At 43.8% G+C, this 72089-nt stretch overlaps 2 protein-coding genes across 2 annotated transcripts; one reads left to right on the top strand and one right to left on the bottom strand.

The window, feature by feature from the left end:
- Positions 1–45034: 45034 nt before the first annotated feature.
- LOC123106062 (transcription factor bHLH167) lies at positions 45035–50592 on the bottom strand. Its single transcript, XM_044528264.1, has 5 exons — positions 50428–50592; positions 50183–50356; positions 47060–47452; positions 46235–46294; positions 45035–45431 (listed from the first exon to the last, which is right to left on the bottom strand). The coding sequence occupies exons 1-5, from the start codon at positions 50449–50451 to the stop codon at positions 45207–45209; spliced, it is 876 nt and encodes a 291-aa protein (XP_044384199.1). The 5' UTR covers positions 50452–50592; the 3' UTR covers positions 45035–45206.
- Positions 50593–57466: 6874 nt separating this feature from the next.
- Positions 57467–65103, top strand: LOC123106061 (transcription factor BHLH6). The gene is made up of 5 exons (XM_044528263.1): positions 57467–57642; positions 57762–57954; positions 58046–58306; positions 62680–62850; positions 64616–65103. The coding sequence occupies exons 1-5, from the start codon at positions 57566–57568 to the stop codon at positions 64682–64684; spliced, it is 771 nt and encodes a 256-aa protein (XP_044384198.1). The 5' UTR covers positions 57467–57565; the 3' UTR covers positions 64685–65103.
- Positions 65104–72089: the final 6986 nt, after the last annotated feature.

Genomic DNA, 72089 nt, shown 5'->3' with positions numbered 1-72089 from the left:
ATGGGAATGGAGCTGAGCATGTGAAAGCTTTAAATCTTGCGCTCATTTCTGTAAATTTCTGCTCTTTTTCCTCTATGTTCGTGTACTCCTATATTGTAATTCAACAATTACCATAGAACTAATAAACTTAGAGCATCAAAGTATATATTTCCCTTTCTGAATGTAATTTCTGTTATGTCTTATAAAGAATTGTCTTGTCCCTTTATAGAGTTATATAGTTCACACTAGAAAGGCTTCTGCACTTTTAAGGCCCTTTTTGTCACAACTCACAAGCATATATCGGCTTAATGTTTTAATGCTCTTTATCTAGTTAATTTCGTACACCCAGTTTACATTGTTTGTCTGACTATTCATAACTTAATATTTAGAAGATATTGTCTCTAACTCATGGTTCATATTCTTTATATGAACTGTCCGATGTCTTCAAGAAAGTGTTGTGTTATGTAAATTTGCAGTAAACATTTTGATAAACAATTTGCTTGACAACTAGCTAACAAGATTAGAATAGTCATTTCGTAAATGTATACAAAAATAAGTGTGGTCTTCGCAATGTCCAACACTGAATATCTTTGCACATTTCTAAACCTTTATTTTACATAAAAACAGTCAAATTTATCTTCTCTCTTATGTCCTTGATTTCACTATGACTTGACTCTCCCTCTGATTTCTTGTTCCTATTATTGTCTTTTATACATGTATACTAGTTCCTTTCATTATTTTTCCTATTATAAATAACAATACTATGCTGGTCAAGTGGGTAGATGAGAGCATTTGGGTGTTGCAAGGTGATCAGTTCATAATAACACTTGTTGTTGGTGTTCATGTTTTATGATGTAGCCTGTACCTTATAACCATGATGTAATTTGTAAGCCATGTAATAAATTATATTTGTAGTTCTTGTCACCTTCTATACAAATATATTGGTTTGTTTCATTTCATTATTTTTCCTGTTATAAGTAATAATACTCCCAATACTGGCCAAGAGAACATGTAATACATTTTTTTACTTGTTGTAATACTCTTGTCTCTACTATCTATTAATCTGCAAATATCTAATGTTCTTTAAAATATGCTAGGTATGAATGGGTAGTGGGCTACATAGTGCTACCCAACATAATTCGCGCCATGACGTGATGTGATACTTGCCATCAGGAGAGTCGGCGAAGAACCTGAACAACAGCCTCGAAAGTTTATTTGTTTTGTTGATGTAAACGGGATTGTAGTGCTTCTTAACCTTGTTGTGTGATATTTTAGTGAATCTATGTTGTAAATTATCATTACATGAAGGATTTGTAAACTACTATGTTGTATATACACACAGATTTTTTTTTAGAACAATATATACATACAGTTTGCTGCATATTGTGTGAACTGTTCCAAATTACTTCCCCTTTAGGCCAAAATTGGCTAAAAATATACTGTGTCAAAATTGGGCCGAAAGAAGTTGGCTGGACCATATTTAAATTCTGCCTACATTCATGACGATTTCTGTGACGAAAAGTAGTATCCACGTAGGCGGCCACATCAATCCAATTGGCGAATAGAAAATCCAACGTGGCGTCAGGCTATGACGGCTTGTTCCGTCACAATGGTTTGGGCCTGGGCGGGCTTGGGATAGATCCATGACGGTCAAGAACCGTCAAGGAAGGCACAATGTTAAATTATGACGCGATATACATGACGGACTTCAAGTCCGTCGTGCACTAATGACAGATTTTCACTCATTTGTGACGGATCAGTACCGTCATGTATTACCATATTTCTTGTAGTGATACATAAAACAATCTCACATTTTATTTGAATTTGTGATAATGTGTGGCATTTGCAGCTTACAACTAAATATCGAACAATCTAAACAATACTATATATGGAACATTCTCACATTTTATTTGAATTTGTGGTAATGTGTGGTGTTTGCAACTCACATCTAAATACTTGTAGGCGTAGGGGGCGGGTCACCATACATAATGTGATAAACACATTATACATATGAGACATGGTTTAGATTATGAAGATCTAGCTAGAGATAGAAATGTAATGTGATTTGAAATCAAAATAAAGTGTATTCAAAAAAATCTAGTTTGAGTTCATATATAGTACACATAGTTCATATGTAACTCGAGACTAATCATGTGGTGTGCTGTGAAGATAATACACGAACGATGGTTTAACTTGAAAATAATGATGATTGTAGATCTTATTAAAACAGATAAACGAATTCAAATGCTTTGACTTCACAACGATCATTACTGTAGATCTTATTCAAATAGAGAAACGAATTCAAATTTAGTTCATATTGAAGCAGTAGTATATACGTTTGGAATGCACTAAAACATTTATCTGAGTAGTAGGTTGCATGCATTATACACGTAGCGAAATATTTTAATTGAACATAACATGAATTCAAAGTTTTGAATGACATTTGTAGTGCGCATTGATTTGGTACAGTACACGTTAGGCTTGTCCGAAAATTTCAACCCGCGCCTTGTTAGCCCGAAATATTTAAGATATATCTTTGTCTCATTGTGCTCCGAAAACTCCCTCCATCTCAACCCGTGCCTTGCTATTTCGAAATTACAACGCGCGCGAAAACTCCCATCTCCTGTGAAATCCCAACACGCGAAATGCCCGTGGTACCCCTCAACCGAAAGAACCGCCTCAAATCGGTGGGGGTACTTTCGTAACTTACCCCACATTTCGGACAAGCGCGTCTCTAAGCCATGGTTCCCCACTGCCATCCCATCCGCCCACCCATTCATACACTAAGGCCGCGAAAACCCGCGACGAAACCCCACACCCTGCTCCGTCCACCACCCAGCCGGAGCCTCTTCCCCGACGACTTTGTCCACAGCAACACCTCGACGTCCCTCATCCATCGTACCGGTTGAGGATCCGTCGTCGATATCATCGTCCTGCCAGTTCAGCCACCCCGTCCTCCACCTCCAAGGAGCTGCCCCGACGTTCCCCTCGTCTTTCGCGCCACCTCCATTCCCACACCGGTGTCTTCACCTGCACCACCAGAAGAGCATCATCATCACCATTTCCTCGGATGAAGCTGCGGCCTAATCGGTGCCACCAAAGAGCTTGTACACTAATCGCCGCATTTTCTTCTTGATACGATCTCATGGTGCTGCCGGCGCTCGGTCCCGAGCCGACACGGCGCGGCTCCATCCACGGAGGCGTCGCCGGCCACTTCCTCCATGGCGTCGCTCCCTCGGCGGCGACGTCCACATCAGTAGGAGCTGCTGCTGCTGCTTTAGCTCTCGCTCGCGCTGCTGCTCTGCTCTTGCTCTCGGTCCCCTGCCTGGTCTGCTCTTGCTATTGCTCTTGCTTGCGCTGCTGCTCTCGCTCTTGCTCTTGCTTGCGATGCTGCTCCGATTTAGCTACACTTTAGTCGACTGAATCGACTTTTGGGTCAGTCGATTTTTAGGGGGTGGGGTGGGGGCTAGCCGAGGTGAAGGAAGAACCAGCCGCAACGGGGAGGGGGTTCGCCGGAGAGGTACCCCACTATCTATCTTAGGGTTCAGGATGGGGGCGGTGGTCACCGGCGGTGGCGGGGCATTGGCGCGGCAGTGGCGTGGGGATCGCCAGAGAAAAAGCACGGCAGGGGGGGTGGGGGGGCTAGAGGGTTGGCCGGGGCGGCGGCGGACCGACGGCGGGGAGTGTTTTCGGGGTGGGCGGGGCGGCGCACCGCTGGCCGCGGGCTGCGGGGGGCTGCTGTTTGGCCGGTGGTGGCTGGCGGCTCAGGGGGTGGAGGTTGAAGATGAACCACAGGCCCTTGATTTCGCATCCAATGGCTGCAAAATCGACTAACCAGAGATGAAAAAGTCAGTCGACCGACGTGTAGCCTCACCTTGCTAGTGCGTTCAGTTTCGACAGCAAAATTCAGTTTCGACAGTTAAGTTCAGTTTCGACAGTTAAGTTCAGTTTCGACAGTTAAGTTCAGAGATGAGCGGCTGATGTATTTTACATCTAGCACTTTGTGGTTATGTATTTTACGTCATGTATTGGAGATGCTATTAGAATTCCACTTAGGTTAACGTTGTTTGTTATCTCTCTTGTCCTGCTTCAGCCTCGGCATTGTACAACTCACCGGAGCTGCTCCAACGACGAAACCCTCCATCACAGCGGAGCAATACCTAGGGCTCCATCTCCAGATGCCTAAGATCTTCTTCCCCTCCTCCGACAGCAAAGTCAGCCGGAGCATCCTCACCGGCCAACCCAATCACGCTTAGATCGACATGGCTTCGCCAAAGAAGTTGTACACTTGTTGCATCTCTTTTTTACTCTACAAGTTATATATATTGTCCACTGAGCACACGGATTTGTTCCTTTAGTGTCTCCTTGAAAGAAAAAACATAGGAATTTTAATTTTCACTTGTCCTCCTTTTCAAATTCCTATTCATGAAGCACAAGACTAAGAGATAGTAGCATAATAGCATTATAACCGTACATTTTCTTGTGGTTTGACGTAATCTCACCATGCTTCTTTGCATCCTGTGATCTTCCAATTGGCAGAAATCCTATGTTTTTAAATTCTCTGTTTTGCACGTGCATTCCTATCATATTCCTGTCTATTTCCTATCCCTGCATTGTTGGAATCCTCCAATTCAAACGAGCTCTTACAGAATTACTTCTCTTACAGATAGTTGTCACAGAAAACCTTGCGTGGTTTGTCCCGCTCCTGCTCCGCCGTCGTCCACCCCAGCCCAGCTGCTCCAACGACAGAAGGGTCCAGCACAACAGGGATCCGACCTCCAGACTGTCTTTCGCCGCCTCAGATCTTCTTCCCTGCCGCTGGCAGCCATGAAAACTGCATTACCATCATGAACCGAGCAGATGACCTCGAGGACTACACGGGTCCGCAAGAGAGGCCACACTCTTTCGTGTCTGCTTACGTTATGAATCGCTTAATATTACATGCTACTTTATCGTCCTGTTCACCGATTAGACTCTGAGTCAGCTCCAAACTAATGGTCAAAGTTGAGTTTTTAAATGGTTGTGGGGTACATATCGGGGGCGCTATCAATAGCATCTATCTACTATCTGGTTAATCTCCGGTGTCTACTATGAGTTTCATGTTGGGTGGGAAACACGCAGTAAAGAAGCCATTATCTGTATTTTTTAACTGAAGCCATTATCTGCCTAATATTATTGGTTTTTGGTCTATCCACAGGTTGCTACCATCACTCTGGATTTCTGCATGCACTCCTTACATAATCTCACTATGTTTTAATCATATCCATGACAGTTATTGTAAACAATGGAACTGAACATGTAGAGCAAAAGAGACGAGCCTTGCATGGCAAAAAAAATTCATGCAGACGTCGCTCCATGGTAGGCGCAAAGGCAGCCCCCCTCCACGCATTTCGGATTGTAATTGAGAGGAAGATATCTGTTCTGAGGGGGATTCAGAAGGAGAAGACAACTCCTATTTACCCCCTAAGGTCTTCGCTCTAACTTGGCATGCCCATGTTGGTTATGTCATGCATATGGTGTCTTGCATTGCTTACTTTATACATAAAATATGTCATCTGCTTAGTTTAGACATCCTTTGTGCGAATGCCATATGTTTAGTTTATTCCTCGTTTATGTGAATTATGCAATGCCATCTTGTTTAGCCAGGCATCATATATGTGAATTTTGCAATGCCATCCTGCTTAGCCAGTCATCTTATATGTAAATTATATCAGGCCATCCTTTTTTTCATTACATATCACATTTGTCAACAATGTTATTACATTCAACTGATCTTCATGTGCATCAGCCATTTGACATGGTGATGGCAAATTCTGGAGTGAAAACAAGGTGTTCAGAGCAGACTATGCTATCTGACAAAGCGCATATCTCGCTGGTTACTGATAGCTCCTCAGAGGAGGATTCAGAGACAGATGACCAGTCCTATCCCCCCCCGAGGTGTATGCTCTAACTTGGCAGGGTTATGTTGCTCATATTGTGCGTATGGTGTCTTGCATTGCTATGTCATTTGACTAGTTTAGACATGCTTTGTGTGAATGCCACCCTTTCAGTGTCTAATTACCATATAAGTGAATTATGCATTGCCATCTTGTTGCAAGACATTATATATGTGAATTATACAATGCTATCTTGTTGCAAAGGCATTATATATGTGAATTATGCAATGCCATGCTGTTTGGCCAATCATCATGTATGTGAATTATATCATGCTATCATTTTTTGTATTACGTGTTCCATTTGTTGATAACGTTTGTATATTCAACTACTCTTCCTATGCATCAGCCATTTGAAGCGGTGATGGAAGTATCTGGAGTGAAAACAAGGTATTCAGAGCAGACAATGCTACCTGCTGAAGCAGACATCTTGCTGGTTACAGAGAGCTCCTCAGAGGAGGATTCAGAGACTGATGACCAGTCCTATTTCCCCCGTAAGGTCTATGCTCAAACTTGGCAGGGTTATATTACCCATGTCATGCATGTTGTCTTGCATTGCTTAGTTTTTACATCATATATGGATTACCATCTGCTTACTATATAAATCATATATTTAAATTATATCATGCCATCATGTTTACATAGTACACACACATCATTTATCTGAATTATGGCATGGCAACCCATTTAATAAAGACATCATATAGTTATATCATCTCATCCTGTTTAGTGTTTACGGTCATCATATTTTGAATTATGGTATTCTATCCGTGAATGTATGTGAATTATGGCATGCCAACCTATTTAATAAACACATTATATAGTTATGTCATGTCATCCTGTTTACATAGTCTCATATTTTGAACTATGTCTTTCCATCTTTTTTAGTTAGCCATCATAATGTGAACTTGTGTCATGCTATCCTATTTAGTTAGCCATCATATATGTGAAATTTTGTCATGCTATCCTGTTTGGTTAGACAACATAAATATGAATTATTTCATGCCCTCTTTTATTCCCCACTATCCATTGCACCTGTCTATGATACAATGTCTATACTTTCAATTACTTTTCTTGTTTATCAGCCATTTGAATTGGAGAGCATGATGGCAGTATCTAAGAGAGTAACAACACGGTCTTTAAAAAACATAGTGCTACCAGTTGATACAGATAGAACCACGGTTGTACTTGCCCAAGGACCAGATCCACCAAACATAACCCAGACTCTCACAGATTGTACCCCTACCCAGTTGGACAGAGAACCAGCTATACCCCTTCTAACCCCAACCCCGGCAGATAGTAACACAGTTCCAGTTGACACAGCACCGTCTCCACCACACAACACCCAAACACGAGCAGTTAGTAAGGGAACTGCCGTGCCCAAAGCACGAGGACCACCACTCCGAATCCCAACTCAACGCTTAAAGGAGAAGAAGATTTGTTCTCAGGTCAGGTTCTGTAGCTATGGTTCATACTCCTTTGCTCTTGCATTCACTACACCACAACACTACATCCCCAACAGACAGGTTGGTTGGGAATACAAGTTTTGCCAACATACAGTTGGACGGGAAAGACTATTGCCGACCGACAACGTCTGTTGGGGAAAGTCCAGACGGGAAAGCCCTTTCCCAACCAACATATCTTTCCCGACCAACTGTTTGATGGCTATGGAGTAGCTTTCCGGACCAACAGTCTGTTGGGCCTATCATGGGCCTTTCCCGACCGACAGTCCGTTGGGGAAACCATGGGCCTTTCCCGACCAACTATTGGACGGGGTATTCTTTCCCAACCAACATTTTGTTGGGCCCGCATTATCCTTTCCCAACCGACTGTCAGACGAGTTTGTTTTGCCGACCAACAATTAGACAGGGTTTTTCTTTGCTGACCAATAGTTCATCAACATTTTTCTTAGCCATAATTAACATATGGTACTGATTGTCACCTACATATAGTTCATGTGTTGTAAGTATAATCACCCAGACACCATACATCAGGTGCACCAAACATTTTTTTATTCCATCAATTAGTTGTCACATACATACACTTCAGTTTGTTCTAAACATAACCACCGAGACACCATACATCAGGTTCACAAATGACAGGTAAAAGATGCAAGTATGAGACATCAGTTGTACAAAATGAAATCTAAAACATCTAGGAGTAGTTGACGTGGATCGTTGGCTTCATGGTTCCGTGTGAGTGTAGTCCTTTTGTTTGCTCCCTACAAAAGTTAAACAATTCTCAATTATAATACACTATTGGAAACTAGACTACAATACCAAAATTCCAACATAAAGGATAATCACATTCTCAAAAATATAAATAATAATACAGAGAATTTAATAGCCATGTGTTAACACTAACGTTGATCCTCGGCTGAGATCACCCTAGCCAGCCCACCATCTCCATAAGGAGTTGATAGGTCAACAAAGGCATTTGTTTCTTCTCATTAAAAAAAGATAAATTACTCTATTGGCATAGGCAAAAAACTGGAGTACGCATGATCTTCAGCTGGCATAAGTGTTTGAAGCATCTATTTGTGTTCATACAATTATTAATTATGTATTATATAAATCATTCATTCTTCTGCATTTGTAGTATTTCCAGCATCACATTGAGGTCATTTACACTTTTTGGCATCTGAAAACTAATGAGCAATGCTTATCTAGCTACTTAATTTGATTTTCAAGGACTACACTTGTGCAGACTTATTATACAAATTTGTAGATCTTACTAATAAGACTACTTTCCATAGCAGATGTGTGCTAAGCATAGATTTATTTGTACTATTCTTCCTGAAAGGAGATTGACTAGCTGGTGAATACATCCCTTATTTTGACTTAATTTCACAAAATAAACAGGACGGGTCAAGTTACCTTCACATGCCAGCCCAGGAAAGATATATTTCCGTCTAGCTATGCTCAAGATAAATGCGCCTGGTCAAATGTGGTAGCCATATATTGCAGTCATGAGATTCCTTGTCCCAACTCCCAACATTGATTGACGCCCTCAACCATATATAATAAATATTGCTCCACTACTTGTAAAGGATAAAAGGTTTCTTTAGATCCTCACAGACCAAGATATATATTCGTCAAGATCTGGAATTCTTTCAGTTTCTCCTCGAGATAAATTATATTAATATCTGCTTACCAATAGAACGATTAAAGGCTCAAAAAATAGTGAAAGCAACACAACCAAGTTTGAATATTGATATACTCAGCCAAATACAGTTTAGTGCTGAAAATTCACAAATAGTTGCAATAGCATTTATGTTAACCATGCATTATGTTCCAATATAGTATACACAATAGCTCCCAATTTCTTCCTCTTTAATTTGAGAGTATTATGGTTCAGTTAATTTTAACAACTTTAAGTTATTTGGAACACCATAACAACTCAAAATTTTCAATAGCATTCATGTCAACCATGCATTATGTTCCAGTATACACACTAGCAGTAGCACACTTCTAATTTGCCTTAGTGGGATCTAAAGAAGCTTGATGAAAAAGAGATTTGTCTGTTTAATCTTTGTAACCAGTAACTCTTCTTATAAACATAAAATTCTACAAAGTAAGTGCTCAGAATTATTTCATCAATTCTGATGTCTTGCAAGAATGTGTCAGTTGGAGAACAGGATATTAACAGCAGGCAAACCATCATGGAAGAATGACAACATAAAAGTCGAATGTCAACATATCCCTATTTTTGTTCTATAGAATAACATGGCCATATGAAAAATATGAACTCTCTTTTTCACCATATGGAAAAAGAACAATATAAAGGTCCAGTATCAACTAAGCATGTAGTTTCCTGTTCTCTAATTTAAGAGTAGTATGTTTCAGTTCATCAACAAAACCCAGCCCCCATGTGAATAGATTATCTTTTCCAATAAAAGGATCCCCAATGGACCCCCAATTTCATTAAGAGATCAGAGCCCCTTTTGTTCAGATAAGTGACCGAAATTACCTTACTGACGGGATGACAAAGATGCCGCATTTGTTCAGACGCCCACTAGAAGAATTCAAGTGGTCTTTTAATGTTGAAACCAAGTATTACTTCTTGGACCTAAATAGAATATAATGTTACAGCATGATATTTTTCAAAGGAAGCATTTAGAAAAGTGATACATGTATTCCGTTTGTACCAAATAATTAATACTCCCTCTGTTCCTAAATACTTGTCTTTCTAGGCATTTCAACAAGTGACTACATACAGAGCAAAATGAGTGAATCTATACTCTAAAATATGTCTACATACATTAGTATGTAGTAGTCATTTGAAATGACCAAAAAGACAAATATTTAGGAACAGAGGGAGTAGAAAACTGGAGCTGTGTTTACTGGACAAGCACATAGTCATATATGACTGTCAGAAGTAATCAGTGAGGGCATCCAACATTGCTTGCTATCTCACATAAATACTTACAGAGGTTCTTCAAAGAGTGTGCTGTAGTGGCATCAAGTCGATGGGATGCATGCGTATGACTACGGACATCTTCCAGTGGCTTTTTTGCCCAAACTTACTAAAAGATTCATTTCCCCTGCAAAAAAATAATTTTCAATCTCAATCTGCTAACAACCTTAGAATGCAAACAATAATAGTGATAGAATGTTAGGGTTTGAACTTTACTAGTTCAAGGACTTCTGCTTCCATGAACCAAAGCAGCACAATTTCTTTTTGGAAGAGATTAAACTTACAACCAAGTAAAAAAATCAGGTCCACCAGTCGGAGTTGGAATCTGAGCACACACACACACATACACAGAGAACTTATGATGTTGTTTCTGCCATGGATGGCTAGGTCCTATTCCCCTAAAGTGGGGAGAGATGGGGGCACCTACCACCAAGCCCCTAATCACCGGAAGTAGAGGAAGCAGAGGTTCGGTGCCTTGGACCTGACCACTGAGAGCGAAGGGACGTTGTCCCACATAGATCTAGCTGGTCTGGGTTGGGGCAGTGGAGCCATGAGAGAGAGCTGAGAGGTGGCATCACCGGCTGCTTGAGTATGAACAAAAAGCGCCGCTGTTGGCACATGTGTGATGGTGGCGCCGGCACAAGCCCACATCAGCGTGGGAAAACGGCAGCCATGTGGTGATGACGAGTACACGGAAGCAGGAATCCTTGTGCACAAGTGCCCTGAACATATAAAGAAAAAGAAAAGGCTAACTGTGATTTTGGAGCTATTTATTCATACCAGGGTTAAATAAGCTAAAGTTCTTGTTCTCAGAGCACAAGGATTAAATATACTCTTATATTTGTGAGAATTTTACAATGATCAACTGAAATTCTGAACAATTAGTATGATCACTTGGACTTTTTGTGCAACTTGAAGGTATTTCTCAATTCTAAGGGTTTTAATTTTTTTCCTGAAACCTAAATTTTTTGTACTAAAGTGCAACTAATACTCTAAATAACAATGTTCATGCATATGTAGCAGTTGCAAGGTTTTAGAATTAGACCATTTTAGCTACAAAATTACACATTACAAATGGATCTTTAGTTAAGATTTGTAAGCAAGACATATATACCAAGTAATTCACCACATAAAGTATGCGCCATCAGGAATGGATGCTCAAACATACTACTTGAGGTGTTTATTTTGTGACAACGATGGAAAAGATATTGAAAGGCTTTCCTGAACATATGTAATGCGTTTGCTGATTTTTAGTTGTCATGATCAAGGGCTCCAAACCAAATATTTATTAGCATGGTAAAAATGTATAATTACAAATACAGTACAACTATTGCTGTAACTGAGAAATTAAACTCATAATTGTATGTTCTTTGATGTCAATAGTTTAGTTCAGTTTATTTCTAACCAGGCATTTTATTCAGAGTTATTGTGCAATAAGGTACTCACTCACAAAGCAAGCATCATATCTATTTTGTTCTATCAGAAATTGGTCCCTGAGTGTATTTTCAGTTTAGGGATGTGCATGTATAGAGGTTGGCCTTAGCACATCACTCAAGTAAAAGTTAGTTTCAGTAAATTAAAAGAACTTCTATTTTATCTCGTTATTAGACTTCAGAACAAATGTTTCATTCATCTATTGCTTAAATCTGAATGTTTAACTATGTCATTCTCTTTCTTGCTGAAAACATAGAGATGCAATTGTAATTAACTAACAGTCCCATACCCCTTCCTCCCATATAATAATAAACTACATAAGAGTGGGTCGGATATGTAGAGGGGGTGGGATGAACAACTGAAGGAATATAACCAATTCATGAAAATACTTTTTAGAAAAGTATAAATCTGCACACTAGAGTTTCAAATCTGCACACTATTGCCTGGAGGGGGGGGGGGAGTGGAGGGAGACAACACAAGTTGGAAAGAGACCTTACCAATTGTGTTGCCGCCATAGATGGCTACCTCCTGGTCACAGAAGGCTGGTCGGAGAGATGGAGGCGCCTGTCACCAGAAGAGGAAGGAGCGGAGGCCGCCTACCTCACTCTGGACCACCGGGAGCGAAGAGACCTTGCCCCCTTCAGATCTGGTACCATGGAAGGGAGTAGAGAGGGAGGGAGGGGAGAGGGAGGCGGCTATGGGTTGGGAGCAGTGGCACCATTGGAGGGAAGGGTGAGGTCGCATCTCTGGACCGGCGGCGTGTGTGGGGAATGAAAGGAGCTAGGGTTTGGTGTGTGGGGAACAAAAGGAGCATGGGGCAGTGGCGTGCCTGTGATTTGGAGCAAAAAACTTCGCGGGTTGGGCCAGCTATTGGCGCTAAAATTTAGCTATTCACGCATGAGGCCCATGTAGCGTCTGACTATTGGTCGGGGATATTTACCGACCGATGGTCCATTGGTCATAACAGATTTCCCGACCGACTATTGGACGATATAAGCTATAGCATTCCCGACCAACAGCGGGTCGCTATACATAGGTTTCCAGACTCACAGTCTGTTAGAAATTTTAATAGTAGATTGTGGGTCGGCAATAGTGACTTTTCCCAACACACGTCGGTAGGGAATTCTGGTGCATGGTGTAGTGATTACTGTATTTACTCATACCAACTATTTTCAAATTTGAAGGATGCAATTGAAACTCCAATGGTGCAATGGGTATTTTTTAAACCTGTTTCTTTAACCAGTTTGCTGTTTTAACATGCTCTATTTGATTTTAGTTTCAATTGAATAAACAGTTATGTTCTCATGTCATGCACATTACAAGTGTTGTTATTGCTCTATAGTTACCCACACTTACAGTCTATTCTGCTTTGTCTTAAACAAATATTATTTGAACTATGTCTCTATCTTGATTTGGCAACAAAAACTAGAATTATATAGACCATAAAGTGACCATGGTACATAGATATATGTTTGTTTCATGTTGTTATCCTGTCCACTTTACTACTGAACTCATTTACCAAAATGAGTTCCATATACAACATGGTAAGCATGTGATGTGTCTGCTTGTTTCTCTTTTAGAATGCGGACAAAATATTGGAGAACAGTACCGCGTTATCCAATGGTAAAGGAAGTAATGCAGATAAGGTCCAAGATAGTGAGACATCCCTGTTGGTCTCTAAGAAAGCTGATAAAAACTATCTTGACGACAGTGAGGGAACCCAAAAGTCATGTCTTGATGTAGTGTTTGAGTTACTGGCCACTACTGCTGGCACAAGCTCTTCGAACTCGCTGCCTGAATTAGTTCATCTTCTTGAGTCTCAACTTCAAGTTCAAAGACATCGAATAGATGTGCTGCGACAGGAAGCTGAAGGACTGAGGAAGTCCCTGCAGAATTCAGATGCATATTTTCTGGTGCAACAACAAGCGTTGGAGGATTTAAGGGCCAAACAAGAGAAAGTTAATAAGCTTGCTAAGCATCTTGCCAGCATTATGGGTACCCGGGATACTGTTTCTTGAGATCTTCTGAAGTGGTTTCAGTTCTGGATTTGTTTTGCTGCGTCATTTATTTGCGCTGGTCGCCAACTTTGACAACCAGTGTATATGATATGCTGCTTTGTTCCCTATATTTGCACTGGTGGCGAACTTTGATGCCCAGTGGATGTAATATGTGTAATAGCCATGATAGCCTAGCGTTAGTTGCTTGCTTATTTATTTCCTTGTTGTCTTGTTTATTTGTTTGCTTGTAGTCATTGCAGTTCTTTTTCCGCGGTTAGCTAGTGGCTGCAATAACCTATTTTTTAAAACTAGGCCCCAATAACCATGGGCTAATATTTACTGTAGTGACACTAGGCCTCCTACTGGCCGTAGAAACAGTGGGCCTTCTATGAGCCGTAGAAACAATGGGCCTTCTACGGGCCGTATCATCAATGGGCCTTATACGGGCCGTATGATCGATTGGCCAAACATGGGCCAAAAAGACCGCATTATGGCCATAAACGGGCTAGAGTTGGAATCGTTCGTTCATGGGCCGACCTTAACAGGCCATCGTTAATAGGCCGTATTTGACGACGCTATGAAAACGACCCAACGTATTAACGGATCACAAACGGGCCGACTGTAACCACGTGCTGAATTTGGCCCACAAGCAGAAAATGACAGTAACGGGCCGTAAGTAAACGAATGCGGGAAATGAGCCCAAGAATAAATGGGCTCTGAGAAGGCCGAAAGATAACATGGGCTGGAAACGGCCCAACGGAATAACGGGCCGTTAGGGGGTATAAAGTGATACACTGTTCATTACGGGCCAGTTTCACCACGGGCCGTTAATGGGTGTAAAGTGATACACTATTCATTACGGGCCAGTTTCACCACGGACCGTTAATAGGCCAAGAGTTACATAGGGCCTCATAAGGGCCGAAAGAGGTCATGGGCGATACATGCGCCAGAAGTGAAAATGGGCTGGAATCATATTGGATGGCCCAGATGACGCAACTGGGCCTAATTCGGATAGGGCGTTACGGGCCTTGGGTTAGCGGGCTGTAAATGGGCTATATTCGAACATGCTGTTAACAGGCTTTCCATGGGCCGGCCCGCCACCTTTTGACCAAGTCAAACGGGCCGACCTTTTCACAGGAATGGGCCTCTATTGGGTCGTGCCACGTGTCGACGTATCATAAGCGGCTTCCGTCCAATGAGTGGATGACATCTGTCCCAACGATGAACCAACACGTGTTTCCTCCAGCCAATGATGATTTTACACGTGGAAAATCCCCATTGGTCGGGGCTGTTAACGGGTTATCGGATCCAAAACCCGACCCGATATCTTAACGGCATTCCGTTACGGTGGATGCCACATGTCGGTCACCCTTGACGAAAGCACTTCTGTGACGTGCGATTTATCGTCATGGAAGTGGACACTTCCGTGATGATAGTTTTGGTAATGTCATGCAACACTTCTACGACACCACAGGTATGACTATCTTGATTCTGTCATAAAATCGTCATGGATGTACATGCATGACAAAAAACGCGACCTACTGTGACAAACACGTATCATCACGGAAGTGTTTTTTTGTAGTGGCTGGCAGCTCAACAACAATCTTCGGTTTACCTGTCGGCATCTGTGGAGGCAGGAGTAACCTCTAGAACCCTTGGTGTGCCATGTTTAGTGCCGGCGCTACATAACGAGCGTTTGCCTAAGGATTTCTAGGGCACCCGCAAGGTGCAAAACTACACCGTGGATCAGCCCCCAGAAGCCTGGATTGAGAGCTATGAAATGGCCATGGAGATATTGATTGTTAGTGATGCTGCGTGTGCTAAATATCTCACCATGATGTTAGATGGGCCGGTTCGTACTTGGTTGAAAGGGCTGCCCGCTAACTCCACTAGGGCATGGACAGAGTTGAAAACATGTTTTATCCAAAAATTTAAAGACACATGCAAGCAACTTATGTCGATTCTGGATTTAGACTCTTGCATCCAAGGTGAGGGCGAGTCAACAACAAATTGGGTGCGCCGGATCTTAGTCGTTATACACTCATTGGACAATATCAACGCTGGTTCAGTAGTCCTGATGTTGGAGAAGAATTGCTGTTTCCTTCCCCTTCCACTTCAATGACATGGGGGAGCTCATGGCGTCTCTTGTCAAATATGTCGACTCTCATCATACTAAAGACCCTGAGTCTGATGAGGAGAAGGATGGTAAGGGGAAGAAGAGTGGCAAGAGACAGCAGCATAATACAGCGATTCAAGGTGGCAATGGTAAGCACAAAGTCGACGGAAGTTTAGAGTTTGTGGCTAATAATACTAGTATGCAGAATAATAATCAGCGTCGTCAGGGAAAGCCACCCTAGCTTGGAGGGACAAAGTTCAACCTTGAGGTGATGATGAGCCAGCCTTTCCCAAAGCACGGTACGGGGGAGAAGCCAGCCAATCATCTACGGAAGGATTGCTTCATCACGAGGGAGTATAGAAATTCCAATTTTTTCTAGAATAATCATGGCCCGAATGGTAGTGCAGGATCCGACTCTCACAGACCTGGTTTGGAGGTGGCGGTTCAAACTCCATTTTACAGGGCCAAGGCAATCAAGGTGGTTTTAATCAGCAATTTGGTCAAGGGAATCAGCAGCAACAATCTGGTTATCAAAGTAATCCAAAGCAGCTGAATAGTGGTCAATATCATGTGTTTACCACAAGTTTATGTAAACGGGATCAGAAGGATCATAAGCGGGCGGTGAATGTGGTTGAGCTGGTAGTCCCTCGATACTTGCGATGGTTCGAACATGCTATTGTATGGAGCCGTGAAGATCACCCGCCCCGGATTAACAATCCGGGTCAATTGGCTTTGGTGGTTGCGCCTCAGGTTGGAGGGTACAAGTTCACTAAAGAGCTCATGGATGGAGGAAGGAGCATCAATATCCTTTATTATGATACTTTTTGCCATATGAATTTAACTGATAATGATCTTAAGCCGTCCTCTACTATTTTTCATGGAGTGGTGCCCGGTAAGTCGGCGTACCCAGTGTGTAAGATAGCTTTGGAAGTGGCTTTTGGAGATGATCATGATTTCAGAGCTGAGACACTGACTTTTGAAGTCTTCAAGATCGAGAGTCGGTGTCGGTGTCGGTGTCAAAACCGGCGGATCTCGGGTAGGGGGTCCCGAACTGTGCGTCGAGGTCGGATGGTAACAGGAGGCAGGGGGCATGATGTTTTACCCAGGTTCGGGCCCACTTGATGGAGGTAAAACCCTACGTCCTGCTTGATTAATATTGATGATATGGGTATTACAAGAGTAGATCTACCACGAGATCAGAGAGGCTAAACCCTAAAAGCTAGCCTATGGTATGATTGTTTTTCTTCCTACGGACTAAACCTCTCCGGTTTATATAGACATCGGAGAGGGCTAGGGTTACACAGAGTCGGTTACAATGGTAGGATATCTACATATCTGTATCGCCAAGCTTGCCTTCCACGCCAAGGAAAGTCCCTTCCGGACGCAGGACGAAGTCTTCAATCTTGTATCTTCATAGTCCAGGAGTCCGGCCGAAGGTATAGTCCGGCCATCCGGACACCCCCTAATCTAGGACTCCCTCAGTAGCCCCTGAACCAGGCTTCAATGACAACGAGTCCGGCGCGCAGATTGTCTTCGGCATTGCAAGGCGGGTTCCTCCTCCAAGTACTTCATAGAAGATTTTGAACACAAAGGTAGTGTCCGGCTCTGCAAAATAAGTGTCCACATATTGCCATGCAGAGAATAATATTTACACAAATCTAATCTGCTGACGTATTCCGTAGCGTGACATCACACCACGGCCAAGTCTTTATTCGAATCGTTTTACTGTCCCACCTCAGCACGTTTAGCGAGGCGGTTTCCTTGGCACGTCTTGTTAAAGCAGAGATCATGTCCCCTTATTTCGGGATTCTCATCAATACGGGTGTGGGTAACCCAACCGCGCCATTGACTACGGCGCTTGGGAGATAAGCGAGTTTTACCAGGCTGGTGGGGGCGCATAGTGCGTCCTCCCATATAAGGGGATAAGGATCCACCTTTTCATCCATGCCTTCTTCCTCCTTTGCCTATCCATTTCCGCGCACTCGAGCTCCAGCACCCAAGTCTGCACACCCCACCTCAGCCTTCTCCAGCCATGTCCGGAGCCGGAGGCAAGTGGATGGTTTCCTCCGTCACGGAGGGACACATCAAAAAATTGAGGAAGGTCGGATACTTGTCTAACGACATTGCGCACCGGCTTCCCGAAGAGGGGAAGCTCATCCCCACCCCTAGGCCCCATGAGAGTGTGGTGTTCCTCCCCCATTTCCTCCGCGGACTGGGCTTCCCTCTCCAACCATTTGTTCGGGGGCTCATGTTCTACTATGGCCTAGATTTCCACGATCTGGCCCTGAACTTTGTCCTTAATATCTCGGCGTTTATCATCGTGTGCGAGGCTTTCTTCTGCATCCGCCCCCATTTCGGCCTATGGCTCAAGACTTCCAATGTCAAGCCGAAGGTGGTGCGCGGCACTCAAGCGGAGTGTGGAGGCGCCATGGTGGGCAAGATGCCCAACGTCCTATGGCCCGAGGGATCCTTCGTGGAGGCCCTAAAGGGGTGGCAATCGGGGTGGTTTTACATCACCGAGCCGCGCAACCCTGAATGGGTCGCAGCCCCCGAGTTCTGATCCGGACCCCCTACGCGGCTCACCTCCTGGAAAGAGACGGGCGTGTCGTGGGGTAAAGAAGGAGAGCTGACTGGACTCCAAACATGCGTCCAAACCCTGGTGGACAAGAAGCTCAAACTTGTTAACGTAGTCCAGGTTATGCTCATCCGCCGGATCCTCCCATGTCAACAACGGGCTTTCAACCCGTGGGAGTTCGACCCGGCACAGCACCGAACCCTAAGCAGGCTCTTCGACACAACATACAAAGATTCCTGGAAGGTGCTTTTCAAGGGCGCCGAGGCCCCTGAATCCGCTACTGAGGATCGCGGATTCAGCACGCAGCGTCGCGCTCGTGCGGTAAGATGTCTTTACATTTTACAGGGTAGTAGTTTTTCATAGTTTCACTCCATGCGGGATCTTAAGCTCCCTTACCTTTGACAGGATTGGCAGGAGACGTCCGGACAGATCAACTGTCCGACTCCTTTGCCCGAAGGCCCAGCGGGCGCTCGCTTGGCGAAGCTGCTGGTTCCGGCACCCTATGTGGTGTCGGAGAAGAAGGCCAAGAAGAAGGCCACGGGGACTCGGAAGAGTGCCCGACGCCTGGGGGTGTCGGATTCATCATCCGATGACTCAAAGACGCACTCCTCCCGTGAAGGCGAGGAGGAGGAAGAAGAGACCTCTCCCCCTCCAGCGGGGGGAGTGAAGAAAAGGAAGGCCGCCCCAACTGGGGAGGCCGAAGGGTCCAAGAAGGGGAAAACCCTTCCTCCGGACGGCTCCACCAACGCCGACGACGGCGAAGAGGAGTGGCCGCACAGGGCCAAGCCCCTGGCGAGATCGTAAGTGTCCAGATACCAGAATGATTCATAGTATTCTTCCATTGCACAACTTTTCCTTATGTCGGACATGTTTATGCAGTCCACCCAAAGATCGGCTCGATGTGTCGTCGAGCGATTCCCTAGATTCGTCAGATGTGAATTCGCTTCCGACAGCTACCTCCCCCCATCCTACGGACGACGCCGAGGTGCTGTCCCAACAGGTTCCAAGCCAGGAGGAGGTGGTCCTGGAGGCGCCGCAAGGCGACCTCCCGGACTCCAGGCGCAAAGGGGATAAAACCCCCAAGGGCTCCAAGTCCGGCCTTGAGCCAGACACCACGCCGGAACCTTGAATGGTTCTGGACTCCAGTAGGCGGCCTCCTTCCAAGAGGAGCGAGCCTACCGAGCCGGTGACCTCCGTCCAACCGGAGGCACCGGACAATTTGCTGGAGACGCTTAACGGTGCCTCCATCGACGAGGAGCACCGCACTATTATGAGTGCGGTGATCCAGAAGGTTCAGTCCGCCAAGAGCGGACTGACTGAAGCCTGTGCCAGCCTTCTAACAAGCTTTGAGGTAGGTAAAGAATATGCAAAAAATTTACCGCATAGACAATAGCCCCTGATGCTCTGTTCGGCGTTTGGAAAGAAAAGCGGAATAGAGGATCTAGTAACATTCGCAGGAGTCTAACATAATCAAGTAAATATGCATATGCAGGCTTCGCTGCTGGCCTCCGCCGCACTGACTGCGGAGGTGGCTACACTGAAGCAAAACCTCGCGCGGTCCGAGAACGAGCTCAGCCATGCCAAGAGGCAACTCGAGGAGAAGGAAGGTAAGTAATACCTTGCGCAATTATATAGAGAAGATGTGGTTGCAAAAAATGACAGGATCAACGTGCTATTATAGGGGCCACGACCGAGGTGGCAACCCTTAAGCAAGCGTTGTCCGAGGCCGAAAACAGGGCGGCCGCGGAGCGCACGGAGAGAGAGAAGCAGGAGGCGCGGGTGGAGGAGGTGCAGAAAGAGATCCGGGCTCTCGTGAAAAAATAGGAGAGTTTGGAGCTTGACTGAAAGACGCAAGCGTCCGAGCTTGCGGCAGCCCTCAAAAGTGCGAAGTCTGCAAAGGCCGAAGCCCAGAAAGCGCTCAAATAAATTGACGCGATGAAGAAGATAGCGGTGGGTAAGGCATTCATTATGCAAAGCAAGCACATGAAAGTGAATTACTTATTACTTACCCGAGTCCGGAGCTCTCCAGGAGCGTTCGCAGATTCGCCCCGTAGTGCGTCGGATGCCGCCACCTACTACCGAGCCGAAGAGGGGAGCTTGATGGAGAAGGTGTTCTGGTCTAGGTATGCTGAGGCCGGACACCTGGTGCCTTTGAGCGACCAGCTGAAGCAAATGGTCGACCTCCACAAGGTTGCTGAACAGGCCATAAAGGGCCTCATAGTTCGGTTGTGGCCTGGAGAGGCTTTGCCTGGGAGCTACTTCGGGCTGGTGAGGCGTCTAGTGGATGCCTGTCCACGGCTTGAATTAATCAAGCGCTCTGTCTGCATCGAAGGTGCCCGTAGGGCGCTTGCCCGTGCTAAAGTGCACCGGGGCAAGATGGATGCGGAGAAGCAGGTGAAGGACGGGCCGCCACCGAGCAAGGAGCATCACGTCCCGGAAGTGTATTATGAGGGCGTCCTGCAGGGTGCCCGCCTTACAGCGGATGAATGCCCCAAAGATGTAATTTTTGAGTAAACTCGCATTTGTGATCCTGTACGCTAAAAACTTGTTCATATGCGCTAAGCAACGCTTTTGAATTTAAAATATTACCTTCTGTGCGGCCGTTTATCAAATTTGAGAGATGGCGAGTCGTCGGCTTCTTCCCCCATGGCACGAGTGCTGGGGTGTTCAGGATAAACATGAGCGCTCTTTTTCCCATTCTTGGGTCCTTCAAGGGAGGCGCTCAACACAACGAACAAGGCAATCGGACTATAATGCTTGAACACTCTCACTTAGCCATAGAATTCTATAATTTTAAATTTCGGCGAAGCCCCTAGTGTTCGGAAGACCGAGTTCGGGGCGCTATCCACGCCTAGGCCGGACAAAGCCGACTCCTCGCTCTAAGCGGCATAAGTCTTTAGGGACTCGAAAACCTCTCGAACAGCGACCAGCTCTCGCCTCATCATGATGGTCAGTTTTAGCTTTCTCTACTGAGGTGCTTAGCCCAGCTCAACTGGGGCACAATCGCAGTAGTTCTCCTAGTGCTACCTTAGCCGATATAACGGAACGTAAGGTGCCAAAACATAGGAGCCGGGCAAACCCAACATTTGACCCAAGACATGATTCGGAGCCGATGCATATAATGCTATAATTTCAGGGTGCCGCACTTGTGAAAATGTTCGGACTTCTCACGCCGTATTGTGGGGTACTTAAGCCCCTGGCATATTGGCCGTACCAAAGTGTACGGGTGCAACATGTCATTAATGAACATATATTCGTAAAAAAGAGGTAATGCAATAATAGACGGAAGCTATGCATTGTTTATTTAAAAAAGCTGCGATCAAAGCAGAACGATACAAATAGCGCGATAAGCAAAAGATGGGACTATCAAATATGTCCATTCCAGGGGCGAGTTGCGGAATGTTATGCGAAACAGGTATACTGCTTGTTATAGAGACCACCTTAGAGTTCCGTAGTGCGGCATAGCTTTCTGCTTCCCTGGTTGTATCGTTTGTGCTTCAATTGTACTGCCGGAAAAGCCTTCCGAAGAATGGAGTCCTGAAAATAAGAGAAAATTAAGAAATCGGCAGCCCCTAGTGCGGTTTAAGCCACGTTTTGGGCGTGCCGTGATGGTGCCCCTCCCCCTATGCCCATGGTATTTCTAGAGCGTTGTTATGTACGCGCAACATTGGTTTCGCAAGTTCGTGAGGGCTGGGGTTGGGGCCGCATTGCTACGCTTGCTCGGAACGTTCCAGGCGGTCTTGTTGTAGGTTACTCCGGGCGCGCTTGACGGTGTCCGGACGTTTAATGGCCGGACTGGAGAATTGCCTTGAGAGGCTACTTTGTACTTCCATTGCGATAGCCGCCGTATGCTCCTCTGTTCGGAGAGAGCGTTCGGTGTTTCCATTGACCGTGATGACGCCTCGAGGGCCTGGGATCTTGAGCTTGAGGTATGCGTAGTGCAGCACCGCATTGTACTTGGCAAATGTGGTTCGCCCGAGCAGTGCGTGATAGCCACTGCGGAACGGGACTATCTCGAAGATTAACTCCTCGCTTCGGAAATTATCCGGAGATCTGAAGACCAGTTCAAGTGTAACTGAGCATGTACAATTGGCTTCTACACCTGGTATGACGCCTTTAAAGGTTGTTCTGGTGGGTTTAATCCTCGAGGGATCGATGCCCATTTTCCGCACTGTATCCTGATAAAGCAGGTTCAGGCTGCAGCCGCCGTCCATAAGGACTCTAGTGAGGTGAAATCCGTCAATAATTGGGTCTAGAACCAATGCGGCAAATCCGCCATGACGGATGCTAGTGGGGTGGTCCCTTCGATCAAAAGTGATTGGGCAGCAACACCATGGGTTGAACTTTGGGGCGACTGGCTCCATCGCGTATATGTCCCTTAGCGCACGCTTCTGCTCCCTCTTGGGGACGTGGGTTGCGTATATCATGTTCACCGTCCGCACTTGTGGGGGAAAACCTTTCTGTCCACTATTGTTTGGCGGGCGGGGCTCCTCCTCATCATCGCTATGCAGCCCCTTGTCTCTGCTTTCGGCATTTAACTTGCCTGCTTGCTTGAACACCTAACAATCCCTGTTGGTGTGATTGGCTGGTTTTTTCGGGGGTGCCATGTATCTGGTATGAGCGGTCGAGTATTCGGCCCAAACTGGACAGGCCCGGAGTGTTTCTTTTGAATGGCTTTTTCCGCTAACCGGGTTTAGAGCCTTTGAATCCGGCATTAACTGTTGTATCCTCAGTATTGTCGCCGTTAATGCGGCGCTTTTGCTTGTTGCGACGCAACCTGCCACCACTGTCCTTGGTATCCAAATTACCAGGGCTCTTGGTCATGTTATTGCTGCGAGCTAGCCAGTTGTCTTCTCCCGCGCAAAAGCGGGTCATAAGTGTCATGAGGGCTGCCATAAATTTCAGCTTTTCATATCCTAGGTGCCGTGCAAGCCACTCATCGCGGATGTTATGCTTGAAGGCTGCTAGGGTCTCTGCGTCCGGATAGTCGATGATTTGATTTTTCTTGGTTAGGAACCGTGTCCAGAATTGTCTGGCCGATTCCTCTGGTTGTTGAATTATGTGGCTTAGGTCATCGGCGTCTGGTGGTCGCACATAAGTGCCCTGGAAATTGTCGAGGAATGCGGCTTCCAGGTCCTCCCAACAACCAATTGATTCTGCTGGCAAGCTGTTAAGACAATGGCGAGCTGGTCCTTTAAGCTTGAGTGGGAGGTATTTGATGGCGTGTAGGTCATCACCGCAGGCCATGTGCATATGAAGGAGATAGTCCTCGATCCATACCGCAGGATCTGTTGTGCCATCATATGATTCGATGTTCACGAGTTTGAAACCCTCGGAGATTTGATGATCCATTACTTCATCTGTGAAGCATAGTGGGTGTGTGGCGCCTCTGTACTGGGCTATATCACGACGCAGCTCAAACGAGCTTTGTCTACTGTGTTCGGCCCGGCCGGATTTACTATATCCGGTGTGATGAGTACCGTCTCGTGCCGTGGGGCGCCCACGTGATCCGTAGATCGATCTTGTTTGCCTTGCCTTGTCCTCCAATATGTCTCGCAGGTCTAGCACATTTTCCCATGCCTTGGTATTTTTTGAGCGGCACCAGGGTGCGGCTTGAGTGGAGGGCCGAGAGGCCTCTCTGTCGGGGATGGGGTGGCCGGTCGGCCGCATCATGCGTTGGTGATTTAGGTGCTTCCTCCTCTAATTGGGGTAGCAACCTACGCTTTGGGTAGCTCTTGGAGGGGCGTTCGAGTTCATACTCTTCGGCCGCAAGGACTTCAGTCCATCTGTCGGCTAGCAAATCTTGATCAGCTCTAAGCTGTTGCTGTTTTTTCTTGAGGCTTCTCGCTGTGACCATAAGCCTGCGTTTGAAATGCTCTTGTTCGACGGGATCCTCCGGCACGATAAATTCATCGTCGTCGAGGCTTGCCTCGTCTTCGGAGGGAGGCATATAATTATCGTCCTCGACCTCTCTGTTTGCCGCTCCATCATGAGGGCTGGCTTCTCTGTCCTCCTGTGCTGAATTTTGCTGGAGGTGGTTGTCTTCGGCACTGTCCGGGGTGTTATTATCCCCTGGGCTGGAATCACCGTTTTTGTTTTGGCGGGATTTAGAGTGGCGCCGCTAACGCCGGCGCTTAGGCTGCTTCTTGGAGGGGTCATCCTCCGCTGTTCCATCGCCATTGCCTTCTTTTGGGGTGTCCACCATGTATATATCATACGACGAGGTGGCTTTCCAGTGCCCTATAGGCGCTGGTTCTTGACCGTCACCTGCATCGGCGTCCATACCGTCGATGTCTTCGGAGTCGTAGTCGATCATGTCAGTTAAATCATCGACAGTGGCTACGAAGTGGGTGGTTGGTGGGCTTTGAATTTCTTCATCATCCGCATCCCAACCTTGCCAACCATAGTTCGGCCAGGGCTCTCCTGACAGAGAGAGAGACTTTAGTGAATTCAGAATATCGCCGAAGGGCGAGTGCCGAAAGATGTCCGCGGTGGTGAACTCCATGATCGGCGCCCAATCGGGTTCGATTGGTCGGGGCGCAGAGGGCTCGGAGCCCGGAGAGGAGTCTGGCTCCTTGGAGTAACGGGCTTCGCAGAGAATAGGGCTGGTGTTCAGCTTGATCGCCGTAGAGATTGTAGCCCCCGAGGCGGTTTCTAACCACCCATCCTCGGTTGGTGTGATCGGCTGCGAGCTAGGGGTCGGAGCGGACACGGGTGCGGCCTCCAGGGCACTGTTCAGCGGCAGAGCTAAATCATGCCCATCGTGACAGTGCGGCGCGCTCGTCTGTGGCTCGAATCCATCGAAGATCAAGTCTCCGCGGATGTCGGCCATGTAGTTTAAACTTCCAAATCTGACTTGATGGCCAGGGGCGTAGCTTTCGATCTGCTCTAGATGACCAAGCGAATTGGCCCGCAGTGCAAAGCCGTCGAATACGAAGATCTGCCCGGGGAGAAAAGTCTCACCCTGGATCGCATCGCTGTTGATGATCGGAGAAGCCATCGGGCCTAAAAGTGACGACACAGAGCAACTCTCAATGAAAGCACCAATGTCGGTGTCAAAACCGGCGGATCTCGGGTAGGGGGTCCCAAACTATGCGTCTAGGTCGGATGGTAATAGGAGGCAGGGGACACGATGTTTTACCCAGGTTCAGGCCCTCTTGATGGAGGTAAAACCCTACGTCCTGCTTGATCAATATTGATGATATGGGTAGTACAAGAGTAGATCTACCACGAGATCAGAGAGGCTAAACCCTAAAATCTAGCCTATGGTATGATTGTTGTTCGTCCTAGGGACTAAACCTCTCTGGTTTATATAGACACCGGAGAGGGCTAGGCTTACACAGAGTCGGTTACAATGGTAGGAGATCTACATATCCGTATCGCCAAGCTTGCCTTCCATGCCAAGGAAAGTCCCTTCTGGACACGGGACGAAGTCTTCAATCTTGTATCTTCATAGTCCAGGAGTCCGGCCGAAGGTATAGTCCGGCCATCCGCACACCCCCTAATCCAGGACTCCCTCAGCCAGCTTATGCCAAATTCATGGCACGGCCTTGTTATGTTTATCTGCAACTTAAGATGTCGGATCATAAGTGTACCATCACTATACATGGAAACATGAAGATAGCTCTGGAGTGTGAAGAGGGCGATCCCGCTTATGATGAGACTACCTGTGCAATAGAGGAATTGATGTTCTACAAAGATAATGTTGACCCGACAGATATGCCTCCTTTGAAAAAGCCAACCACAGAGCACAACCCGTTGTTGAAGTTTAAGTCGACAGATGACACTAAGCTGGTTGGCTTTGTTCCCGGCGATTCATCCAAGTAGTTCAGTATCAGTGCTAATATGGATCTGAAATAGGAAAGCACAGTCATCGAGTTCATCCGTGAGAACCTTGACATCTTTGCATGGAAGCCTTTAGACATGCCAGGTGTACCGAGGGAACTCGCTGAGCACACTCTCAATGTTGATCCAAAGTTTAAACCGGTCAAGCAATTCCTTCGTTGTTTTAATGAAGAGAGGCGTAAGGCCCCTAGTGAAGAAGTGGTACGGCTCTTGGCGGTTGGGTTCATCATTGAAATTTTTCGTCCTGAATGGCTGGCTAATTGGGTTCTGGTACTTAAGAAAAATGGCACTTGGCGCATGTGTGTGGATTACACATACTTTAATAAGGCCTGTCCGGCTGATCCTTTTGCTCTCCCTCGTCTTGATCAGATCATTGATGCTACGGCGGGTTGTGAGCGCTTGAGCTTTCTGGATGCTTAATCAGGGTATCATCAAATCAAGATGGCAGTTAAGGGTCAGGAGAAGACAGCTTTCATCACTCCCTTTGGATCCTTCTATTATGTATCTATGCCTTTTGGGCTCAAGAGTGCCCAGGCGACTTATCAGAGGTGTGTTCAAAATTGCTTGCATGATCAGATTGGACGAAATGTTCATGCTTATGTGGATGATATCGTTGTGAAGTCCAGGAAGAAGGAGACCTTTATAGATGATTTGAAAGAGACCTTTGACAATCTCCGGGTCTACAAAATGATGCTTAACCTGGCCAAGTGTGTCTTTGGTGTGCCAGCAGACAAGCTCTTGGGGTTTTTGGTTTCTGAAAGAGGCATTGAAGCTAACCCAGAGAAAATCAAGGCTATTACTTCTTTGTCTAAGCCAATGTGTATTAATGATGTCCAGCGTCTGGCAGGACGTATCATGGCCTTAAGCTGGTTTATAAGCCGGTTGAGCGAAAAGGCTATCCCTCTATATCAGATGATGAAGAAAACAGACCACTTTGTTTGGAGTGATGCTGCTGATCAGGCGTTTGAGGCATTGAAAAAGTAGTTGGATGAGCCACCGATCCTTGCAGCTCCTATGGATAAAGGGCCCTTACTGTTATATGTGGCTACTAATAGGCGAGCTGCCAGTGTGGCGATTGTTGTGGAATGGAAGGAAGTAGGCAAGGAATATCTGGTTTAGTGTCCGGTTTATTATATCAGTGAAGTACTCATTCAATCCAAGCAAAGGTATCCACATTGGCAGAAACTGGTGTATGGAGTGTTCATGGCTAGTCATAAGCTGAAGCAGTACTTCTTTGGTCATCCCATCACCGTGGTCAGTTCTACTCCTTTAGGAGATATTATTCAAAACAGGGAAGCCACAGGTCGGGTTGCCAAGTGGGCTATTGAGCTTGGAACCCATGGTTTGAAGTACATGCCTCGGACAGCCATCAAGTCTCAAGCATTTGTGGATTTCATCAATGACTGGACAGAGTTGTAGATGCCTGAGGAGAAGCCAGAAATCACATATTGGACTATTCACTTTGATGGATCTAGACAATTGGAAGGATCGGGGGCTGGAGTTATTTGACTTCCCCACGAGGTGATAAGTTTTTTTATGTCTTAATGTTGATGTTCCGTTGCACTAACAATGCAGCTGAGTATGAAGCCTTGTGATGTCGCTTGAAGCTACATCGGTATTTCCCCAAAGAGGAAGGGATGATGCAACACAGCGGCGGTAGGTATTTCCCTTAGATATGAAACCAAGGTTATCGAACCAGTAGGAGAACCAAGCAACACAACATAAACAACCCCTTCACACAGATAACAAATCCTCGCAACCCGACGTGTTAAAGGGGTTCTCAATCCCTTTCGGGTAACGGTGCCAGAAATTGGTCTATGATGATGCAATAAGAATCATTTTATCCTAAGTAGCAGCGATAGATACGTGTCGTTTCCCTTTCTGTCACTGGGATCAAGCACCGTAAGATTGAACCCACTACAAAGCACCTCTTCCCATTGTAAGATAAATAGATCAAGTTGGCCAAACAAAACCCAAATATCAGAGAAGAAATACGAGGCTATAAGCAATCATGCATAAAATAGATCAAAGAAACTCAAATACTTTCATGGATATAAAAAGATATAACTGATCATAAACTCGAAGTTCATCAGATCCCAACAAACACATCGCAAAAGAGTTACATCATATGGATCTCCAAGAGACCATTGTATTGAGAATCAAGAGAGAGATGAAGCCATCTAGCTACTAACTACGGACCCGAAGGTCTACAAAGAACTACTCACACATCATCTAAGAGGCACCAATGGAGGTGGTGAACCCCATCCGAGATGGTGTCTAGGTTGGATCTGGTGGTTCTAGACTCTACGGCGGCTGCTGGATGAATATTTTGTCGATGCCTCTAGGGTTCTGGGATTTTTGGGGTATTTATAGAGCAAAGAGGCAGTCCGGGGGGCATCCGAGGTGGGCACAACCCACCAGGGCGCGCCTGGGCCTCCTGGTGCCCTAGTGGGTTGTGCCCCCTCGGGGCAACCCCCAGGCGCAGCCAGGGCCCGTTGTGTTCCTTCTGGCCCATAAAAAATGCATCTAGGTTTTGACCAAAAAACCGAACCGGTCAAAGAAACAAAAACCGGCGGCGACGGCGGCGAGGTGGCGGGGCGGCGGCGCGGCTCCGGTGAGTCGTCGGCGGGTGCGGTGGCGGCGGCGCGTGGTGCGGGCGGCGGCGGCGGGACTGGATTGGCTATGATTCTCTACTAACTCCTTGGGTAACTCTCCGGTCATGAGTGTATTGACATGACTCTTGCAGGTCAACGCATCGGCTACTACGTTAGCCTTTCCGGGATGGTAGTGCAACTTCATGTCATAATCCTTAATATCTTGCTTCTATTGCCATGCCTCCTACTGACCCATTAGAACAATATTTGCTAGACCATGAAAATGATATGTTCATGAATGAAAGATGGGAAATACATGAAGTATTCTTTAAACAGGGACCTACTCTGAAACACAATTTGCCTGTTGGAATCCTAGGGGATCCTCCTCCACCCAAGGGTGATCCTGTGTCTAAGCTTAAACCATTACCTGATACTCTTTAATATGCTTATCTTGATGAAAAGAAAATATATCCTATTATTATTAGTGCTAACCTTTTAGAGAATGAATTAGAAAAATTATTGAAAACTCTGAAGAAGCATCGTGATGCTATTGGATATACTCTTGATGATCTTAAGGGTATTAGTCCACTCTATGCCAACACAAAATAAACTTGGAGGAAGACGCTAAAGCAGTTATTGATCACCAATGACGGCTGAATCCTAAGATGAAAGAAGTAGTAAGAAAGGAAATACTAAAGCTCCTTGAGGCAGGTATAATTTATCCTGTTGCTGATAGTCAGTGGGTAAGTCCTGTCCATTGTGTCCCTAAGAAGGGAGGTATCACTGTTGTTCATAATGATAAAGATGAATTGATTCCGCAAATAATTATTACAGGTTATAGGATGGTAATTGATTTCCGCAAATTAAATAAGGCTACTAAAAAGATCTTTACCCTGATAACCCACAAGTATAGGGGATCGCAACAGTTTTCAAGGGTAGAGTATTCAACCCAAATTTATTGATTCGACACAAGGGGAGCCAAAGAATATTCTCAAGTATTAGCAGCTGAGTTGTCAGTTCAACCACACTTGGAAACTTAGTATCTGCAGCAAAGTGTTTAGTAGCAAAGTAATATGATAGTAGTGGTAACAGTATCATAAGGTAACGATAACACAAGTAATATTTTTGTTGTTTTGTAGTGATGACAACAATAGCAACAGAAAAGTAAATAAGCGAAGAACAATATATGGAAAGCTCGTAGGCAATGGATCAGTGATAGAGAATTATGTCGGATGCGGTTCATCATGTAACAGTCATAACCTAGGGTGACACAGAACTAGCTCCAATTCATCAATGTAATATAGGCATGTATTCCGAATATAGTCATATGTGCTTATGGAAAAGAACTTAAATGATATGTTTTGTCCTACCCTCGTGGCAGCGGGGTCCTAGCGGAAACTAAGGGATATTAAGGCCTCCTTTTAATAGAGTACCGGACCAAAGCATTAACACATAGTGAATACATGAACTCCTCAAACTACGGTCATCACCGGGACTGGTCCCGATTATTGTCACTTTGGGGTTGCCGGATCATAACACATAGTAAGTGACTATAGACTTGCAAGATAGGATCAAGAACTCACATATATTCCTGAAAACATAATAGGTTCAGATCTGAAATCATGGCACTCGAGCCCTAGTGACAAGCATTAAGCATAGCAAAGTCGTAGCAACATCAATCTCAGAACATAGTGGATACTAGGGATCAAACCCTAACAAAACTAACTCGATTACGTGATAAATCTCATCCAACCCATCACCGTCCAGCAAGCCTACGATGGAATTACTCATGCACAACGGTGAGCATCATGAAATTGGTGATGGAGGATGCTTGATGATGACGATGGCGACGGATTCCCCTCTCCGGAGCCCCTGACGGACTCCAGATCAGCCCTCCCAAGAGAGTTTAGGGCTTGGCGGCAACTCCGTATCGTAAAACGCGATGAATCCTTCTTCTTTATTGTTTTCTCCCCGAACACGAATATATGGAGTCAAGGTTGAGGTTGGTGGAGCTCCAGGGGGCCCACGAGGTAGGGGGCACGCCCAGGGGGGCAGGTGCGCCCCCCACACTCATGGCTAGGGTGTGGTCCCCTGGCCTTGATCTTTTGCCAGTATTTTTTTATTATTACCAAAAATAATTTCCGTGAAATTTCAGGTCATTCTGACAACTTTTGTTTCTGCACATAAATAACACCATGGCAATTCTGCTGAAAACAGCGTCAGTCCGGGTTAGTTCCATTCAAATCATGCAAGTTAGAGTCCAAAACAAGGGCAAAAGTGTTTGGAAAAGTAGATACGACGGAGACGTATCATACCACTTACCTTTTATTGATCAAATGCTAGAAAGATTATCCAAACATACACATTTTTGCTTTCTAGATGGTTACTCTGGCTTCTCTCAAATACTTCTGTCAGTTGATGATCAATCAAAGACCACTTTTACTTGCCCTTTTGGTTTACGTAATGCATCTGCTACCTTTCAAAGATGCATGATGGCTATATTTTCTAACTTTTGTGAAAAGATATGTGAGGTATTCATGGATGATTTCTCCGTTTATGGATCCTATTTTGATGATTGCTTGAGCAACCTTGATCGAGTTTTGCAGAGATGTGAAGAAACTAATCTTGTTCTGAATTGGGAGAACTGCCACTTTATGGTTAAGGAAGGTATTGTCTTGGGACATAAAATTTCTGAAAGAGGCATTGAAGTTGATAAAGCTAAAGTTGATGCTATTGAAAAGATGTCGTATCCCAAGGACATCAAAGGTATAAGAAGTTTCCTTGGTCATGTCGGTTTTTATAAGAGGTTCATTAAGGACTTCTCAAAAATTTCTCAGCCTCTGACTAATCTATTACAAAAAGATATTCCTTTTGTCTTTGATGATGATTGTGTAGATACTTAAGAAAGCATTGATTTCTGCACCTATTGTTCAGCCACCTGATTGGAATTTACCCTTTGAAATTATGTGTGATGCTAGTGATTATGCTGTAGATGCTATTCTAGGGCAAATAGTTGATAAGAAATTAAATGTTATTCAATATGCTAGTAAAACTCTAGACAATGCCGAGAGGAATTATGCTACAACTGAAAAGGAATTCTTAGCAGTTGTTTTTGCTTGTGATAAGTTCAGACCTTATATTGTTGATTCTAAAGTAACTATTGACACCGATCATGCTGCTATTAAATACCTTATGGAAAAGAAAGATGCTAAACCTAGACTTATTAGATGGGTTCTCTTGCTACAAGAATTTGATTTGCATATTATTGATAGAAAGGGAGCTGAGAACCCCGTTGCAGACAACTTGTCTAGGTTAGAAAATGTTCTTGATGACCCGCTACCTATTGATGATAGCTTTCCCGATGAATAATTAAATGTCATAAATGCTTCTCGTACTGCTCCATGGTATGTTGATTATGCTAATTACATTGTTGCTAAATTTATACCACCTAGTTTCACATACCAGCAAAAGAAAAGGTTCTTCTATGATTTGAGGCATTACTTTTGGGATGACCCACATCTTTATAAAGAAGGAGTAGATGGTGTTATTAGACGTTGTGTACCTGAGCATGAACAGGAACAGATCCTACGCAAGTGTCACTCCGAAGCCTATGGAGGACACCATGCTGGAGATAGAACTGCACATAAGGTATTGCAATCCGGTTTTTATTGGCCTACTCTCTTCAAGGATGCCCGTATGTTTGTGCTGTCTTGTGACGAATGTCAAAGAATTGGTAATGTTAGTAGACGTCAAGAAATGCCTATGAATTATTCACTTGTTATTGAACCATCTGATGTTTGGGGCTTTGATTATGTGGGACCTTTTCCTTCCTCTAATGGGTATACACATATCTTAGTTGTTGTTGATTACGTTACTAAGTGGGTAGAAACTATTCCAACTAGTAGTGCTGATCATAACACCTCTATTAAGATGCTTAAAGAAGTTATTTTCCCGAGGTTTGGAGTCCCTAGATATTTAATGACTGATGGTGGTTCACATTTTATTCATGGTGCTTTTCGTAAAATGCTTGCTAAGTATGATGTTAATCATAGAATTGCATCTCCTTATCACCCACAGTCTAGTGGTCAAGTAGAAATAAGTAATAGAGAGCTCAAATTAATTTTGCGAAAGACTGTTAATAGAACTAGAAAGAATTGGTCCAAGAAACTTGATGATGCATTATGGGCCTATAGAACTGCATATAAAAATCCTATGGGTATGTCTCCGTATAAAATGGTTTATGGTAAAGCATGTCACTTACCTCTCAAACTAGAACATAATGCATATTGGGCTATTAAAGAGCTCAATTATGATTTTAAAATTGCCGGTGAGAAGACGTTATTTGACATTAGCTCACTGGATGAATGGAGAACCCAAGCCTATGAGAATGCCAAACTATTTAAAGAAAAGGTTAAAAGATGGCATGACAAAAGGATACAAAAGTGTGAGTTTAATGTAGGTGATTATGTATTGTTATACAACTCTCGTTTAACATTTTTTGCAGGAAAACTTCTCTCTAAATGGGAAGGTCCTTACGTTATCGAGGAGGTCTATCATTTCGGTGCCATAAAAATCAACAACTTCGAAGGCACAAATCCGAAGGTGGTGAACGGTCAAAGAATTAAACATTATATCTCAGGTAATCCCATAAATGTTGAAACTAATATTATTGAAACCGTAACACCGGAGGAATACATAAGGGACACTTTCCGAAACGTTTCAGACTCTGAAAAGGAATAGGTATGTGGTAGGGTAAGTAAACCAACTCCAAAACAGTTCTAATGGAAATATTTCTTCTTTTTGGAATATTTAGAAAAATAGGAAAATAAGAAGCAGACCGGAAAGGACACGAGGCTCCCACGAGGGTGGGAGGCGCGCCCTACCCCCATGGGCGTGCCCCCTGCCTCGTGAGCACCTCGTGCGCTCTCCGGACTCCGTTTTCTTGCACATTACGTATTTTGGTCGGTAAAAATTCATTATATAATCTCCCGAAGGTTTTGACCACCATATCACACATATATCTTATGTTTTTCTTTCGAGCTATTTCTGCTGCAGATTTAGAGCAACATGTCTTCTCAAGAGTCGGTCGGGGATAGCCGGGTGTCTCATCCGACACCAGGACCAAGATCAAACAGTGATGCTGGCCACTTTGGGGCATCAACGGAAGAGGAGATGGAGGCTGATTTGAAAAGGATAGATGCCATGGAAGAGGATTAAGAAGTTACTTCTCGTCTCCGGTCTGAATTCACGATGGGGGAACTACAGAGCACACCAATTCCGAACTCGGTCATTCCTTCCAATGTTATATTTCTTTCTTATGAAAATATGAAAAGGAGTGTTACTTGTTCTCCCGCAGCTATGCAACATCCATTGGTGAAAGGAGCTTTAGCCGTCACGGGCAAGCTCCGAAAAGAAATGATGGGCTTCAAGCAGCAAGTCAATAAACTTGAAGAAGAGAACCGTATCCTGAGGGGCATCATTGCCAAGAATATCACCTCACCGCCTAAGAAGAAGGAGATATAAACACATGGGTATAGGCACTCCCCTTGGCAACTGCCAAGCTTGGGGGAGTGCCCCAGTATCGTATCACCATCACTTTTATCTTTACCGTTTTTCTTAGTTCGATCATTTTGATGATATCTTGATCTAGCAGAATAAAGTTTTAGTATGATCTAGTTGTGAGTTTTGCTTTACGATCCCTCTATGTAATCGAGTCCGTGAGCTATATAATAAAGATTAGTGTTGAGTCAAGGCTTCATTATTTTGCCATGATATTGAGGGAATAAAATAAAAGAGAAAAAATAAAAAAATAAACAAAGAGATCATATGGAACTTATGGAAAGTAATGAGCTCACATATAAAGAGTATGATGAATAAAAGTTGTTGAGAGTTGGCAAACATAGTTTTGGTCATCGTCGCAATTAATAGGAAGTAATAAAGAAAGAGAGGTTCACATATAAATATAATATTTTGGACATCTTTTATGATTCTGAGCACTCATTAAAGTATGACATGCTAAGAGTTGATGTTGGACAAGGAAGACAACGTAATGGGTTATGTTTTATTTCATCTGAGATAAGTTATATTGGCATGGATCATCCAACATGTTGAGCTTGCCTTTCCCTCTCATGTTAGCCAATTTATTCGCACCAAGTAGATATACTACTTGTGCTTCCAACTATCCCTAAACCGAGTCTTGCCATGAGAGTCCACCATATCTACCTATGGATTGACTAAGATCCTTCAAGTAAGTTGTCATCGGTGCAAGCAATAAAAATTGCTCTCTAAATATGTATGACTTATTAGTGTGGGAGAAAATAAGCTTTATACGATCTTTTGATATGGAAGAAATAAAAGCGACGGACTTCATTATAAAGGTCCATATCACAAGTGGCAATATAAAGTGACGTTCTTTCGCATTAAGATTTCATGCATCCAACCATAAAAGCGCATGACAACCTCTGCTTCCCTCTGCGAAGGGCCTATCTTTTACTTTTATCTACTACCTTACATAAGAGTCATGGTGATCTTTACCTTTCCTTTTTACATTTTATCCTTCCCTCTGTGACGGGTGCGGGCGCTTCTGCGCAGGCATTCTGGCCGCCTGGCTGCCCTCCCCGCTCCTTGTCGCGGAGCTCGTCGCGGGGGAGAGGACGGTCGGGTGCGTGCGGGCGAGCGGAGGAGTGAGAGAGAGGAGGCAGGAGGTGGGTGGAGGCGGCTTGAGTCGAGGGGGAGGTGGATCGAGACGGATCTGGGGAGCGCATGGGGGAGGCCATGGACGGCGGGGAGCTCCGCCAGAGAGAGGTGGCGGCCGCGATCTGGAAGGAAGGAGGTGGCGGCTGTGATCTGGAAGGGACGAGCGCGGATCCGACCGCGGCCGTGGGAGAGAAGGGGAGGGGAGGGGTTGCCGGCGACCGGGGTTGGGGGAGAGGACGGAGGACGGCGGCGGTGGCTGGGTGGTTGGGGATTGAGATATTGAGACGGAGGAGGAGCGAGAAGGTTGGGGGTTGGCGGCTGTGGGACGAGAGGAGGAGAGTGGATCAGGGAAGTTAGGGTTTGGGTGAGAGGGTGAGGGGTGAGGGCTGCCGTTGGATCCAGAAGCATCCAACGGTGGTTGAGGCATGATCCGCGTGATATGCTATGGACCAATCAGAGCGCACCAAAAAATTTGAAGATTTTTTGACGATATAAATTGGTCATGATTGAATACATACAAATTTTTCATTTCATTTTTCAATGCTCAAAATGAGTTTTTTTGTGAAAGACCTATCAAATATTTGTTCAAATGATGTCATATTTTGCACAAGTTTACATCTTAGATTGGCAAACAACATTGACAAACGGAGTTTTTATTTCTTTTGCATGAAAAAACAATTTTCCATTTTCCGAGTGCCCGAAATGAGTTTTTTTGTGAAGGACCTACCATATATTTGTTGCAAAATTGGACCTAATCAATTTTATAAAATACTAGGCCATATTTAATGCACAATTGACAAAATGGTTGGGTGTCAAAAGTTTTGATCTACCTCTGGTGAAAAAGACAAATTCCCGCCGATTTAGTAGGAAGCGGGTCAAATTTGAACTGCATCTGCCTCATAGTTTGCTCTTTATTTTTCCAAAAATCATTTCTAGGTACATAAGTATCTATTTAATTAGAGAAACATTAAAAGTTTTCCAAGATTCAACCACTAGCTAGGAACGATCAAGCCCGCCGTTTTGACCGCATTTTGAAACGGGCATAAAAAATTCAAAAAAATCAAAATATTGGAAAACCTTCGCATTGTGTCATTATATGTGACCAAGTTTCCAGGAAAAATAATAAACTTGTAATACGGCAATTATTTTAAAAAAGTGTTCTCAGAAATGAGCTATCATGCGTGAAGATTCATGGCTTTCAAGCCAAATAATCAATCTTATGGCCACATTCATGGCATAGTTTGTTCAAATGATCTCATATTGTGCACAAGGGTGCATGTTGGAATTCCAAACAATGTTGACTAAGGGAGTTTTCATTTTCTTTTCACGAAAAATACATTTTCCATTTTCTGAGTGCCTGAAATGAGTTTTTTGTGTGAAGGACCTACCATATATTTGTTGAAAAATTGGAACTAACCAATTTTATAAAATACTAGGGCATATTTAATTTACAATTGAAAAAATGGTTGGGTGTCAAAAGTTTTGATCCACCTCTCGTGAAAAAGACAAATTCCCGTCGATTCAGTGGGAAGCGGGTCAAATTTGAATTGCAGCTGCCTCATAATTTGCTCTTTATTTTTTCCAAAAATCATTTCTAGGTACATAAGTATCTATTTAATTAGAAATACATGGTTTGGTGGTGATACATCGAGGTTTGGATGGTGGCCGAGGGCCCCAACTCTAGAGCACGTAAGCTCGCATGCCCGCCGCGTGGTCACCGCGTGACCGTGGCGTTGCCATGCATTCTGGGCGGCCTAGGCATGTCTAGTGGGTTGGGCACTCCCCAGGTAGGTGCTAGGAAGAAAATTACAACATAAGATTCCCATGAGGAGACCGAACTATGCTCAAAGATGAATTAGTAGACAAGTGTTTCATTAGCGGTACGGAAATGCATATGGCCAATGGGCGTGAGTTTTAGCTGAGGATGATCATTTACTAAGAAGAATGTCTTCACAAATTTTCAGCTCAAAAGGAGGATCCTAGGTGGTACTTCCTTCGCAATGCGTCTAGGTGGACAAAAACTTTGGAAATTCGCTGAGGAAGATTTACTAGGCAAATGGAACTTAATTTTGTCATGAGGCAATGATTTGGATAGGAAATAGTGCCCAAAAATTTTGAGGGCAATCAAGAATATATAAATAGCACTTCCTTCACAAAGTGTTTTTCTGAACAGAATAGGAAAATGAATATTGTTGAACTATTTTTGAACTAGGCAAGGAAGATTTTGTACAAATTTGACAAAGATATGACCCAAAGAATTTATGAGATTTTTTTGGGAATTTTGGGAATGATAGAAATATAGGTTGCCTCACGACCTAGGGCAAAAACTAACACATGGACATGACACATAGGCAAAACTAATGAGGTGGCGCCTAGTCATAGCAACCCACCACAATTTACAAGGTTATGACCATCTATATTGGTCATGACCAGCTAGAAATAAGGCAGCGGACCAGTGCTATATGCTTTATGACCATTTCATGTAAGGAAATTACGACCTTTCTGACCAAAATGGTCGTTATAGTTTAGGGTTTCGAGCCCCCGAACAGCTTTTGACCAATTGGTCTCAAATGTCATAGATCTATGACTAATTCTTCCAGGGTCACTGACAAAAGGTCACTAGTTGACATATTTCTTGTAGTGGCTGTGTACCAGACCTATTGTGTACCTCACCATAAGATTGGCAAGAGGGTAGAATAGTGATCCAGGAGTGGATCACTGGACAATGGTCAAAAATATCCTTAGTGGAATAAGGAAATGTTTCTCGGTTATGGAGGTGACAAAGAGTTCGTCATAAAGAGTTACGTCGATGCAAGCTTTGACATCGATCTGGATTACTCTAAGTCTCGATCTAGATAGATATTGAAAGTGGGAGCAATTAGCTAGAGTAGCTTCGTGCAAAGCATTGTAGACATAGAAAATTTGCAAAATACATACGGCTCTGAATGTGGTAGACCTGTTGACTAAATTTCTCTCACAAGCAAAACAAGATCACTCTTAGGGTGTTAATCACATAGAGATGTGAACTAGATTATCGACTCTAGTAAACCCTTTGGGTGTTAGTCACATGGAGATGTGAACTAATCACATAAAGATGTGAACTATTCGTGTTAAATCACATGACAATGTGAACTAGATTATTGACTCTAGTGCAAGTGGGAGACTGAAGGAAATATGCCCTATAGGCAATAATAAAGTTGGTATTCATATTTCCTTATTTCAAAGATGTGAACTATTCGTGTTAAATCACATGAAAATGTGAAGATTACCTGGGATGACTTCTGTCGAGATTTCAAAGCTCACCACATTCCTACAAGTGTTGCTGAGAGGAAGCGTGAGGAATTCCGCAGTCTGAAGCAAGGAAGCATGCCCGTGTATCAATACAACATCCAGTTTCAGAAACTTGCTCGCTTCGCAAGGCAGGACGTTCTTGATGAAAACAGCATGATCTATCACTTCAGAGGTGGCCTCAAAGAGGATCTACAGTTAGCTCTCGTGCTTCTTGAGCCTACTAAGTTTGATCAATTCTATTGTTGGGGAACACAGTAATTTCAAAATTTTCCTATGCACATGCAAGATCATGGTGATGCATAGCAACGAGAGGGGAAGAGTGTTGTCCACGTACCCTCGTAGACCGTAAGTGGAAGCGTTATGACAACACGGTTGATGTAGTCGTACGTCTTGACGATCGGCCGATCCTAGTACTGAAAGTACGACACCTCCATGATCTGCACACGTTCGGCTCGGTGACATCCCACGAACTCACGATCCAGCAGAGTGTGGAGGGAGAGCTTCATCAGCACGACGGCGTGATGACGGTGATGATGATGCTACCAGAATAGGGCTTCGCCTAAGAACCACTACGATATGACGGAGGTGGATTATGGTGGAGGGGGGCACCGCACACGGCTAAGAGATCAATGATCAACTTGTGTGTCTATGGGGTGCCCCTGGCCACGTGGAAGAGTGAATCATGTTAGCAGTTGCCTTCTTGCGATTTCCTTCTTGTGTGAAGATGACCCTTCTTTTCACACAATCCCATGTAATGAACAAGAAAGGGATAAATAGAGTTGGCTTACAATCGCCACGTCACACAATGATCAAATAATTCATACATCATCCAAAGTACACGCATAGTCCGGCTACGAACAAATCCAAATGAAAAGAAGATAACCCCAAAGCTAGATCCCCGATCGTCCCAACAGGGCACCACTACTGATCATCAGGAAAAGACACTTAGTAACGGTCAAGGTCCTCGTCGAACTTCCACTTGAGTGCGGTAGCATCACCTACATTGGTATCATCGACACCTGCAACTGTTTTGGTAGTATCTGTCAGTCACGGGGACTCAACAATCTCAAAACCCACGAGATCAAGACTAATTAAGATTATGGGTAGAATGTGGTAATGATGTGGAGTTGCAGCAAGCGCTAAGAAAATATGGTGGCTAACATACGAGTACAAGAGAAAGATGAGAAGCTGCACAACGGTTGAGAAGATAGAAGCGATCAAGAAGTGATCCTGAACTACTTACGTTCATACATAACCCAAACCGTGTTCACTTCCCGGACTCTGCCGAAAAAGAGACCATCACGGCTACACACGCAGTTGATGCATTTTAATTAAGTCAAGTGTCAAGTTCTCTACAACTGGATATTAACAAATTCCCATCTGCCACATAACCGCGGACACGGCTCTCGAAATTTTATACCCTCCAGGGGTGTCCCAACTTAGCCCATCAAAAGCTCTCACGATCAACGAGGGATATTCCTTCTCTCGAAAAGACCCGATCAGTCTCGGAATCTCGGTTACAAGACATTTCGACAATGGTAAAACAAGACCAGCAAGACCGCCCGATGTGCCGACAAATCCTGCTAGGAGTCTCGCGCATCTCGTTCTCAGGGCACACCGGGTGGGCAAGACATCGGGTTGGCTGAGACCCTGGTTGCCCAGGGGCGCCGGACATTGCCCAGGTTGGACCAGCACTCAGAGGAACACTGGCCCAGGGGGTTAAATAAAGATGAACCTCGGGTTTATAACTCCCTAGGGAAAAGTTTAGTTTATTATTAGGCAAATGTTAAAACCAACGTTGGTCCTTGCTGGAGGAGTTTTATTCAAAGAGAACTGTCAGGGGGTTCACATAACCCCAACCGCGTCAGGAACGCAAAATCAAGTAACATAACACCGGTATGACGGAAACTAGGGCGGCAAGAGTGGAACAAAACACCGAGCAAAAGGCCAAGTTTTTCACCCTTTGCCAAGTATATAGATGCATTAATTAAAATAAGAGATATTGTGATATCCCAACATATCCATGTTCCAACATGGAACAACCTGCAAGGCACCTACAACTAGCAACACTATAAGAGGGGCTGAGCAAAAGTGGTAACTTAGCCAAACAACGGTTTGCTAGGAAGGTGGATTAGAGGCTTGACATGGCAATATGGGAGGCATGATAAACAAGTGGTAGGTAGCGCGACATAGCGATAGAACAAACAACTAGCAAGGACAGATAGAAGTGATATCAAGGGTAATGGTTATCTTGCCTGCAGAGTTCTCAGAGTTGTCGAAAGCTTGCTCCTCGTTAGCATACTCAACCGGTTCCTCGTTCACGTACTCATCTCCCGGCTCTACCCAAAGCAAGAATACAATCAACAGAACAACAATCAATAATGGTGCACTGCACAAGCAACATGATGCAAGACATGACATGGAATGCAAGATATGATGTGCAATGCATATGATTACTCCGGAGTCCAGAGAGGAAAGGTGATCAAGGCATCAACTTGGCAAACCAAGTATGCCGCTGGAAAGATGTGGTGATTTCGGTCGAAATCGATATAAGGATCATCGGAAATGGATGCACGGTTTGCAAATGACAAGCAAAACAAGAATGATGCAAATCTGCGGTTAACAGCACCATAGCACTTAGGATGCAACAACAAACTATGCTACAACACTCCAACATAGAAAAAAAGCACATGGCAAAAATGCAAAAATGGCTCTATAAATCATGAACACTGAGCTCCTACTAGAACTCACTAGAACAAGCTTAAAATAGCATGGCAAAAATGCAAATGATATCAACCTCACAGAATTCGAGAAAATACTAAACAGGGCATAAGCAACATCAGGTAGCAATGTTTAGAGCTAGCAAACAACATGCTACCGGAACATATCGTGGCAAACAAAGGCATGGCATGCTAGTACTAAAGGCATAGAACAAAACTCCCTTACTGAAATTTAACCAGAGATGCATGGAAAATATGGTAGCAGCCATGCAAACATGGCAAGTTATATGGTCAGCTTCAGATTTGGAAGAAAAACAGAGCATGATAGAAATAGATTCATGATAGGAACTTTGCAAGCTCACACCACTCACCATAGTGCATTTCATGGCATAGCAAGGTAACCAACATTAAGTAGTCATATTAGTGAAGCTAAAAATGCCAAGAGCAAGTTCATAGGGTGCATGGATCACTAGCAAAACACATGGCAAAATTGAATCTCATGTTAACAATCTGCCGACAACAATACTTAGCAAAAGTAGAGCATGGTAATGACAAGCTAGAGTACTCCATAATTGCAACCAGAGGCATGAATGGATATAGCATAACCACATCTTCAAAACACTCTTACTGAACTACCTCAAAATATGCACGGAAGTACTTGTCGAAACAAGTTTCCATAGCATCAAAATGTAACAGGAAAAGACTTGGCAAAATTACTGTCTGAAAACAGCAACATCATGAAGCCTACTTTGCATGCTTGTGCTAGTCGCCACAGAGCTCATAAAAATACAATGCTTGAACCATTGTAAAGATGGATGGAGATGCTCCAAAAACATGTAGACATCATGCTCATCGAATGCACACACAAAATGCAATGAAAATGACAAATCAGCAGGTTATAATAAATTTCAGTAGACAACATCATATAGCACTTTTGCAATGAAGATTAGGGCATCAATATGGACATTAACATGCATTCAGATGACACTAACATGAAGAGCATCATGAGACAAACATTTTGATATATAATATGCGCAAATCAGAGTTAGGAGCATGGAGATATGAAATGATCAACAAGTGCACATGAAGTAAGAATTTCAGGACTTAGAAATATATTCAACCACCGGAGCTAGGGTTTCCGGGCGTGCGAACCGAGGATCGCCGGAGTCCCCCGGAGAAGAGGGAGGTGGTGGCCGGAGGAGCTCGAGGGAGGTCCAGCAAGGGGGCGGAGCACCGGATCTGGTGGAGGCGGTTGACGCCGACGACGGGCGACTGAGGAGACGACGCGGCAGACGAGGCGGAGGCTTGGGGCAGCGCTGCGCCGGCGTGCGGCGGCGGGGAAGCTCCTGTAGTGGTGAGGTTCGGCGCGGTGGCGAGGCGAAGAGCGGCGGCGGCGCGAAGGCGCAGGACGCTCGGGCGAGCAATGGGGAGTTTCGGGCCAGGAGGGCCACGATCGAGCCCAGCGGGCCTGCACGGGTGGAGGCGGCGAAGTGGGGCGCTCCCGGGCGACGTGGCGGCTCGGGAGTGGCTCCAGGCGGCGGGTGGTGACGTGTCGCCTCCAGGATGGCCGGGGCGACGTGTCCGGCGGACACGTCCGGCGGCGGCGGGTTTGTCTGGCGGCGCGAGGGGGTGTGAGTTAGGGTTTTATCCGTGAATTTGGAAGGGGGATGCCTATTTATATGTAGGGGAGCTAAGAGTGTTCAAATGAGGTTCGGTTTTCGCTCACACGATCATGATCCAACGACAGAGAGCATGGAGGGGGTTTAAATGGGTTACTAGGTTGTTTTGGAGGGGTGTTGGGTTGCAACAAGAGAGGGGCTTTTGCGGTTACCCGGTTAACCGTTGCGGCATCAAACGACCTCCGAATGGAGCGAAATTTGGCAGGCGGCTTACCGGTGATGTACCAAGACCACTCGACAAATCTCGACCCATTTCGAGAATATTTTTCTCCTGCTCAAGAAACGAGATTGAGGGGTGCAACGGGTGCATGTGGGAGTGTCGGATTGCAAAACGGACAACGGGGAAAATAACCGGATGCATGCGATAAACATGAATGTAGACGAGATGCACATGATGACATGAGATGAGAGGCATGACATGAACCAAATGCAAAACGAAGACAAAAACCCAACCATGGAGGGAATAGCATATCACATAGCCGGAAATGGCAAGAGTTGGAGTTACAATTATGAAAAGTTTTATCCGGGGCGTTACACGACGACAACCTTCTGATCGTGCCCAGGACGATCCATGGTGTACTCGAGGTCGAAGCCGACCACTTGGTACTTGTCCCCGGCAAGGAACTGCTGCATAGTTTGGATGCAGCTCTCCATCGAGACTGGATCGTTCGTGTACACCACCGAGAGAGCCTTCCCCCTCACGTGGGTGTCCACGACGTGTTGCGTAGTGAACTGTCTGCCGTTGTCGTCGTCGGCTGCTGGGAGTGGCATTGGAACCGCTGGATGTCCTCTCTGTATGTGTCCTCGTGGGTGTGCTTATTGTGTAGTGTGAGACGAGAGATGAAGGTAAATGGCTGCAGCAATAAAACGGCGTTGGGCGGCGTGGATTCTCGGCGCGTCCGCATGGCAGTTTTGCAGTGGGTAACTGCATCGTCGCGCCGCGCCCGGCGCAACCGCATACATACGAACGTGTGTTATCGTGCGTCGGCCCCAAACACTGGCAACGCGCGTGGAGGGACGAGGGCAGAGCACCTGGAGGGACGCGAGAGCAGAGCGCGCGCGTCGCGGCCGCCTCAACCGCAAGCAACCACATGCATAGAGCTGTTGAACACGCAGGAAATGGTCGCCTACAAGCCGGCCGACAGTTGCATCGCTGGTATATGTTGAAGTTCTTCCCCGGCAACGGCGCCAGAAATTCCTTTTGATGTCGCTTGAAGCTATGTCGGTATTTCTCCAAAGAGGAAGGGATGATGCATCACAACGGCGGTAGGTATTTCCCTTAGATGTGAAACCAAGGTTATCGAACCAGTAGAAGAACCAAGCAACAAAACGTAAACAACACCTGCACACAAATAACAACTTCTCGCAACCCGACGTGTAGCTGTGGGAGGGCGGAGAGGGTAGCGGAAATTCTAGGACGATGAGCTAATATACAACATGTTTACAATTCTTTATCTTAACAACTCACCTTAATAAATATATAATGCTTAGATCAATTTGGAGCTTGCAACATTGTGAAAGTGCATCTCTTAGATATTCCCTATTGGGGTTTGATGATTTATGACATGTTTCGCCGCCACCACACCCAGGTGGAATAAAGTTGCTTGAAGAGTTGCCCTAGAAGGAGAGGTATTGCTGCTCCAACATGATTTGAAAAGAAAGTAGGCGATAATACAACTCACCAAGGGATATCGGGTTTGTTTGAGTTGTGATCAATGGCAACGGGGGATTGTAACACAAAACATAGGAGACCATGTCGTCTTTGGCGAGAGGAGATAGTAGCATGGCCATAGTTCGACGAGTTCCTTTACTTTGTTAAGTAGTCATTTACCGAGAGACATTCTTCCTCATATTTGCTAATTACATGGATGAGAATAGAACATGCACCCAAAGGTAGACCAGCGCGCAACCATGGTTGACACAGCCCGCACCTACTCGAGCAAGTCTGTTGATATTGACGTAAGCAGGGAACTCCACATCACTTGGTCTTGCTTAGCCCAAGACTCACACTCGGGATTTGGCACCTTATTAGTTACACCTACATCGTTGTTGCTGACGAGCTCCTTGGGAGTCGCATTGGTCCCATCAGTGTACCTGAGGACCTGATTGCTGCGCATGCACGACGGTGCCTGATTTTCGTGCGAAGAAAGTCGGAGCTGCACATTTAGATGACCAAACAAGACAAGCATTTTCAAAAAAATGTTCGGTTTATACAACACTACATCTAGGAGGGTGGGATAAGATAGAACACTTTTAAACTTTATCTCAATTAACAACATACAACAAACTATGACAACCCAAAACATGTTAACATAAATTTATACTAGGTGACTATTGATCAAAGATCAATCAACATCTTTGTCATACATCGATCATGTTGTGAAATTAACATGGATAAGACTATAACTAGCTAATTAAGAATGCGGCCATTCGGTGCCCAGGTGCAGAACTAATTAAGAGTGTCGTGATTCGGTGATGCACCTAGGCGTGAACATCAAATTCAAATAAAATTACAAAAACATTCAAAAAAATCTAATAAAACTTGGCATCCGATATGCTCGAATGTGTGATGTGCATGCAAAAATTCATGGTGTTTGGACATTATAGGAGGATGTGGCTAAAAAGAAAAAAATGGCTCTGAAAGAAACTTTGAAAAAGAACACTATGTGTACTTTTTTATCTAGAGGTCCTCGAATGTCCAAACACCTCAAAATGTGCATGCTCATTCTGCACATGAGCATCTTCCATGCCATAAACTCTAGAATCATTTGAATTTTTAACTCTTTTTTTGAATTTATTGTTCTCTTTTTAGCCAAGCTTAGACATGAATTACTGGCTAGTTAAGGTGTTTCCATCCCCTACTTGGTCGATTAATCTCTAGACTTCTATGTACCATCCGTGGGATAATCATTTTATATAGTTGTTTATATATTTTGCATAAATCCATTTACTATCATACCAGTGCTCCCAGTCGTTCAGATACCCTTAAAACATCTATGCCAATTCTCGAGCTGAAGGCCTGCATATTGTAGAAGAAATTTATGCAATTAATTAACTGGACTTTGAGGCAAGAATAGATCAATGTTAGATATTTGGATAGTAACCAGTCCTCCATCACGCAATACAAAAGAGACATTTGCAGTCGCATATAATTAAATTTGCTAGACAATCTAGACAGTAGAGAGGGACGAAAAAGAAAGAAACATGTACTAAAAAGAAAACATATTAAGATGTGTATGGTACGTGTGTACATCTAAGTTGTTATCAAACTTCTCCACTAGAGATCCCCCCCCCCCCCCCCCCCCCCCAAAACAAAAAACTTTTTTTGGGTCTCTTGTTATAGCTCCACAGCTTTTGAGAAATTTTTTGGGAGGAATCTATGGTTCCCATTTTGACCTATGGGTACATGGATGCACCGCTCTCATCTTTTTCTCTTACGATGTGCATTTTACTTGTATATATATGTCGCTATTCAGTTTAATATTACACTAGAAACAAATGGGTACCTCTCAATAAATTATGGTCAAATATTTTTATAAGGCTACTGATGCAAAGTTCCAAAAAGGAAGACTGCTTTTGGCACAAAAATCGTTTCATTCAGAATCAGGTGCTTTTGAATACGAATCTAGTGATACGATTTCCATATAATATAAACTATATTTTATAGGTGTAATTAATTATTGTTGAAAACTTGAATCCTTAAGACTGTTGTGTGCCATACATTTTGCAACGTAGATATATTTGCTAGTTGCAAAAGCAAAAGGCTGAACCTATGTATACATACCCGAGAGTGTATAGTATAGAACATTTTGTGGCCAGCAACCGAGTGATTGGCGTTGATGATCTCAGCACCTTCTTCCTCATGGATGGTGATTACCTCATGGAGCTTGATCGGCCTCTCCATGCAGCATATCAGTCTCACCTCCATGCTTGAATCATCGTGTTGCCGCACCTGCAACACCGGTTCCGATGCCTCCCAAGCTTTCTCTTCCTCTGGCGACCCTGCACCACTGCTTGTGGTAGTCGTGGTAGTGGGCGTTGGGATGCTAGTATCTCCTTTTAAGGTATCCAAGGCCTGCACAGAGCTCCTCCTATGTTGTAGCTCATCGACCCTCTCCTTCAGCTTCTTGATGTATGACGCCCCAACATCCAGGCTGCCTAGTTGGGTCATTGTATCCTACACACACATTTAAGGAACAACAATATGGAAACATTATGTGGAAGAATTTACAATTTTTATTTCTTGACATGATTTACTTCGCTCAAACAACATTATATTTTAGATAATGGAAGAGTTCTATTTTTACCGGTCTTTGCATCATGATGCACAATCACACATAATAAAACCTTTTGGATTACAGAATCATCTAACAAAAGACCAATTGTGGGGTTTCTTCAACGTTATGTGGTACCTAAAGCAGTTAGGAAAAGACTTGACTTCTTGGTTAGTAACCTCCCCACGTACTTTATGTGCTCCTTTCTTCTCCCTCCTGGTGTGGTTGAGCAAATCGATCGTAGGCGTCGTGCTTTTTTTTGGACCGGCAAGGATACTTGCTCGGGTGCTCGCTGTCTAATTGCTTGGGATAAGGTGTGTGTTGATGTGCAGGAAGGTGGCTTCGGGATCCGCGACCTTCGACGGCAAAACATGTGCTTGCTTCTCAACTTCGTCCACAAGCTTCACCTCCCGGAGTCTCCGCCTTGGAAGCAGTGGTTCCTCCGCTGCTCCCGCGGCGACATCGGTGATTCCACGTCGTCTCCGTCTTTTCTCCAGAGCATCGTCGACATGGGTCTGCCGATGTACAGGTCGGTCACCCGCGTGGAGCTCGGGGATGGCTGCACTACTTCTTTCTGGCAGGACAGGTGGCTCCCCGGATGTGCGCCGTGCTTCCAGTTCGAGGCTCTCTTCTCCCACTCGACACGGCCTAACGCCACCGTCGCGGGTGTCCTTCGGGACGGCATCTCGCTTCAGCCGCGGCTGTCCGCTGTGGCCGCAGCGGAGCTGGAGGCGGTCCGGGTGGTGCTCCGCTCCGTCCATCTCTACCCTAGGGCGGATCGCCGGATCATGGCCTGGGGCCCAGAGACGCGGTTCTCCTCACGTGCAGTGTACCGGGTGCTCTCTCTGCACGGCTGCACCGACCTCACCTCCTCCGAGATTTGGGCCTCCCGCCTCCCCTCGAAGATCAAGGTGTTCGCGCGTCTCCTCACCGGCGGGCGCCTTAGCACGCGGGTGAACCTCCACGCCAAAAGTTGCTCCCCCACCCCGTCATGCGAGTCTTGTGGCGCTGATGAGACCATTGACCACCTCTTCATCATCTGTACGCGCGCTGCCGAGGTCTGGGGGCGGCTCAGCATGGGCTCCCTATGTTGTGTTGGCGAGGCTCTCTCCTCTGCTCCCCCTGAGTCTGTCTCTCGCTCGTGTTGGAGAGACGGGCTGTTTGTTCTCCTCTGGCAGGTTTGGAAGGCACGGAACGACGTGGTCTTCAACCGCCAACAGTGTGACGCGAGGTCAGTTCTTCAGAAGGCTTCCGATGACCTCCTTATCTGGAGTAGGCGCTTCCGTGACCATGAGCGCCACCAGCTGATGGTCGTTCGCGCCTTGCTCCTTGCTTGTGCTTAGCATAGATGAGCCACTCCCTCCCCCCTGTTGTCTTCCTTTATCTTGTTGCTTTTATCTTTTCGATAAAAACACTGTATGACTGCCGAGTCCTTCGAGTAATATAACAAACGGTGGGGTCCCCCCCCCCCCCCCGTCATTCTCGGAAAAAAAATGTTCATGTTGTCCATCTTTGGGGTACCAAAGCGGTTAGGAAATGACTTGACCTCTATAGATCTAGATTTTTCTTGCAATCTGATGAAAACAAAAGAAAATATTGCCTAACGAGATGCAGTGTTATTTGCATATCTATAGACCAAGGTGGTCTTGGTCTGGAGGATCTCAAAATAAAAAATAAGTGTCTGCTCAGCATATCGTTGCTCAAGTTACTTACTGAGGATGGGGTCTGGCAGGAGTTGTTGATAAATAAGTATCTCCACTCAAAATCCTTGTCTCGGGTCAAGCCAAACCCGTTGATTCGCCATTTTGGAAAGGTTTGATAGAAAAATGATCTTAACTAAGAATAACCTCAAGAAGCGTGAGTGACAAGGTTGCACAAAATGTTGTTTTTGTGGCAATGAAGAACTGATTCATCATATTTTCCTTCAATGCCTTCTTTGTCAAGTTATTACGGTGTAATGTTCATGTCGTCTTTAATCTATCTCCACCTACAGGTAGTTTGAATACGTTTGGGTACTAGTTGGAGTGTATTCATCCTAGCATTAAGGCTCAGATTAATGTTAAAGTTTGTGCTTTACTTTTGGCTATGGAGAGTTGCCGCAATAATTGTGTTCTAACTTTTTAACCCAATTGAAAATTCAAATCTTTTACATGTCATTTTCAAAGCTATTAATTGGCTCCATACATGGTCCTTCCTGAGCTGGGAGGAGAGCTAGGCGTTCACCGTCGCCGGGTGCAACTGATAGGAGATGGTCACTCGGATTTTATTCAATCATTATATGGTTGGCATTCTAGTAATAGGATTTCTGAGGTAAGAGGATTCATATTTCCTTGTTACTTTTTTGTTGATGTTGCTTTTTTCCTTTTTTACTATGACCGCCCTGCCAGGCGCTTATGTCGTTTTCTTCGGTTGGATGATGTAGAACATTGAGTTAGATAAGGTAGGGCCATGTGCGTCACTCCATGACCCGGGGTGTGTAATCCATCTTTTTCGAAAAAAAATCCATTAGTAGTAAAATATTCCAAATAAAGATCATGCCTTTTCGAGACGATATCACAAGATAAACATGGAGTGAAAAAGCTGGCAATCACGCTGCTCAGGCATGCAATGAGAAGAGGCGTACGTGTTCTTACAGTGCTGGAGCAGCAGTGTTCTCTTGGGATAAGGGATGCGAGCTTCTCACAGAGGGCTTTCATGCGCTTCCTCCTCTCCTTCTCCGACTCCTTTTTCTCCAGCAGCACCACCGTGGTGCCGCCGCTCGCTCTGCTCCTCTTCCCGCCCCTCGCCGGCTTCGCCTTCACCTCCATCTATATAGCTCACAAGGTAGAGATCAGCATGGAGCCGGTCTTAACGGGTATGAAGAAGAAAAGGAAGATACCGAGTTCAGAGCGCAGGCATTCATGGAGTAGGAGACGAAGAATTCCGGAGGGAGGAAAATGATGAGATGGAGGACGAAGGACCAGTAGATGGCTAAGGGCCGGCCGGCCTATGGGAGTATGGGAAACATGCTACTATATATAAGGTATATATAAGGGCACCGCACACGTAACTAGTTTTAATTAAAATGTGTAACTGAGGTATCTGTGGTCACAATAGTGCAATACAATGCAGTACGTCACCGGAAAGTCACTTTGGAGCACCGGCACTTTGAGCCCCATTTTTAAGTTCAATTTTTTTATTGTTCATAAAATTCTGATTTTTGTAACGCAGTACACGCAGACGCTCATACATATGCTCACATCTATGAACAGACACATGCCCACCCTATACCCCGGCCTATGAGCACCCCCGAGACACTGAGCCGGCACATTAGCTTGAGATTGACGTAAGTCGCCATAAACGCCTTCGTAGTCGACGGGGACGTCTTCTCCCACTTAATGCACATCGCCGGAAGACCTGGAATAAATTCAAGAAAATGCGAGCATCAATACCTAGTTTAGATCTTGAATCCTAATGGGCTGGAATACCACTATCCTTCTAACTATCCAATCATATGTTGGTTTGCAATTTTGAATTTTTTTTCTATATATGCATATAGAGATGTGTATTACCCCCTCGGTTATTTAATATAAGATATTTTTTTGACAGTATCATAATGTCAAAAACGTCTTATATTAAGTTACAGAGAGAGTATATATCTATGAAGTTCCATGGTTTGTATGTGAGATGCAAAAAAAACTTCAGAATAGTTTTTAACCTTTTTTGTCTTTTTGTGCAGGTTATATATATTTTATGCTGTGTCTAGCTCTCATGTAGACAAGAAATAAATATGTTCATCTAACTTGTAGACCATTGGATTTTTACACGGAGATTCGTAGGGATATTTTTTTTCTGTTTGGTTAATCAAGTAGTGTAGGATTAGATGAGAATTAGCAAATCTGTATATTTTATTATTGGACAAAAATTAACAACTATATGGAGAACATCCATACATATTTCTGTTACAATATATTATTATTAAAACTTCAAAAATACCGTTTTGAGGTTTTTAAAATGAAGTGCTCCAGTGCCCCCGTGCTTCCAAGTCGACACTCATCCTACTCCAAGAAATATCAACGGAATTGGCCACTATGTTGTTGCTGTTATACTAGCAACATAGTATAAACGTGCTAACTGGGCACATGTTGCTGTTACACAAACATTCAATGTGGTGACAAAGTGACAGCAGCGTATATTTGGATCCATCGTTTAAAGACAAGCACATAGTTATCGGTCATGGGCCATACATGAACATTATTGAGTGCAGGTCCCCTTCCCACAAGAAAAAAGCTGCAACATTTTATGAGCATAAAATGCAGTAAGTGGAATGGGAACCGGCCGCACAAAAAGCAGTACCTACCTATATTCCGGGATGCAGAGAATAGAAAAATATTTCTGGCTCTCACATTACTTCACTCCGAGAAAGAGAAATAACTCCGGTGCTCTACAAAGATTTATTTTGCTATGTTGTTGTAATATAATTGAACTGTTTCCTGTGAAATTTCAGAGAAGCAGCCCACAGTTCATCATCTTCTGACCGTGGAGCAGGCAGCTAGCTCCACGAGAAGCAATGGAGACCACCACCTCGCTCTTTGCCAAACACTGCCCATTACGCAGGGACCTCACCTACCACGCAGACAGATCTGCTACTATTTGACCCTCTTTTTATCGCCAGTAAAAAAAGACTTCTTTTTTATTTCCACTGAGCGGCATTTCTGCATTGGCTAAACAAGGGTTTGCAAAAATGTTAGTGACACACTCGAAGGAGGTCAATGCAAATATACTATGGCGTTGAGCTCAGTTGGACTAAGTATATGTCATAAGATAATATAGCATTAAATTCATTCTGAATGGTATATTTTTTATGGCACACAACTCATATATGACTGTTCTAATTGATATTCAAAACAAATCTTGATACGCTTAGATGGTTATGTGCATTTCTTACCAATATAGATGTGAACATTTCTTACCAATATACCTATCCATGATACGTTTCAGATTCTTGGTAAAAACTTAAAAATAAATTATTGTGATAAGAAAAAGAGCATTGATTTCTTTTGGAAGCTAGCTATGGCCCATATACATGTCACGGATAGATGTAGACATCAGACAGGGAAACGTGTGGACGTACTGGATAATGTTTCTCACATGTGTATGCATGCATGCCGTCCAGATCGGTACGCCGTCGACAGGCCACAGGCGTAGCGTACAAACAAAATCAGCATCCATCTAGCTACAACGTACGTATCTCAGTTTGTGAGCTGGCTTGGCTATGGTTCTTCGTGGTCCAGGAGGCATTTGGAAACGTAGCTTTCCGATCGACTTAGCTACATATAGACGAGATCGAGCTATACACAACCAGCCAACGACATGCTACATCTAGGTAGAAAATGGCCACCGCCCGGAGCCCACAGCCAGCCAGTACGAAAGCTACAGATCCCCACTCGTTTTAGTCATTGTTATTCTCTCCTTTTTATCCCATTCTAGGATGATGAGATGAATGTGGCCAGCAATTTCATTGGCCAACAGGTACTGTACACTATAGTTGAATACTTGTAGGAGTATAACTTAAGCTTCACGTGGCCTGTCTATTGACACTCTACCTCGTGTGAGTCAGAACTGTAGTTGTCTTTTGGTTTTCCACTTGTCTTTAAAATTAGTACTGTAGACTTTTTTACATGGAAGATACATGTTGTTCTTACATCCTGCATTATTGTCATTTATTAATGAAACTTCTAGGTGAGTCTGGGTGCATTGATAAGTTTTGGAGTACCGGATAGCAATATTATTGACTATGTGCATTGTTCTCTCGATTCCATGGCATATCGTCATTTTTCTTTGTGTTGGACCGAAACATAACTTTTGGAGTGAAAGAAATGGAGCAAATTCTGCTTGTTTTTACTCTCACTGAATGAAAATACACATGTCATTTTGGGGATTGACACGCCGGTAACATACACCTTCGACTCGGCATTTTTTTAGGTATGTGTTCATAAAATTATACAAAAATATAAGCTGTGGAACTTTTATCCATGAAAATAAACTGAAAAATATGTCACCTTATCCATGTGAACAGCTTAAACGTTTTCATAGCCAAGTTACACAAGTTTTTTTTTCGCGGGTAAGTTACACAAGTTTAACTGCATGCTTTTCTAGACAGCATATATTTATCAATTTAGGTGATAACCAATTAGCAGTTTAGAAATAGACACCATTGGGAACAAGTACATTCGCTCTATTTTTCATGTTGTATCATGCATTGATGTGGTCATGAACACAATACAATTACCAGTATTTTTCTAGCTTGTACCTGTTGGTAAAAATTACTAGAAACTAGATGATATACCTCGCGTTGCTGTGGAAATTTATTGCAATATACTTCAAATTTGATGAGATTTGGTTGTCTGAATTTGAATACGAGAATGAAGACTACAAATACATAATATTAGTTGTATTTGATTATTATACAGTTATAAGATATTTATATAATATATGTAGTTTTTCTTATACATTTTGAGAGAAATAAAAGTGGTAGGGTTGATGAAGTGGGCATGTGTGCATGTTGAGAGAAATAAAAATAGTACTGGTTGATGAGATGGCATGTGTACATTTTGAGATAAATAAAGTAGTGGGATCAACTACTTATGTATATAGGACATGACAGGATGAAAATGCATTATACTAATATAAAAAAAGTAATAAAATCAGCACACAACTACTTCACATAACCGTTTATCAATCTCAGAGACATGATGTCCTCTGATCTCAGGTCGAAACCATATGGCAGCCGCCACTGGTACAACTCCTTGGGCACGTTTAGGGCCTCATTGATTCGGAGGATTCCAAAAACGTAGGAATAGAAAAGATGTAGGATTGCAATCATGTCCTTTTAAATCCTACAAGATTTTTTTTTGCGAATACCCGCAATCCTACAGGATTTTGATTTGTTTAATTGCATCGAAAAACAAAGAATTCTTTCCAAGTGGTTAGAATGGATATTAAAATACCTATGGAATGTAGTACAAAGGAATCCCTAGGAATAAATCATATTGGATTCAATCCTACAAAAATCAAACGGCCAATATAGGAAAATTTGCCAAGGATTCTAATCCTTCAAATTTTCTGTGAAAATCCTTTGGATTGATGAGGCCCTGAGGCAACTCTCTTTTTTGCTAATACACGCTGATTCAATTCTTAAAATGTCACTCTAGACCTTTAAGTCGTTTTCGCAACCAGTTGCCCACTTGTCATAGCAATTGTATGGGGGCAGTGCAGCTAACTCGGCACAAGCATATGGCGTGCATAACAGCACTATGGCACAGTGTAGACAGTCCTCATACCGCAACAGATGTGTGCACAGTCCATGTCACATCACTTTCAAGTTTAATTAGGCAGGGACCCCTACCATAATGCATATAGTTATTCAGAGCATTGCATATGGCATTGCCCATTCATTTGACCCATTTTATTATCTGGTAAGAAATGGTATGCCAACTCGAACTACTTTTTGCTTAATAAAGATGGTTATGTGCATCCTGATGATGCAGAGGTAGGGGAATCCCTTTTTCGAAAAAAATACACCCTCACTTTGGCAAAACTGTTTTATTGTTAGTGCCACATCCTGTCATCTATTCTTAAGTAATATATTTTATTGGCTATTCTTAGATAGTTGTGCATCAACAAATGATGCACATCTGCCACACCATCAACATGCCAATCACTATCTATTTGTATACGCATGTGGCCCTTTCACATCAAGAAATCATGAATCACTATCAGACCCTACTAAATAATATTTTTTGCAGGACACACCATCATAATTAATCGCACAATTATTAACATCATTTTCCTAATCATCCATTTCTTAAAACTCCATGTTTTCAGCAGTGTCCATGGGGCAACATGCAGGTTATCTTCTAGTATAACTAAATAGATGATCCCCACTAACATATTTCTCTCACCATGAAACCATGCCACTTGCAACCATGTTACTTATATCATTTTTTTTACAACCATATGATAATTAAATACAATAAATCATATCTATTTCCAATTTGAGTTCTCATAGTATATGTCCAGATGTTCATCTTATATGTAATCAAATCTCGTTGATGTATAATGCAACTAATTCCGACAGCAACATGCGGTGCAGTATATGTTGGTGCCACATTGTTGTCAACTATGGGAGGGGGCTGAATAGATGACTACAAATGTTAACTTTCTTATTGATTTTAGGGATTTTGGAATTATAAGTTTTCTATAAATGCAAGTAAGATTACTGAATAAAGCTTTCATGTTGTGCAGATTTCTAGGGTGATTGGTGTGTGTTCTTTGACATGCCAATTATTCATTCCACACTGTCTTAGCTAATTTTAGTGTGCTCTTGCTCTTTTGGTTTCTAAAGAAATGTACATGAGGATGATCATTTGTTTAGGCAATCTGTTTGACTATACTTATCTTAGTTTTTTGCACATAATTATATTTCCCTTCAATCTGGACCAAGAGGATTAAAACCTTACTACAATTCATCCATACCATCGACTTCAGTAATAGATGTTTTGTTCTGACTGTAACCCAAGAAATATGTAAGGGCGTCTCTCTAAGTTCGGATAGAAAATAGCAAATCATCCATACATACTAGCATGCAAATAAGTCTAGTACAACAATAGTTCAAATTCAACGAGATCAACCGAATGTTCAACAAGTTTTTCATGAATGGATCATGTCGTCCCACACATACTGCCCCTTCAGTTTCATCCAACAGTCCATGCGCATGAATGGTCGTCCCTCTATTCTATGATACATCACCACAACGCATGCGGGCTACACAATGTGTAGAGCAACATTAAACCAATCAATCAATCAATCAACAAGTTGAGCAAGAAGAAGCAAAACTTATGATTTCCTCCTCTGTCGTGCGCAATGACCACCTTGCCTCCAGCGTATCAACCGCGCCACAAAACTTGGTGACGGAGGTTTGGATGGCTTACCATCAATATGATAACGACCTCACATTGCGATCAGGGATGATGTGCATGTCGTAGGGTGCAATCTGCCGCTACAAGGTCCCCCTCTGCTCCTGCCTACGAAACCCGCGGTTACGGCCAACCACGCATCACACAACAACTCATCCTCTATGGTCGAGTACCACGCCATCCTTCATACTCTAAATAAAATGACATGCCGTTTAAAAATAAGCTCAATGGCCTTTGTCCGAACACCTACCGCATGTGGTGACCGCCATGGACGACGTCGACAGGGGGCAGCGTGTACCTACTTACGGACGTGTCTTGGGTGGACGACGCTGTCGTAAAAGGCGAGTGGGCGCGTCGGTGCTGGTTGTGGAGGTCTGGCGATGCTTGTGTGACGGCCGGGGAGGTACAGCGCCGGCGGCAGAGGAGAAGGGTGCAGATGCAAAGTAAGGGGGGGGGGGGGGGGGGGGGGCAGATTGAAAGAAAATAGAACCGGGAGGGAGGATTTAGTGGGCCGGGGGTGTCAGACTGCTACGTGGTTGTTGTCCGGACTCCGGCGAAGCCCCTCTAATTTTGTCCCTGTTTTGCGGGAAAAAGTGCGTCTGGACCGTTTAGCACACCGATAAGGCTCATGTTGCATGGCACAATACGTCCGGACTGCGTGGTCTAGATGTATGCGAGCGGTTTGATGGTCAGCGTTGAGATGCCCTGGACATGCTATAATTTTTCCATGCTGCAAAACTTTGTGCGCCAAAGTTATGGACCCAAAATGAACGGTGACATGAACGCACAGATCCAGATTTGGTGTCGAATTTAAGGGGAAGCAATCCGAAAGTAGAAAATCAGCCAATTACCGTGCAGTACGCACGATGCCTCCTCGAGAGGGCGCCAGGTGGCATCAGGATAGGGTGGCCCCCGCTACCCAGCGACGCAGAACTTAAACAAGCACGAGAACAAATAGCAGAGAGAGAGAGAGAGAGAGAGAGAGAGACAGAGAGAGAGAGAGAGAGAGAGAGAGAGAGAGAGAGAGAGAGAGAGCAGATCTAGCAGAGTAGCAGAGCAATGGCGTCGTCCGACATGGACGTGAGCTTGGATTTCTCTTGGGAGGCCCTGGTGCTCGAGCTCGGCGACGCAGATAGGTGAGCCCCTGCAGCATGCAAGCATGAACACCCTAGTCCACTGCTTCCTGATCTTGCTGTGACTGTTCCGTCTTTCGTGCATACTTTGTAACCCTTGGGAGTTGGATGGATTGTTGCAGCATGCACCTGCCGGCCGAGGACTCTCTGTCCGGCCTGTGCGACGACTTGACGAGCTCGCCGGACGGCGCCACCTCGCGGTCGACGAAGGCAAGCAGCTTGGAGAGGAAGAACATAATCAACGAGAGGCACCGGCGAAGGATGCTCAACGAGAAGCTTTACGCCCTTCGCCGTGTCGTTCCAAACATCACCAAGGTTTCATTTACAGACCACTACGGGAAGAACACTTTTGTGTGCGTGTTTATGCTGCGCTATAATTTGATCTTGTTCATGCGACGGATGATAGATGGACAAGGCGTCCATCATCCAGGACGCTATCGCCTACATCGAGGAGCTGCAGGAGCAGGAGCGCCAGATTCTTGCCGCCCTCCGAACCGACAGCTGCACCGCCGTGGCCAAGGTGGACGATGCCGCCTCGACCGGCAGCAACGCAGAGGACCATGGCGTCGGCTCCTCGCCGCGGAAGAAGATGAGGAGGACCACCTCTGCCTCCTCCATTAACGGCGCCTTCTGTTCTCCTTCCACGCATCCGGTTCAAATCTTTGAGGTAATCATTCACATGTGACATGTTGCTCAGTGTTGATTCCGTAGTGAAAGGAAGTTAGGTCAGAATGAAGTGAGGGAGATAGGTGAACCTCACGTCAGAAAATAAGAATATTCTGGGCATCTGCTTTTAGTAATGCACACGACTATTTCATCCAACTGATAATAAAATTACATAACTCATTCACAAATTATGTTGCTTTGGACTACGATCCAAACCGATTGAACTGTAGCCCAAGCTACCGATTCTACCAAAAGCCATGGGCGGTTGTGCTTCCACATGTTGTATGGAACAGGACATAGTTTAAGGGAAAATACACCTAAAGTGTGTAGGCAAACTCCTTAGTGCGGGGGTGTCTTCTCCTCACCAACGTTGTCGCTAGTTTCCCTGGCATGTATCCAGTCAAAATCATCGAGGTAAATATTCACATGTTTCTAACTCCGAACCCAAAGAAAGTTGGGGACCATAATGAAGTAAGCGTGATAGGTGGACCTGCACCTAGCAAAATGAGGAAATAATGGTACTAGTAGTTAGAAACATTGAGATGCGTAGAGTTGTGGAAGTTCATATTGCTTGGACGACCACACAAGTTTTTCCCGAAAAGGTGGAATATATCCTGCCAGGCAACTCTTTTATTGATAAAAGTTACATCATTCGAAATATTATACATGGACAGAAAAAGTGTCATCAAAACCACCTGTTAATAACATTACATGACTCACAAATCATGTTACTGCTGCACTGTCATCCAAACGGGTTGAACTTAGCCTGAGCTACCATTTCCAATTAGATGAATCGAAAGCCAAGGGCGCTCGTGCCTTTACACGATGCCAGGAACATTTATATGTTCAGTTGAATTGACCAAGTACCACCTAAAAATCTTGATTTTGTTATGGCATTTTAATTTCCAAATGCATTGGTTGCTGAAAGCATGACCAATATTAATGAGGTCCCCGTCAAGATTTTAATAGAAATATTAACGGAAAAGACACCTGAAGTGTCTATCTTCCAATGGTACTCAGTAGTTGGAAGAGCATTTTCTTGTATTATAGGGTTTCTCTTCTGGAATTGGTAAATCTAGCGAGATATGCACCAATAGGGTGCTGCCAGCTAGCTACTAGTGAGATATGCACCAATAGGGTGCTGCTAGCTAGCTTTATATGAGCCACGTATCTAGTTTATTCCACTACTTTACTAGGTGTTTCCACCTTCTATTTCTGGCCAGGCCCCACCATGTGCATCATTTACACTTTAAGCTGGTCTAGCATAATCCCGCATGCATCATTTACACTTTAAGCTGGTGTACTTAACCAATTAGAGCAAAATGACTGAATCTACATATTTTACTAGGTTTTCCACCTTCTTAACCGGTCAAGCATAATCCCGCACATTCATCATTTACACTTTAAGCTGGTGTACTTAACCAATTAGATATACTCTCTCCGTTCCTAAATATAAACCCTTTTAGGGATTCTAGTATGGACTACATATGGAGCAAAACGAGTGAATCTAAATTTTAAAATATGTCTATATACTTTTGCATGTAGTTTGTATTGAAATCTCTAAAAAACTTATATGTAGGAACGGATGTAGTTTTTTTATATATATTTAATTTCATTCCATAAACAATTTCACTTTTTTTTATTTTAACAAACTGCAAATATTCCAAAGATTTCAAAACTCAAAATAATATATATATATATATATATATATATATATATATATATATATATATAAAATCAATTTTACGCGTTGAAAAAATCAGTTTCACATATTTCATATATTTTGTTTCACATCATTAAAAAACGCACTTAAATATGTTTCACATCAATTATTTTCAGAACCTAATTTCATTTCAGAAATGATTTCAATTCTTTCAGAAAAAATATTAATATATAAAAAAATTGCTTTCACAAGGCATTTCAATTCCAGAACATGCATTTCACAAAACATGTTAGAGTGAAACTAAATCAAAATATATATTTCGCGCAAATTTACGCTTTTGTGCGAATTTTTTTATTTAGTTAAAAATATATATTTCAACTAAAAAACAGTTTCATATATTGTAATTGGCATCTTAGAAAAAAACTAAATATTGCTTCATGTATTTGACTAAAACCGGTTTTATATATTCAAATATTAAATTTCACACATTTGAACAATCAGTTTCACATATTTGGAAAAAAATATTTCACATGATTTAAAAAAACCTCACGTCTTTCATATATTTGGAAAATATTTTGTTATTATATTTGAAATAATCAATTTCATAGATTGCAATTATTGATTTCAAATATTTGAAGTAACTCATTTCAAATATTTCAAAAAATTGTACAGAAATTTGTTTCATACTACCCCCGCTAAAAAATAATTGAAGTTCTTGGTTTATCATAAGTCAATTTTGTTTAATTTATCAGTTATATGAAAAACATATGAACATCCAGAACAACAAATTAGTCTCATGAGATTCTTCACGAAATATATTTTTGTATCATGTGTAGGCGGTGTTGTACATCATAGCATACCTTTTCGTAGAGTTGGTTAAACATAAGCAAGTTTGAATTAGGACTAATGTAGAAGTTAAAGTATTTTGGGACAAAGGAAGTATATTTTAAAAGTTTAATATATTTGAATTAATCAATTTCACACTCCGAAACAATCAGATTCACATATTTGAAACTACTTGTTTCACTATCTCAAAAGAACCAATTTTAGTTATTTCATAAAACTAATTTCACTCATTAAAAACCCGGTTTCAATTATCTGAAAAACTGATTTCAAATCTTTCAAAAAATTAAAATATTTTACGTTTATATATAACTTTGTTTCACGTAACTGGAAACCATATTTACAAATGTATTTATTGGATCAGTGTAATTTAAGCGTGAGCTATAGACTATATCCAAGATTGCCCTTGCTCTATAGTTCTTATTGCCAGGATTACAAATATATTATAAAAATACACAAACAAAATTATAGTTCAGACGGTATAAATGATGGAAGTTATCAAAGAGAAAACAAAAGGAATGGATTTGTTGAGTTAGAGAGGAGAAAGAATGGAACTATTCTCTCCCTGCAGATGTACATTCTTGGGACCAAACCTACTTCCTATGAAAAAATTGACAATTGTAGACATGTGAAAACTGTTTCTTGTAGAAGTTAGAAAAATGTTAGGATGTATTGCTATGTGTTCAGTTGGGAATATGAATTGCACTTCTATATGGGGCACGACTGTTGTAATGTCAGTGTCCATGCAAGCGATGGATTTTTCGCTGTGACATACCCAAACCAGTAGAAACCACTTGTGTTCTTCTAATCCTCATCAATATTGTCCTCACTAATTTACTGATTTTTATGCTATTCTTCTTTGAAATGCACAAATGAGTAAATAAAATACTGGATTGCTACATATCTAGATTTTTTGGGGAATGTGATGAGCATAGACAGAAATAATGAAGGATCTGGGGGGATCTCAGGAATGAGGATCTTGAAAGTAAGAACATGTGCTTGCTCATTTAGTTATTGTTCAAAATGCTTAATGCTTAATCATGAATTAGTTTGGCAAGAGTTTATTCAAAACAAACATGCCTCAACACAACATCTTCAAAGTATACCTTCTAGGAGATAAGCCGTTTAGTCTCCAATATCTAAACTTACATAATATGGTACGATGGAAAGACGTTTTTCTTTCCTCGGCTCCATTGAATATTGATTTTCAAAGGGCCCTCATTAGTGATAAGTGGACGTTGTGGTTACAACTCTACTATTCCATTGGTTGATGGTGACCAACTTATTTCAGACAATCACATGTACTCCCTCCGTTTCTTATTGGTTTGCATATAAGATTTGCTCAAAGTCAAAATTTATAAAGTTTGACTAGCTTTGTAGCAAAAGATATCAACATTCACACTATGAAATCAATATTATTAGATGCATGATGAAATTAATTTTCATAACATATAACTTTTGTATTGTAGATAGTGATGTTTTTTCTACGAAGTTAGTCAAACTTTGTAAAGTCTGACTTTGATCAAATATTATATGCAGATTAAAAAGAAATGGAGGGAGTATATTGTCCTTCTGTAGTCTTAGATATATAAGAGGCTTTGATATGAGAAGTCTAAAATATGTAAATAAACAACAATTGATTGTAAATGCAATGCTAGTAGTTCCGATGAAATGTGAAAAACTTGTAGAACAATTTAAATATGTGGGGGTGTTAATTATATCTATATTGTTTTTTATGTGTGAAACATTTACTAGGAAATGAGACATTTCTGAGATAGTAGTGTGTATGTGATTACTTTTAGGGAAAATTTATGCAACAACATTAACGAAAAACGTATAATTCAATAACCACATAACGAATTGTGCAGCTGGAGGTGACGCAGGTAGCAGAGGAGTTAACAATGGTCAGCATGAGACATGGCAATTCCCACAACGCCATTGCCAAGGTGTGCGAGGCACTCGAGTCGCTCTGTCTCAAGATCATCTCGACAAGCATCACCGCTGTGGCCAGTGGCATCGTCCACAACATGTTCGTTGAGGTAACCAACATGATTTCCAACATTTCCCATCCAAATAATTTGTCCTATCGTTCTTCAGATTTAATGAACGAAAAAAAACTTCTCCCATCTCTTCCTCTGACTTACTCTTGAGTTCTTTGAGCGATGTCACCATGTTAATGGCATCATATGGAATGCCGCTGTCTAATTATCAAAAGTGTATGTTGGGTTCCCATTGAACTGGTAGGCTTAAGAGTTTTCTTCTATTGTACTTCCCCGTCTTCTCTCATTCGTCTACAAATCATTCAATTTACATATGTTCTTCTTTTTTCCCTTCGTCATTGGACGACTAATATGAACAAACACGTATATATGTACTAGATATTCATCATGTTTTATAGGGACTAGGCATGAGTTGTTTTAAGAAACCATTGCAGAAAGAAATTTAATGTAATTTTTAGGCATTAGTTAAAGGTTTCATGGATAGTTTTTTTTCTAAATATTGCAAAATAGAAATAAGTTCCAAAAGATAAATAATTTATTCACCCATCATCCTAAAAGGATGCCATGAATAAACTATATACATTGTCGAAGTATCATTCACCTATGAATCTACCCAAGTTCCTTTGTTCTTCGATACCTGACCTAGTAGTAAGAGGCAAGGTAACTAATCTTCATCCATTGGTTAGTTCTAATACGTTCTTTGTTTCGCCTTTGTATTTTTCGCGGTTGAAACACTCTCGTATGGAATAGAAGCCCCCGGGTTCATTGCCTCTCCTAGCGACACAATCATTCTCTACTCTATGGAGCCAATGGTTGTCAGGCTTTTCTTTTTATGATTTTAACAATCTGCCTCATCAATTACACTAATGAGGATCCGTTTGTCAATCTTTCTTGTAAGGTGTGCATCCAGCATGGCCCATCAAAATATTTTAGGTTCTCTCTTCTTGAGGTGTGTGACTTGTAAACGTATGAGGTTAGTCTAGCGTGTGCTGGCTTGGCATCTTGCACATCATCGGGTACATGGAGAAATATCAAGATGCGAAGAATGGAACAAATGTGGACCTAGAACTTTTACATGGCTTTTGGCATTACCAGGGATCTTTGTTTTTATGTGTATTTCATGCTTTTCAATCTACCATACCTTCCTTTATGAATTGCTAAAGCCAGATAATTGTTTAACATATTTGCTAATTATGCTTAATCATGTATCGTAGTCGCGTGTCCTTGCTTGAAAACTTGCTAGACATATGTGTGGCTTGACTAATGCTTGTGAACACATGTGTTTGCCAGTGCTTTCTAGGAACGATTTGTCTCTCAAAGAAATTTTCGTGAGGTCTATCTCATGAATTAGGTCGTGGTTCACTAAGGCTATTTGGGATGGGATTTTGTTAAGTTTTTTGGGGTCCAAGCTTCAATTTGAAAAGGAGTCGGGATTGGTTCTAATGTTCGTGCATAATAGGAAAAGTAAGGCCAGGCTAGGGCTGCAGCTGCCCAAACTATATCCCGATGTCTCTCTTGTTATTGGGTTGTTATGCAATTCAACCTATCGATTTTTTTCATAGTGTTTGGTTGACTCCATATCTCATGCCCACTCATCTCCCAAGAGGCATCGCTGCCCTGACACTTATGATGTGCTGTGTCACACAAGAGCATGTGTATCATCCATGATCAGGTATTTTGGTGACTATACTTTTGTGGGTAGTTAAAATTTGTGCAAATCTTTGTGTGCATAGAGATGACAATCTTTTCTGCCAGTATTAGCAGCCATTTATATCATTTAGTATAATCTAGTTATATTTTCCAGGCAGAAGGAATGCATGGTGCTCAAACAATCAAGGAGATGATACAAACTCACTCAGCCATCTCGATGTGAGAAGAAGCTCACCGATGTCTATGAGTCCATGTTGAAGATTAAGTGTTGCAAATAATGCACTAATGGGCATCCCATCTATCTAGGATTTAATCATCTCGATGTGACTAATGTGCTTCCCAACTACCTATGCTCTAGTCATGTCGATGTGAATCTCAACCACCTATGCCCTAGTATAATCAAGGGATGCACTAATGGCAATCCCAACATTGCTGAAGCAATCAAGGAGATCGACTCACTCCGCGACCTCAGTCTGAGAAGAAGCCCACCAATGCCCATGAGCCCTGATGAATACGAAGTGTTGCGAATAGACATCCTTCTAATTTTTCACTAATTAATCAGACAATTTTCTTCTTCTTAATAAATGGATAGAGGCCTTTTGGCCTCAGTTTCAAGAAAAAAAGATTAAGTGTTGCAAAGAATGTACTATGGCCTCCCAACTACATATGTTCTAGTCCACTCTAATACTATAGTCATCTTCTAATAACTTGATAGCAATTGGAGTTAATTATATGGCCCTAGAAATAAAATTCATCTCTGGACTTGGTGGACTCTAGTACTATGCAGTCATCTTTGGAAGCTAACATATTGCCAATTGTGTGTGTGAGCATAAGTTGGACTTTGTTGGGATAACGAAACCGGGTAAAAATGATTAATCGACGCGTGGCCTCGACCACTTTTTCGATGGTTTCGATTTCACTCATGAGATGATAAAACACCTTTTGGCTATGTAGGAATTATTTCGCTTTTAATGGTAAATTTCCTCTCCGCGGCAAGCTATATACTAAGGATGGCAGAGGTTACCACCTTTGCTCACTCTGGCTATGTAGGAATTATTTCACTTTTAATGGTAAATATCACTCTTGAGTGCAGCCTATATACTAGTGCACACACTGGCTCCATTTGTGATCTACACTACAGCGACAAGGACACCAACTGCTATTTACGATAGTGCGTACGCGGTTGTAACAAGTGGCTTAAATTATTTTTGTCCCATATGGCTGTCATCATTGTGTCCAGATTGCTCAAGCGCCACTTTCATATTCGCCTTACGTGGTCTACTTGGTTTTATCATAGCTTTGTATTTGCAAATAAAGCGTCTTGGCTATGTGCATCCTAATCATGCAGAGGTTGGATGTGATGACTGGTTTCTGTCAATCAGTGCAATACTTTGTGTTAATAAAGGGTCCATTATTGGAAAAGAATGTATGATATAATTTTTTTTGGCAATAATGCATAGGACATCCTATGGCAGAACATCCGGTATTGCTACTTTTGTAGTAGTAATGATATATTTGGGAGAAAGAACCTGCGTATATTATCTGAAGATTAAATTCTACTTTTAACCTTTTAAGTTTGAGTTTGTGAAACCTTTTACCCTCATAGAAGAAATTGCTCCCAAGAACCCCCATTAAATCCTCCTACAAACCTTGACTTAGGGCGGGAGAGGTAACCTTGATTTGGTCGCTCTGACTAAGATTGAGTTTGTAAACCTTTTTTATCTAAGAACTATAAGAGCTATGGATCAGTAACATCGCAGAACACTTTGATTAATAGACAATAGCTAGTCGTGTAGTATAAATACATATGTAGACAGCTTATGGATTGCACAGCATTTAGAGAGAGGAAAAATGCTAGACAATATGGATTATCTCTTATTGCTATCTCTAATTATTAAAGGTAGGATGATCCTAAGTAGTGTGATTGAAATAAAGCTAGAAACTTTGAAATTATAAGGAGGCATCTCATACAATAGGAAAAATTGCATTATGTTTCTTACCAAGAGATCATATTTCCCCCAAAAACTAAGCACCGGAGGATCTCAATTTCTTAAAAAAAGAAGAATGTGCGGTTAATTTGCCCAAAACCGAGCGAAAACTGTCATAATACGTCCAGAAAGAAAGGCACCCCAGCCAACGTGGTACCCACAAGACACACATGCACCATCGAGGAAATGTGTCGGTGTCAAAACCGGCGGATCTCGGGTAAGGGGTCCCGAACTGTGCGTCTAGGCCGGATGGTAACAGGAGGCAAGGGACGCGAAGTTTTACCCAGGTTCGGGCCCTCTTGATGGAGGTAAAACCCTACGTCCTGCTTGATTAATATTGATGATATGGGTAGTACAAGAGTAGATCTACCACGAGATCGGAGAGGCTAAACCCTAGAAGCTAGCCTATGGTATGATTGTTGTTCTGTATGTTGTCCTATGGACTAAAACCCTCCGATTTATATAGACACCGGAGAGGGTTAGGGTTACACAAAGTCGGTTACAATGGTAGGAGATCTATATATCCATATCGCCAAGCTTGCCTTCCACGCCAAGGAAAGTCCCTTCCGGACACGGGACGAAGTATTCAATCTTGTATCTTCATAGTACAGGAGTCCGGCTGATGGTATAGTCCGGCCATCCGGATACCTCCTAATCCAGGACTCCCTCAGTAGCCCCTGAACCAGGCTTCAATGACGACGAGTCCGGCGCGCAGTTTGTCTTCGGCATTGCAAGGCGGGTTCCTCCTCCAAGTACTTCATAGAAGATTTTGGACACAAAGATAGTGTCCGGCTCTGCAAAATAAGTTTCCACATATTTCCATAGAGAGAATAATATTTACACAAATCTAATCTGCTGACGTATTCCGTAGTGTGACACACCACGGCCAAGCCTTTATTCGAATCGTTTTATTATCCCACCTCAGCGCGTCATGCGAGGCGGTTTCCTTGGCACGTCTTGTCGAAGCAGAGATCGTGTCCCCTTATTCCGGGATTCTCATCAATACGGGCGTGGGTAACCCAACCGCGACACTGATTACGGTGCTTGGGAATAAGCGAGTTTTACCAGGCTGGTCGGGACACATAGTTGCGTCCACCCATATAAGGGGATAAGGATCCACCTTTTCACCTACGCCTTCTTCCTCCTTTGCCTATCCATTCTTGCGAACTCGAGCTCCAACACCCAAGTCCGCACTCCCCGCCTCAACCTTCTCCAGCCATGTCCGGAGCGGGAGGCAAGTGGATGGTCTCCTCTGTCACGGAGGGACACATCAAAAAACTGAGGAAGGCCGGATACTTATCCAAGGACATCGCGTACCGGCTTCCCGAAGAGGGGCAGCTCCTCCCCACCCCAAGGCCCCATGAGAGGGTAGTGTTCCTTTCCCACTTCCTCCGCGGACTGGGCTTTCCTATCCACCCATTCGTCCGGGGACTCATGTTCTACTACGGCCTGGATTTCCATGATCTGGCCCCGAACATCATCCTCAACATCTCCGTGTTTATCATCGTGTGCGAGGCTTTCCTCTGCATCCGCCCCCATTTCGGCCTATGGCTCAAGACTTTTGTGACGCCCCGAGACCGTTGCGCCAGGTGTCCTCCAGTTATTCGCTGTTATTGCCTTGTCATTGCTTGCGTGTTGTGCATTGCATCATGTCATCATGCCATCATGTCATTAATCTTTGCATCTCAACTCAACTAATAAATTGCATAGATCGTTGATCTACTTAAATCGAGGGATATTCACAATGGTGATTTCTCTTTATAACATATTCAAAGTCTCCCAATATTATTAGGGAGCTTCAATAAATATTCCATTCATATGGGATCAACCCAAACAAACTTGCATTTCAAATATCTCTCATTTTTTTCAAATATTCTAAGTCCTTGATCCTTCTCCAAATACTTCAATTCCAGTTGTGGCACTTTGAAATTTGTCAAAGTATCTCCATGCCAGTTTCCAACTCAACTTGTATTTATTTGGCCCTCCAAATAAATATTTTGCTTCTATCTCCTTTCTGTAAATAGTAAAGGAAAATCTTTTTTTCCTTCTTCTCTTTTAATCCAGCCTGCTAGGCCTCCTATTTTTTTCCCTCCTTTGAGATGGCCCAAGGCCCAGCCGGCTCCCTCCCCCTAGGCCTGGCCGATCCCCTCCAAACCCTAGCCCGATCGCTCCCTTCCTCCGTTTTCCCTCTCGCGCCGCCAGGGGCACAGGGATAGAGCGCTCGCTCCCGATCCCCTCCTTATCCCCTCGCTCTCTCTCTCTCTCACCATCTCCCTCGATTCCTCCCCGATGCCCATCTCTCTTCCTGCTCGATCTCTACCTCCTTCGTTCCCGCACGCGCTCGCAGCGGCAGGATCCCGTTCCCCTCGCCCTTCCTCCCCTCGTCTCCCTCTCCTCTCGTCCGACTCGAGCCAGGGGAGGAGCCCCAACGCCCTATCCCCTCCAAGCCGCCAGAGACGACCGAGCCTCCCCCGGCGCGCCCCTGCATCGAGAAGCCATAGCTGCGTCGCCGGATCCCGTCCGATGCTGCCATGGATCCCGCAGAACCAGGCCGCGGCCCCGCACCATCTCGTGGACAGCGCCCGCGCCACCGCTTCTCCCCCTCGCCCGGAGCTCCAAGTTCACCGGCCACCGCTGCCGCTACCGACCTCTGCAGCACCAAGTCCTTCCAGCCGCGAGGCAGTGCCCCCTCGCGCGCCCATGGTCCTCCATTCTTCGTCGTGAGCGGCAACAGGAGCGTCGCCGAGCCCTCGTGCCCGCGACCCTGCGACTGTGTTGACCATCAGCTCCGGCCTGCTGTCAGCCATGCCAAGACCCGAGGTTTTTTTTTGCTGCTTCGCTTTGGAGGCACCAAGATCCTCTCTGACAAGTGCACGACTATGCGGATTGTGCCAAGTACCACGATGTCGAGACCCCTCAAGTTCGACTACATGAAAATGCCAAGTACCCCTACGCGCGAAGATGCCAAGACCGTTTCGGGATTCATCAAGTACCGCTACCGATGGCTCGAACGCCTTCGAAACGTATACCACTACTGCCGCCCGAACATCTACGGAACATGTACCACAACCATCGCCGAAGAACCGTGCACGTCTAACGATGACCCTCAAGTTCGTCCACTATTGCTATGTACCACTACCATCGACGCGAACCACTACTTCCACTACGGCATGAGTACAACTACTACCACTACGAACGTGGCGAGAACGTCTACTTCCTCTACTTTGCATCGAACCGATACGCTTCGAAGGTATAACCCCAAGACGACCGTCCGAGAACGTTTGCATGTGTTGTATGAGTTGCACCCTATGTTTGCACCGTGCCCGAGTTGTCACTTGCTCGGTCCTCCTCTTCTGCCACCAATTCGTGGGGAACCCGGTTACCGGGATCACCCCACCATCTTGCACGACACGCTCCCGTCACACTTCATTTTGCACCGGCATCTCAATTGAGTTACCGGAAACCGAGATCTTGCCGTGACATCATTTTTGGATTCGTTCTCGTGGCTCCCCTTTTCGTTTTCGCCATGATGACAGATGCTCTCATCACGCTCATGTCAACTTTTAATAAAAATTGCATAAGCTTGTTCATGTCATCCGCATCATGATAACAACAATTAAAATGTTTAAATTGTTGTTGCAATAAATTACTAATGCATATGGGGATTTACCGGATTCGTTATTTGTTATATCCGGCCCCATTTAAATTGTTTAGATGGTGTAGTTTTGTTATGCCTCACCTCTTGCCATGTTAATCAACATTTAATATTGTTGGGTACCTAAACGAGAGAGAACTAAATAATTATTGTGGTGTCCGTCAATATGCAACTCGTTGCATATTCAGCTCCACTTAATTTGTAGTTTTGTTTTTGCACTTTGCCATGCCATGCATATTTAAACCGGACATGCATCATACTTGGTTGTGCATCATACCATGTTCATGTGTTGGTTGTTTACTATGTTGTGTGCTTCTTTCCGATGTTTGCTTCTTCGGGTTGGATTCGATAACGTCGCGTTTGTGAGGACCCGTTCGTCTATGTCCATTTGTCTTCATCATGGACTCATTCTTCTTCCTTGCGGGATTTCAGGCAAGATGACCATACCCTCGAAATCACTTCTATCTTTGCTTTCTAGTTGCTCGCTCTTTTGCTATGCCTATGCTGCGATACCTACCAGTTGCTTATCATGCCTCCCATATTGTTGAACCAAGCCTCTAACCCACCTTGTCCTAGCAAACCGTTGTTTGACTATGCTACCGCTTTGCTCAGCCCCTCTTATAGCGTTGTTAGTTGCAGGTGAAGATTGAAGTTTGTTCCTTGTTGGAACATGGAGATGTTGTTCCTTGTTGGAACATGTTTACTTGTTGGGATATCACAATATATCTTATTTAATTAATGCATCTATATACTTGGTAAATGTTGGAAGGCTCGGCCTTATGCCTGGTGTTTTGTTCCACTCTTGCCGCCCTAGTTTCCGTCATATCGGTGTTATGTTCCTGGATTTTGCGTTCTTTACGCGGTTGGGTTATAATGGGAACCCCTTGACATTTCGCTTTGAATAAAACTCCTCCAGCAAGGCCCAACCTTGGTTTTACCATTCGCCACCTAGCCTTTTTCCCTTGGGAGTCACGCATCCCGAGGGTCATCTTTATTTTAAACCCCTGGGCCAGTGCTTGTCTAAGTGTTGGTCCAACCCAGAGCACTGTGCGGGGCCGTCCCTTGGCAACTTGGGTTACGTTGGCTCCCGTACGCTTAGCTTATCCGGTGTGCCCTGAGAAAGAGATATGTGCAGCTCCTATCGGGATTTGTCAGCACATTCGGGCGGTGTTGCTGGTTTAGTTTTACCTTGTCTAAATGTCTTGTAACCGGGATTTCGAGGCTGATCGGGTCTTCCCGCTAGAAGGAATATCCTTCGTTGACCGTGAGAGCTTGTGATGGGCTAAGTTGGGACACCCCTGCAGGGATTTGAACTTTCGAAAGCCGTGCCCGCGGTTCTGGGCAGATGGGAATTTGTTAATGTCCGGTTGTAGATAACTTGAACCTTAACTTAACTAAAATACATCAACTGCGTGTGTAACCGTGATGGTCTCTTTCCGGCGGAGTCCGGGAAGTGAACATGGTGTTGGAGTAATGCTTGACGTAGGTTGTTATAGGATCACTTCTTGATCATAGTTTTTCGCTCGTGCCTTGCCTTCTCTTCTCGCTCTCATTTGCGTATGTTAGCCACCATATATGCTAGTCGCTTGCTGCAGCTTCACCTCATACCTTTACCTTACCCATAAGCTTAAATAGTCTTGATCGCGAGGGTGCGAGATTGCTGAGTCCCCGTGGCTCACAGATACTTCCAAAACCAGCTTGCAGGTGCCGAGGATACCGTGCAGATGATGCAACCAAGCTCAAGGAGGAGCTCGATGAAGATCTTGTTGTTTGTGTTGTTTTGTTCTAGTTGATCAGTAGTGGAGCCCAGTCGGGACGATCGGGGATCTGTGTAGCATTTGGGGTAGTCTTCTTTCATTTTGGTTCCGTAGTCGGACCTTGATTGTATTTGGATGATGTAATGCTTTATTCATGTAATTGTGTGAAGTGGCGAGTGTAAGCCAACTATGTATCTCTTTCCTTTATGTATTACATGGGTTGTGTGA

Source organism: Triticum aestivum, chromosome 5A (assembly GCF_018294505.1).
Source record: "Triticum aestivum cultivar Chinese Spring chromosome 5A, IWGSC CS RefSeq v2.1, whole genome shotgun sequence".
NCBI lineage: Eukaryota > Viridiplantae > Streptophyta > Magnoliopsida > Poales > Poaceae > Triticum > Triticum aestivum.
This window is presented reverse-complemented; position numbering and strand designations above follow the sequence as displayed.

Coding starts and splice junctions, on each gene's coding strand:
- LOC123106062 (XM_044528264.1), bottom strand. CDS start 50,451: ATGAATGCCTGCGCTCTGAACTCG. Junction 46,295..47,059: donor TCTATACTATACACTCTCGG/GTATGTATACAT, acceptor TACAATATGCAG/GCCTTCAGCTCGAGAATTGG. Junction 45,432..46,234: donor CTGAACGACTGGGAGCACTG/GTATGATAGTAA, acceptor CTAAATGTGCAG/CTCCGACTTTCTTCGCACGA.
- LOC123106061 (XM_044528263.1), top strand. CDS start 57,566: ATGGCGTCGTCCGACATGGACGTGAGCTTGGATTTCTCTTGGGAGGCC. Junction 57,955..58,045: donor TCGTTCCAAACATCACCAAG/GTTTCATTTACA, acceptor GACGGATGATAG/ATGGACAAGGCGTCCATCAT. Junction 62,851..64,615: donor TCCACAACATGTTCGTTGAG/GTAACCAACATG, acceptor TATATTTTCCAG/GCAGAAGGAATGCATGGTGC.